Source organism: Fundulus heteroclitus, chromosome 4 (assembly GCF_011125445.2).
Source record: "Fundulus heteroclitus isolate FHET01 chromosome 4, MU-UCD_Fhet_4.1, whole genome shotgun sequence".
NCBI classification, from domain to species: Eukaryota; Metazoa; Chordata; class Actinopteri; order Cyprinodontiformes; family Fundulidae; genus Fundulus; species Fundulus heteroclitus.
Genome location: NC_046364.1, coordinates 35,438,588 through 35,510,676, shown reverse-complemented (window position 1 = coordinate 35,510,676; position 72,089 = coordinate 35,438,588). Strand labels below are relative to the sequence as shown.

Sequence of the window (72,089 nt, the reverse complement as noted above, 5' to 3'; positions counted from 1 at the left end):
TAACCCAATCCTTTCTGTTTTTAAAGACATCTACAGATCCTGCCACTAGCATCATACTCATTTGTACTAAGATTAGTTCCAATACTTTCCTGGCAGATGTTTATATCATATGCTATCACCTTAAGAAAACAAATGCTGCAGACGTTTTTTGAAGAAAAATATTCACACAGTTTTGGTAAAAATGTCAAAATCTACCCAGTGATGCATGATGTCCACTTTAAAGGACAGATGATTTATTGTGACTTTTTCCCAACATAAAGTCAATACTTTACCATTTTAACAGCTGCATTGTTCTTAAGTTGCTTATGTTACCAATGTTTCATGTAATATTATGGAAAGATTGGCAATATGTAGTGTTCTCTTGGTCCTGGGTATTTCTGTCTGACTGTCAGCCATGTGTGTTTCAAGAAATTGTTTGTGAACATACAGAAGTTGCCCAGTAGGTGGCACTGTATGCAGCAACATGCAGAGTTAAAGTAACTTAAATGCAAGTCTACACTCTCATAAGAAAAGTGGAATAAGTATCCACAGAAATGACCGCAATGTTAGGCTTAGAAATGTTCCTTATGTGACTATTTAATGTCGTGCTTTTCTTTTTTTATTTCATAATTGCTGCTACTGCCAGTTTTCTTGTCCATTTTCTATGTGTGATGCCTGTGACCATGAAACATGAACTGGTCACGTTAACCAGCTTCTCCGTCTTTTGTGTGAATAAAGGGACCGCCCGGCTCCTTCGACTTCCTTTTGCTAATGATGGCAGACATCCGCAACGACATCATTGAGCTACAGGAGAAGGTGTTTGGTGAGCGGAGGGGAATCTCCCTGGACAAAATCCTCCTCCAGCGGGGAGGAGGATTTTGTGGAATGGGCCTCTGGACAAGAAGATATCAAAACCTGACCCTTCCATTGCCTCTTTAGACATTCATTCACCCACTCGAGGCTAGCAGAACAAACACTGTGCCTATATTTTACTTTTGTTAAAGTTTTGTCCAAAATCAGCACATCAGCATGTCAACGTGTAGCAGCTAAACCGAATGGAGCAGCGAGTCTTTTATGAACTCTAACAATGCTTCAAACTGTAAAACTGAGAGAATCTATCTCTAGCTGCTGCCAGCGCCATTTTGCTGCCTTTCATTGTTGTGGGTGTGAGTGAGCCCTGTGCGTGCAGGACATCATGTGAGAAATATACAACATGAGCCCTTCTGTCTGAGCCTCTGAGCTCTGCCTTTGAGCTGAACCACTTCAAACGATGGACTTTATCGTCTACATCTCTTCCTCTTCCTGTGTCCATCCATGGAAGCTCTGCTGTGCCCCTGATGGATTACTGGGGCATTGGTTAGAAAAAAGAAAAAGAGTACAACCCAGGACCTGCACTGCTGGCCTTTCCTGCACCTGTCTGCAGTGTTCAGGTTTGACCTTTGCAGCTGTTCTCTGAGGCTGAGAAAATATTTCATGAGATTCATAAAAGCATTGTGTTATTGTAATTGTACAATTGAAGCTTCATTTTTGATTAGTAAAACTTTATAACAAGTACAATCTGCTGGCAACTGTTACTTTAACAATATGAAGTGATGCTGAAATCAAACACAAACGATGGTCATTGACATTTTTACATCTAACTAACATAAGGCGATGTATGTATGTATGTATGTATGTATGTATGTATGTATGTATGTATGTATGTATGTATGTATGTATGTATGTATGTATGTATGTATGTATGTATGTATGTATTTTTGTGTTTGTCCTGTCTGGCAATGTGGCAATAAGAATTGTTGTCTTAATGCCAAAAAGAGCCCAACAGATTTTACTTTCACAAGCGGAGCCTTACTGCTTTTGCCATAGTGCTCCGATTGATCTATATATGCCAGGAGCTTTATTAGATTTTATGCTGGGACTATTTCATGTTCAATAGACACTGAAGCAGGAATGTAAAAGAGGAAAGAAGGAGAGAAACAGATGAGGCAAAATGATAAAAGGGAGAAAAGGTGAAAGAAAAAAGAGGAAATGGAGAGAGCAATATGACATCCTCCTAGTCCGCTTCTACACCTGCAAAGAGAGATATAACAAGAACAGCAAAACCAACCGATAAAGTATTACAGGTACAAACAACCAATGCCTTGATAACATCACTGAAAAATACACATTATTATTTAATACAGGATGTATAGTAAAGTGACAGCTAAGGCTAATGATAGGGGATTTCTGTATAGAAGTGAATCTATAAGTACCTGAATCCAAGCACCTGTAGGTGTTTGTGAGAGTTCACTTATGTATGTAAGGAAGAGCCGAAGACCCGCCCCTCCAGAGCACCAAGGCAGATGCCAGAGGAACCAGAACCAATGGATATATTTAAAGTAATCTTTTATTGTCCACGTTTATCTTAATTTGTAAACATATTGTTAATGTTAGCAAATTAGTACATTTTCTCTCCCATGCAAATAATCCAAGCCTCAGATAATAGGAAAGATGCATGGAAATAGTATTTTTTTATTTGTCTTCAAAGCAGCTGTAAGATAAGAGCTAACCTCACATTAAACGTGTTTAAACCTGGGCTACGTTTTTCAAATTGATCATAATTTTGGGAAAGAAAGCTACTCCTAGTCAGTCTCTATTACAGGAAAGAGAATAAAGCGAGGCGTTTAAGTATGGCCTGTGTCTATTGATCTTTAGAAGTCATAGAAGGCAAGAAGAAATTGCCTTAACTTGTCCATGTATACAGTCATACTTGCACTTAGGAAATGTAAAACAAGTGAAACTGCTAGAAAATCTTTCCACCATGCATGGTTAAAAGGGTGACAAGAGAGGTTAAGCTCACTGTTAGAGATCCAGTTTCTCCATCCATCTATTCATTTTCCTACATGCTTATCCCTTGTGGGGTCGTGAGGGGTTGCTGGTGCCTATCTTCAGCTGTCAATGGGCGAGAGGCGGGGTATACCCTGGACAGGTTGCCAGTCTATCGCAGGGCAACACAGAGACAGACAGGACAAACAACTATTCACACACACATCTCAGGACAATTTAGAGAGACCAATTAACCTAACAGACATGTTTTTGGACTGTGGGAGGAAGCCGGAGTGCCCGGAGAGAACCCATCCATGCACAGGGAGAACACAGCAAACTCCATGCAGAAAGACCCAGGGTAGGACTCAAACCCTGCAAGGCAACAGCGCTACCCACTGTTCAACTGTGCAGTCCTGATCCAGTTTCTCTTCCAAAGAAATTGTAAAACTTGTTAAAGTGCAAAGAATCATGCACTCTTTAAAAAAACAGGACAATATAGTGAAAATACTTTATGTCTCAGGCAGAAAACAGAAATGGGTGGAGGTGTTTTAGCAGAATGATGACTCATAATATATGACCAAATCAACACAGAACTGATTCATCGGACACAAAAACAATCTTCTTCCATGATCCTCTTGCTCCCCAAACCTAACATCATGTGGAAAAACTGTGAGGAGAAACAGAAGACAAAATGAGAAGAAAGAACTTTATATGAGCTCAAAAAGTTGTGCCAAGACCTCAATGATCCCTCTCTCTCTCTTTCTGCATGCTCCAGTCTCATGAAACCCCATCATAGAAGAATAAGTGATGTCCTATTGGCAAGAAGGGGTTGTGCAAAGTATTGACAGAAGATGTAACAATAGGCAATCAGAGTTTGGACCTTTGTTAAAGAAAATAAAATCTGTTTGATAATGAAACATTTAGTTTAAAGCTTTTTACATTTAGCACTGGTGCCAACACGTTTATACTCATCAGTATGTACTTATTACATATCTAAAAAAACTCAATAAATTAAATTCTACAACAGTAGAACAATTATGCAAACATAGATGCTTCATGGAAATTGTTGGGTCTGGAAAATCCTTCACTAATAAAACCCCAGAATGCTTCATCTTGTGCCCAAATCTTTGAGACCACATGAACCAATGAAAGCTTTTATAATGCCAGCTTTAAAGCAATCCTTGAAATTACAGGTCATTTATTTTGTCCCAAACGCAGCTGGGAAAGCTTTGAGAGGTAAATCAAAAAGCGATACATTTAATGTCTTGTGACGCTTTAATGCACTTAGTTCTGCCAGCAGAGGGTGCTAAGTTACTGATAAACTCTCCACAGGATTACTTGGTAAAGCTTGACTTTAACCAGTAAATTTTCACTTTAGGCCTAATCTAATTCGTTTTTAATGTATCATAATTTTAAATTAATATTTAGTTTCTCGGCGCCTCAGAAAGAGTTAAATATATCAAACAATTTACATTTAGCAGACCTTTACACTGATGTGGCAAGATGACTTTTAATTTTGCTATGGTGGAAATCTTAGAGGTCAGAGGTCAGGGCATTTGGATATAAAGAGTCTGAAGGATAATTATTGTCTGCAAGCTGTCAGTGAGACACTGTTTAGGTTTCAACCCACTACCAAGCAACAAGTAAAGAAAGATATCAAAAATAAAACTCTCAAGAATTTGACTGATGCTCTTATCTGGTTCAGACTATGTCTAATGTTGGGTCAGGGTGCTTTTAAAGTTTTCATACTGATTAAATGTTCCAGTAATTTCTGCTAAGCTTTATCATGCGACGGAAACAAAACCAGAGCATTTTCACGTAAAGTTTGCTGATATGAATTATGCAGGTGCAGTATGTGTTCCTGTCCATTGCGTGCATGTTACAGCTTTCTCACCTGACAGCTCCGCCCCCTGCCGTGCGGTCACAGCTCTCGGTACAATCCCCAGCAGGTCAACAGGGATCAGGAAAAACAACGTGAAACAATTTCAAAATTGTGTCAGTAAGAGAAAGGCAAGAGACTGAAAGAGATGATCTCATTTCCTTCACTCCTTGTCATGCAATGGGAGGCTTTCCTCTCAGTCTGTAGGGGACAGCAGAGGCAGAGTCAACCGAGTTCACGTTGCATAAAGTTCTTTAGCATCAGGATTAATACATCTGTCACAGCAATCAGAATGTAGGGAACATCATGAGACAAAAACAGTCCTGTAGTCATATAAACATTTATCTAGAGGAGTGTCTCAATAAAAAATAATGTAGTTTAGAATGTAATTCAATTATTTTATTTTATTCCAAAAGTGAAACTCTTACATTAAACAAATCCATTTCACACAAACAGATGTATTTTAGGCAATTATTTCTGTTGACATTGATTTCTATGGCTAATGAAAATTTGGTCTTTCCAAAAATAGAATCACCCCACACGACCAATACAATTGTTTTTGTTTTGTTTTTAATACAGAAATGTGATGTCATAGCCATGTTATGGACTGCACAAGCGTGGGCAAAAGCAAAAGACTGATTTAGCAATTATCAAGCAGAAGTCATTGAATCCCTCCAAAAAGAGGAAAAGCCACAAAATGTCATTGCTAAAGAAGCTGGCTGCATTATATTCAAGATTTGTTTGGAAAATTGAGTGGAAGGAAAAAGTGTGCTGGGTGACAACAGGGAAAACTTCTGTCAACATGCACAAGGGTCCAACTAACGTTGATTTAATGTTTTTGGGATGCAGCTGTTGGGCAGTGGGTGTAGGTTGTACCTGGATCCCACTTTTTACCCTAACTCGATTGAATCTATAGAGATAATCACCATGGATCATCATATAACCCATAGATAATCTATGTGGGCCCATTTTAAGCCACTTTTCTGTGCTTTTGGACTCCATGTCTAAATATTAGTTATTGCCTCAGCATTGAGAGAATGATTTGATTGACAACGGGTGGATATGGCTGAAGTCAGTTATGGACATCAAAGACATCTCGCCTGAACTTTTCTGCTTTAGGTGGATTGTGAAGTTTTCAAATTCAGAAATGGTTTGGGGAGCCATATCAGGTGTTGGTCCATCGTGTTTTATCAAGTCCATAGTAAGCACACCCATGGACAAGACAGTAATAAAAAACTTCATGCTTCCTCTGCGGACAAGCTTCATGGAGATGCTGATTTTATTTTCCATCAGGACCTGGCACCTGACCACATAGACAAAAGCACCAATACTTGGTATACATCCCTTTGCTTGTTTGGCCTCCAAACTTATGTTATGGAAATATATAATGATGTATTTTTCTTAAAGCTGTAAGAGTTACCTAAGTTCTAATTACTATTGTAAACTTTGTGGCCTGGAGTCTACACAGGATGGGAACTGCAGGCTCACTCAAAGCTATAAATTTACCCAACCTTCTTGTGAGATTAGGCAAGTGGAGTAACATGATGTTTTGTGGGGTTCCCGTCAAGAAGGTTTACGGTAAAGGCTTTTTTATCGTTCTTCAATGTCATCTTGTTAGAATCCTAGAAACACTTGGTATTAATTAAAAGATAACTCCTTGGTTGACACCTGAATGTGGATCTGTTTTGCTTGTGAGAACACAAGTACAGATAGAAATGAGAGTGTGTGCAGCCAGAATGTCATTCAGTCACGTACACAGTAAGGGCCCTGGCTATTAGAACACGCCTGCAGCCGACACGGGAGGGTGGACTCCGTGGTTTACTACATGAGGCTTTAGGATAAAGCTGTAAGTGTGTGTCTCCCCTTAGAATACCAATTGTAATAAATATATGTATATTCCAAGTGTTTTGTCTCTGATAATCGTTTTCTTCCTTTACTGCCAAATGTACAAACCGGGCGAGGCGGTCCTTAGTGAATGAAACAGGGAGATCGATAGGCCGACTCGTCACTTATCTGATCAAAACCTGAGACAATTTATGGGATGTTGTCAAAAAGAGACATCAGAGCCAATCCTGTCTGACAATCAAGGTCACTTTTAAAGCAAGATGGGCTTAATCAACACAGGAGTGCCACAAGCTGATCACTCCTCGTCACAACACCGTGAGCGAGCCACCATGCAGAAGGAGCCCCAGCTAAGTTCTGAGTCCATGTTCTACAGTACATTGACAGACCTTTCAATTGGCCCACATTTCTGGATATTTGTGATTCAATTCAATTTAATTTATATTGCGCCAATTTACAACACGTCATCTCATGGCACTTTACAAAGTGAAATTTAATCAAATCAAATCACACAGACAGATTGGTCAAAAATGTTCCTATCTAAGGAAACCCAGCAGATTATATCGAGTCTTGACAAGCAGCATTCACTCCTCCTGAAAGAGCGTAGAGCCACAGTGGACAATCGTCTGCATTGTCGACGGCTTTGCAGCAATCCCTCATACCGAGCATGCATGAAGTGACGGTGTACAGACCTTATATAATATTTTAAATACTGTAAGATACTTGAAGTACACAACTCTGTGTGTAATTATCTACATCATATATAAGTTTCACTTTTTTTGAATAAAATTACTGAAATTAAAGACGTTTGTGATGATATTCTAACTTAGGCAGATGCACCCATAGTGTTAAATCTCAACAGGCTGCATTAACACTCCAGTCATTAATTAAAACTCAGAGCCTTGCTGTTGTAAGTGATAACATTAAATTAAACTACCTTAGCATGACTGACCCTTTATGCCTCCGATCACTACTCTGATAACTGAATTTATCAGATTTTCAAATCCAAACTTATGGGATGCCAGACTCCAGATATGTGGCACAATGAGGTAAATTGTGCAACTACCTACTCACGTCTTCAGATGACAATAAAGATACAACTCTCAAAGTTTGGCCAGATGTTTCCTAGTATGAGAGGAATTTCCGCACTGACACACTGCGACCACCCATAAATGCCTCTCTGGCACGACGGTCCTGCCGCTCCTGGTAGTCTGCTTCTGTTTGTGTGTGCGTGACTGTGTAAACGGGTGCATGCTTTAAGGCAAGCGTGATCAAAAAGAAGCATCCGTAAGTGCTTTTAATTGTGTCCAAGGGCATCATCGGGGAGTTAATATGGCGATTATATTCACTCTCAGCCATGCTTCCCTATTGTTTTGGGGTAATCAGGCCAAACACTGTAGGAGCCAACTTTGCAACATGGCATACTCCCCTTAACATAATAGCACTTCTTTTTTTACTTTTTACTTTTTATTGGCAGGCCATCACAGTGAACATGTTATAAAGAAACTAAAATAATGTTGACTGTGCAGCAGCCCGTAGGCAACAACAACAGCAACAACCTTTATTTTTGGGAAAGCATTCTTTGTTCCATGCCATTCCCTATCTATCTTCCCACATTTCCTGCTGTCCTAAAATAACTGTTATCTAAGATATTACAAAACCATCCTATACACTTTATTTATTCCTCATTATACCTAAACAGCTTCCTTCTATTCACTCAAAAAAATATTGTCTGATTTTTAGGGACACCTTTCTTTGTTAAAGGGTAGATAAGAGAACCCCCTCCCTATATAAATTTGCCTCATACTTGTTCTATTTTTGCGCTACAAAGCGAATCCAGCGAGTCAGCTATTGCATGAGGTGAAACCCCTGTGCTGGCGCTTCAGCTTCCCAGCGAGGAGTCACGTACGTATTAAAAATAGCACATCTTGTTTAACTTGAAAAAAATGTAAGCAAGCTTTTGATGCAGGCTCTCATAGAAGGTTGACATAGCTGCGATTTTATCACTATTATTTTTTTTTCTTCTTGGTAACCCTCAAAGAAACCCCCATGAGAGGGGACACACGTATGAAAGGAATTCCTTTTTTTTTTTTAAATGATCATTTCCTAAAATAACACAAAGGGGAGCAGATGGCTTGATACACATGGGACAGACAATAACGAATATTTTGGAATATTATCTCTAATCTGTTCCAAAAATATTTGGAAGGTGCAAAAGGGCAACAGGCCAACGTTAGGTCGTGCGTAATTGTGACGCTAAATTAAAACGGTACATGGCTTTGAATTTGTTGTTCTTTACGAATAAAAGTCTGAAAAGTTAGCCGTGCATTTGTTTTCAACAAATGTACTTGATATCTGCAAATGCAGCGTTAAATTTTTTTTTTAGGTGTGAAACTTCTGCCAATTCCCTTTTTGCAAAAATAGTTTAAGCCAAGTTAGATTGGATGGAGAGTGCCTGTAAACGCCTGAGCGTTCTCACACGCGAGTCTGCTTCTATCTGAACCATTCGGTTGTAGCTCCGGCTGCATGTTTAAGCTCCAGCTGAAAGGTGAACCTCTTTTTCCAATACTGCTCTGCATTTTGCTTTCTTCATCATCTCTTCAAGTCTGACCACCTTAACTCTCCCTGTTTAAAAAAAAGCATACCCACAGTTGATGCCACCACCACCACCATGTTTTGCTGTGGTTATAGGGTGTTATGAGTTTAGCTCCAGGTGGTGTTCCCAGAACCACCTGGAGACGGTGGAGATGACGGTGGACTTCACACACACTCTGCCCACCCTCAATATCCTCAGCAACACTGTGTCTGCTGTGGATCACATCCGGTTCCTAGGAACCACCCTCACTCTGGACCTGAGATGTTCCTCACACATTGACACCACCTGTAAGAAGGCCCAGCAGAGACTGGACTTCCTGCGGCAGCTCAACTTTCCTCTGGAGCTACTGATCATCTTCTACACTGCCATCTTTAGTCTTCCCTGTGCTCATCCATCTCTGTGTGGTTCAGCTCATCCACGAAACTCGACAGGTCCAAACGGCAACAAACAATTAGATCTGCAGCGAGGATCGTCCATTCATGACCTGCACTGGCCGTGGGCCAGAAAAAGGGCAGCTAACATACGTAGCTCTCGACCAAACTCATCCTGGTCACAAGTTAATCAGGCTCTTACCTTCAGGTTAGCGCTACAGAGCACTGATGGCTAAAACGAGCCGACAAAGAACCAGTTTCTATCCCTAGGCTGTGTCTCTGACGAACACCTTAGAGTCTGCCAGCTACTCTGCAAAAAAATAAATGAACATGTGCAGATAAATATAAGCGCATACTTACAGATGCTGTGTATGTATGCAAAAAAAATAAAAAAATAAAATAAAAACGCCTCCCTTTTCCATACTGCCTCTGTTCTTACCTTTTCCCCGTGTTAACATGTTTTTGGGTTTTTTTCTGTTACAGATTGTAGTTTGCTGTTCTACACTGCATAACGGAGCTAAAAATAAGTAAAATGTTCTTAAAATTAGTGTATTTTTCCTTGATTTGAGCAGGTAAATAAGATGATCTGCCAATAGAATAAGATTTTTGCACTTAAAATACAAACAATTCATCTCCATCATCTTATTTCAAGTGCAGTTTGTCTAATTATCTTATTTTAGGGGTCAAAATACTCATTCCATTGGCAGATAATCTAATTTACCTGCTCAAATCTAGGACAAAAACATTAATTTTAGGAACATTTTACTTATGTTTAGATCCATTTTTGCAGTGTACTTGCCTGCCTTTTTTTTTACAAGATGCGAGCATTGGAATTAGAAGCATTATTCCTTGTTTGGTACCCACAAACTTGATGAATAAAGTTTATTCTGATTCTGATTAGAAATTTGGCCTAAAAACACCTATCTTCTTTTAAAAAAACACCATTTATCCTAAAAATTAAGTTTAATCAGGAAAAAATATGGGTTGAGAAAAAGCTAATTATGTTTTAGCATCAAGTAATTCCCAAAGAACCTAAATATTAACTAAAAACTTGGACTAGGATTCATGCATCTCTCAAATCTGGTGCTTAGATGTTTTCTTTTCATTGGTATTTTAAGACTTTTCTTTTTGTCTTAGCCCACCCTGCACTGTATGATCTAATTGCCCTCTTAGTAAAAAAAAAAAAAAAAGGTTTACCAGTAAATAAGAGAAAAGGCTTTAAACGATTTTCAGAAAGCTTCAAGAAGCACTGATCAACAATTCAAGGTTTGAATAATCAGATTTAATTTGTCTGCTAAAAACTGAACAAGATTCCCCATCCGGCCGGAGAGCCACTGCCCTCCTCGATAAAATACTTTCTGGGGACGCGCTTCAGTTGCAGACGTTAGGTAAATCACCTGTGTCCATCATCGTTGGAGTATTCAGATGCGTGCAAGAAGAAGAAGAAGCATGCACACATATTGCATGCAGCCACACACGCACACGATTTCCCTCACGAAACCCAAGCATACCACAGAACACCTGACAGGTGCAGGCGTGGTCTGCTGCAAAACACGCTATCTTGACACGCTAACTCATTCTTAAATCTGAGCTACGTGCCTAGGGCCATGAGCTATAAGCACATTAGTTTACTCTCTGAAGCCTGTTCCTCCTCTAGTCCTTGTCTTCGGACGCACCCTCTTCCGATTCTAGGCCGCCTTCTGTCACTCTGCTCGTAATAGCTCTGCAAAGAGGCCTGAGAATGTTACTTTTCTGATGAGTAATGAAACTATTAGCCGTGACAAAAGAATGCCACCAATCCCATGATCAGTATGTTATTTGTGCCCCAGCATTAGTCTGTTCAAGAAGCCGCTGGATGATGATCTAACTGAAGCGCTCGTCCTTTGATCCAAGAACTTCACTTGCCAAGAGTTCCTGACTCTAAAGCGTATAACTGAAAGCTATGGTTCAGGTTACACGAAGGCGTATGAAATGAACAGAAACAGAAAACATTTAAAGCATTGCAAGATTTATTTAATACACAAATGGCATGATCTGATGTGCCACACCAGGCTGAACAGAATAAAGTATCGCATTGTTCAAGAATGCACGTCAACATGTGGTTAAAGCCTTTTTTTTTTTTCTTTGCTTCCCAAGAAAGTTGCACCTGATTTGCTGGCAGAAACATTGAGCAATCTGAGAGGGCAGATTAATGGCAACAGGCTGTGTAAACTCCCTTGGCCTGAGGCATTTGATCTTAATACACCTTGGTTTCCTCTGTCATTTACAAGCTGTTTGCATGCACAGCTCAGCAGAGAGTGTGAAAAACCGGATGAGCGAGTCCTCAGCTCCCTTTGTCTCTTTTGGACAAGTACACGAGTGTTGCCTGCAGTCGCAGTGTTGCTTTGCGTGAGGACAAAAGATTTATCTTCTTACTTGGCCCCTTTGCTCTCTTCTGTGGCAGCAGTACTTTGAAGGCCTTTTCTATTGAATGCATTCAAGTTCTTGGTAACAGGGACAGCTCCCATTGCTCGCTATCTTTCTCTTTGTACATGTTAATAGTCCTAAATGACAATATTATCTCTGTTAAGATGTTATTTTTCAGATTAAATGTACCTTTAGCAATCTTTGATAAGTTATTTAGTCTTAGTAAGACTTAATGGAGGCATCACAAAATTATCAAGAAGAGAATTGTGGACCTCCATTAGGTTATTCTTTGGGTGACATTTCGAGCTACCTAACGGTTCCACATTCGTCTGTCCAAACAATTGGGGGTATCCAGCCATGATACCACTTAAGAAGGCGGTTCTGTGTCCCAGAGATGAACACATTTTAGTGCAAAATGTGAATAACAACCCCAGAACAAAAGTAAAGTGCTTTTAAACATGTTAGCTGAAGCTGGTCAAAGAGCGTCACTACGTAGGGTGAAAAGGGTCCAGTACCTACAAAGAGGGGCTGAAAGGTCATTCAGAGAGGAAGACATCTCTAATCTTAGAAGCTGGAGAAGACTTTAGATGGGTGCTCATCTTCTGATGTTCAAAGACTTTCTCCATCCACAGTGATTGAGCTTGAGCTGCTAAAAAAAAGCGCTGAATTCAGTCTCCAGATATGTAAAGCTGGTAGAGACATACGCCGACTGCTGCAGAAGGTTGTCCTACAAAGTATTGGCTGAGGGAGGCCAAGCACTTATACACAGCACTTTATTCAGGTTTTTATTTGTAAAAAAAAAAAAAAAAAAAAAAAAAAAAGCACTAAGTGGTTGGAACTACTTGCATGCTTGTTTGCTGAGGGTGGAAAAAAGGTAATCAGAGACTTCCAGATTGTAAAGTTGAAGCAAGTGACAACATGTTTGTTAATTTGTTCACTATTTGCCTCTTCTACTGGCATGTTCACATGTGTCTTGTGTTTTATGTGTGTCTTTTATGTGTGATATACTTGATAACTTTGACTCAACATATCAAACAAGCAAAACACTATCGAGGGCACACTTGATTATCAGCAAGGGTGTATTTATTTCCAATGGCTCTGTAATTGATGTCGCCCTATTGGATCATTATCTTTGAAAGTACAATGTCCGTGGGCTCACTTAGCAAAACAGATATTGTAACAAAACGTTCTGTGACAGACAACACAGCCTTTAATCAAATATATTCCCCCACCTCCTTTCACTGCTATAACACAATAGATGAGTTATTAGATCATTTCCGTTCTAAGATTTCAGACATTATCGATTCCTTTGCTCCCATTAAAGTGAAGGTTGTCTCTGGGAGGAAGAAATCTCCATGGAGAAATGCCCCATTAGTGAGATGTGAAAGAAAACTTTATCGTATAGAGGTGAACATAAATGGCGTAAAACTCGACCTCATGTTTATTATGAAATCGATAAAGAGAGGCTGAAAAGCTATCACTCATCATCATCATCACTAAAACATGTAAGGGAAACATTCTTCACAGAAATCATAAACAAAAACAACAACATTGCTCGCGCTTTATTCGCCACAGTTGAAAGACCACCGGAGCTCTACTCTACCAGGGCATGCAGTGAATTTGCCAACTTCTTTGTGGAGAATAAAAAACAAAAAACTGAGAGTTAATCTGCAATTCCAGGCCAAATCCAGCATCAATATTATGTGCAAACATAAATGCAGAGAAAATGATTACGTTTTAGCTGCTCAACTGTAAAACCTTAGAAGATATAAAAAATCAGTTAAGCTCCTCCTCCTGCTGTCTTGATGTCCTACCTACAACCTTCCTTAAAATAGTTATATAACATCTTGGTTTAAATCAATTCACAATTCCAGATTGCATTTATTGTTCATTTAACTAGTGCATTTTATTTTGGTGAACTTACCTTACTTACCTGTGTTTTGGGAGGAAGTGTTGACTCACTTCTTGTAATTATAGCTTCCTATTAGAGCTGATGTCACAGGAAGGGACCAGGTGAAGATTAACTATTTAAATTTGATTAGTCAAATTCAGGCATTGTGTAAAATTATTTGGTGTGGATCTGATTTTATATTGCAATAGCCATACTCTAAAAGATGTTGGTAAAGCGGATTGAAAGCGACATTGGTGAGTTCAAATGTAAACTGTTTAGGGTTACCTGTTTATGGAAGAATCCATTGGAGGCCATTTTGTCTGAAAATCAAGGTATTTAAGCAGAGAAATTTGAGATGTCCAAGAGGGAGGTGAGAAAAAGGTCACTGTAGCTGAGTGCACTTGACGTTAATTTAATTTTTGTTGTTTTGGATGTTTTAAGTTCAGTTATGATCTGTTGTGCCACGTTAACCTCTGAGTTATTTTTTTGGGGATTTTTGAAAATATTTTTCACTACTTTTGCTGTAAATAAACCACCTGCTATACTGCACAGCATCTACCTACTGCCTTCTTCAGCCACTTTGGCCAGGCTAACTAACCGTTGACTTATCTCAAAAAGCCCTGAAGATTTCCTGTCGAATATACATTAACTTTTTGTTAAAAGCTACCGCACCCTGTTGGCAGTTAAACATCTTGGTGGACCCCAGCTCTTTTCCCTCGACTTGATGTAAAAAGGTTGTTTGAAAAAAAAAAAAAAAACGACGCTCGAAACAGGAAACTATACTTTAACACTTTTAATCTAACAAGTCACAGAAATGGTACAGACTTATGAGCGCTGACGGGCTCTTGATTGATCACGACGCAGGAAAAAGAAAAGGAGAGAGCCTTGAATGATCACAACGTCAACATTTTCTGGAATCTAGGCGCACTCCCATGCAAGAGACTGTACACTTCCTAACATGACATCAGTGGAATAATGTGTCACCACTTGGGTGTTATCTGATAGACTGTTTCATAGCGTTGTATCCAAGACTATCTAAATTGAGCATGCGCCTCTCGTGATGACTCCAGTCATCCATCTCATATCTATATACTGTAGGTCAGGATATGACATGCATAAAGATGTGACATGGCTCTGATGATGATGTGCATAAATGACACATCATCAGGAGACAACTCCCAAGATCTTGGCTGGACTGTGAAACAAAAAGCCAGGATTCAGGCTCTTTGTTTAATTTTAAACAATTATTCAGCCATGTAAACCCAGGCTAAACCTACATTCGACTAAGAAGCTCTGTCTGGCTAGGACGTGGAACGCTTACATGTTCCACCATTTTTGACAGGTTTTAAAACTACACGAACCACAATAACTAAAAGTGGGGGCAACAGTGGCGCAGAGGTTAGGGAGTCGATTCCCTGACTATCTCAGCTGTTGTGTCCTTGGGCAAGACACTTCACCCAAATTGCCTGCTGCCGGGGGTCACAGGGTCCGGTGGCGCCGATGTATGGCAGCCTCGCCTCTGTCAGTCTGCCGTAGGACAGCTGTGGCCGCCAACATAGCTCACGGCTAGGTGTGAATGTGTGTGTGAATGCGCTATACAAGTAAAAGGCATTTAAAATTTACCATTAAATACTTCACCCACTGGTCTAAAACCTCACATAATCCAAATACCTGTTATTGCATCCTAACCTGGAAACTTGTTTATTTAGTCATTGGTTGTTAGGATTTTTATCCTTTTCTCAAAGCTTTGAACTTTAGTTTTATAATGTTGTATTTATGTACTTTTTTATATGCATCACTCTCTTCAAAAAGGCAGAAGAAACTTTCAGAAGAAAAAGGCAGAAGATGTCTTGATTCTCATTAGCGATGTCAGTGTAACAATGTGATGAACTTCTGCCTGTGCAGACGGTCATCTCAAATGTCTTTTTTTTTCCTTTTTTTTTTTTACATGAATCTGGCACATGCAGCATGTCTCCAGATGCTGGTATATTTTATTGCCTACACTCATTGTGTAAGACTGCCAGTGTGTTGATTTGTTTGGACACACGCATGTCTTTTATCTCTGGCTGCAGTGCTAACTGTAGGTGGTCTGAAGGCTCCTGTTTCTCTGTAAATAATGTATTATGTCAGATGCCAGAGCTACCAGATGTCTATCAAAACTGCTGCGGAATGGATTGGGCTTGTTCTTGCAAAAACATTCGACTTGTGAATTACATCTCTGGTCTTTTCATACCACATTACTAGATTAAAACCAAGACAGCTTCATTTATTTTCACTTACTTATGTGGAAAAAAAAAAGTTTAAAAAAAGGCAAGGGAAGTCAAGAATGCAGCTGAACGTTGCCACAGAGGGCTGAAGTTACGTTTGGAATGCCATAGCTGAGCATCAGAGGGTGACACGATGCCCACCCAAGACAAAAGTGCAGACACTCAAGTCTGCAGCTTGGGTGTAAAATTAAAACCATGATCTATAAAGTACTTTATCTATTGAGGAGAAAGAAGTCAGTAGAAATGTTATGCGTTAGCAGTAGCACCCTACTGACGGGTCTAAATGTGTGCTGAGGTGATCCCAGAGTGTCTGTAATTGAGCCTAGTAGTGATGGTTGTGGGCAAAATGGTAATTTGAGAAACTGAAATTCTGGCAGTGCAAAATATGAGGAAAGTGCAACACTGGATTCTTTGGTATTGCACTTGTAGACAGTCGGCTGCTCACAGGCCCGACTGATACGTTAGTATCCACAAGCATTAGTTCTGATTTCAATCAGGTTGAAGGTAATTGTCTGCTTTTTGTGACTGGACAGGCATAAAGTCTGAGGTGTAAAAAAAATGGAAGCAGTTTACTCTTAAATTTCACTGATCCCGAAATGCTCTGCAATGAAGTCAGTTATGAAATATATTTAGAGAGTACTAAATCAAGATCACGACACATTTGTGTGCATGATTAATATGTGCATAAGATCTAGTCAACCAAGTGAACAGATTTCTCTGATCTCGTTATTTCACTTGGCACCAGCTGAGGTTTGTACCAGGATGCTTCATGGACAATTTCACAGTGTTTTCAGTTTTTAATTGGGAATAATCCACGCTGATTATCGCCTGTCTGTTCTGACAGCTGCCTTTCTCTCTCCCAGTCAGTAACTTCCTTGTCAGCAGCACAATAGCAGTCTTTCACATAGCCTAATTTTCTCCTTTAAGAAAAATAGTAATACTGCTTTGATGACATGTGTCCCCGAAGTCTTCACATTCTTTAAAACAAGTGCAAGTTGTGACATCTCCTGCAAGTCAAGCAGTTGGAAATGTTCAGTGGCTGGTAATCAGCTGCATCTGTCCCACAATTACCTTTTGGACAAATCTGAGAGCGTGTGGATATTTTTAGAACAGACCAGAGCTGGATAACGGTGATAAAACTCTCATAACCTTTGATGGAATGGGCTCAATCTCAATATAAATCACTTGGACGGTCAAGGCTTGTGCGTGCACACTGCACAGCCACTTATCTTTCTGCTGGTGCAGGCACGCACAGCACACCACCACAGCGTGTTGTTTTTGGCCAAGGCAGACAGAGCTTCCTCTTATAACTGTGGTATCTATATTGGTGCACTTTCAAACGGGCTTCATTTGGCAAACAGGCAGAGAAATCGAGTCACACAAGAAAAGTGCAAACATTAAGACAGAACACACTCTATATCAAAAGGTCCAGCTAACTGGACACTACTTATTGAATTAATTTGTGTTGTTGTTTTTTTTAGGGTGTACCTTTTTCAGCACATCACCACCAATGTTTCTCTTGTAGAATGTAGCAGTGTTAAAAGCTGCTAATTTGGTTCTATTTTGCAGACATTAGCTATGTTTACATGCACAAAGTTTCACGATCGGATTAAAATGTATTTGGATTAAATAATCGGATTGTACTGTTTATATGGGCACAGAATCAATTAATCTGATCATAATGTGTGTATATGCACCTGGCTTTATTCTGAATAGAACCACTCTGACATGGGCAATTATCAAATTCGCCTTAAAAAACACAGAAAAAGTACTTCCGTCTTTGCTAAACTACAAAAATAGCAAACAAAGCAGTATTATACGAGTTAATTTGTCTCCCGAGCGCCCAGGCTGGACTTGCACGATGTCCTAATTACGGCTGAAACATTACTGAATAAGCAACAATTTGAGCTCTTTGGTTGTTTTGAACAGAAAGGTTGTATCGGGAGCCCAACAGTTTTGCTTTCCGACGTATTTCTGACACCCACCAACGCGGAAATACGTCACGTTTACGTCGGGCACACATGCGCACTCTGGTCAGTTTGCCACATTCGGAATAACTTGAGCCTGACAAGCGTTTATCTGCATGTTGATCAGGTTATCAATCATACCGATTGGCTTGTTTACATGACACATTGTTATTCCCATTTTATTCCGATTACTTTTCTCCATGTAAACATAGCTATTGCCTGCTGTGCAAAAACAACCATTAACAGTGATTTAATAGTTCCTGCATGTAGCATAAGAATTTTGTACACAAAAGACAAACTTCATAAAATATCTTTACTTAAGTCAAGTGCACAATAATGGTTATGCACTGAGTATTTTCACACAATGTCAAGTTACAAGTACAGTGTTTAAGAATCAAGGATCAAGAATCTTTATTCTTACTGTGTGAAGTTTAAAGGCTGGGTTGGAAAATCTGTCAACTGAACAACTGGACCTGCACTTTAAACATCCAAACTTTATGGATGAGTAGATGAAAGTAATTGTTGAAAGACATCCAGTTAGCGGCTTTCCAGAACACACAGTATTCTTGGGAGACAACAAACATGAAGAAGAAGATGCAGTAGGCAAATGAGACCAAATGTAACCTTCCAGCCTATGTGAAAAACAGAAAGTGTAGATACAAACTAACATTACTCATGCCCATCAGCATATTGTCCCCCTAGTGAAACATTGTAGTGAAGGCTTCATGCTGCGGGGCATGCATTTTTCAGCAGGGACTGGGAAGCTGGTCAGAGGTGATGGGATGATGGATGGTGCTTAATACGGGCTAAGATTTAAAGAAGGTATACCTGAATTTATTTTTGTCTGGTTAAGAAAAATACTTTATAGGCAATGTATTATGAGTTAAAAGGCGTAACTTGATAATAATAGTTGAACAGAGGTGTCAAAAGTATTCACATCTATTACTCAAGTAGAAGTATAGATACTTGGGTTTAAAAATACTTCTGCAGAAGTAGAAGTTTCAATACAAAGCTTTCACTCAAGTAAAAGTATAAAAGCACTGAATATAAAACTACTTAAAGTATTAAAGTAGAAGTAATCCCCGCCCCTCAAATAATCCTAAAAAATCAATGTTCTTCTTCTGTTTTGTTCTTTTTTTAATACCACAATCAAAATCACTTTTCGGGTAACGCTAGATATCTTTTTTTTTTTTTTTTTTTTTTTTTGCTTTTTTATTGACAAGAGAGAATGAAAATTAGCTGAAAAGTAATTAGACTTTTCAAAATGTAAGGTGTAGAAAGTACAGATAATTGCTTGAAAATGTAAGGAGTAGAAGTAATAAGTAGGCTAAAAAAGAATTGCTCCGCTAAAATATAAATAACCAAAATTTCTACTTATGTAAGGTAACAAAGTCTTTTTACTTAGGTACTTGACACCTCTGCAATTGACTAATTGATTGCACAATTGAGCAAGTCTAGACTTTTTTTAGGCAGAATAAGCAACAAAGAGAGAATGACTGACAGGGGCAGAGAGGGAAAGAAAAACAGGAAGATCTAATCAAATAAACAAGACAGAATCAAGAACCTATTCAATAACTAAAATTCACTAACCGGTCCACAAAAGTAAGATCTAATATAAACAAAAACTACAGCATAATAAACTAAAGAAAGCATGATCCAGGAAACACAAGAAAATCAAAACACAAACCCCCAAGGATCATGAAAAAAGCAAATAGTTTAGAAAACTTACGGTATCAAACCTTTAGAAGGTAACTTTTGTGAACAAAATTTGTTTCTCAATATTACCCAAAACTTTCGGGCTGATTGCTCGAGATTCTCTGTGCATCAATAATAAAGAATGTTTTACGCTCAACAAGTGTTTCAAACCAGCAGACACCCACATGGACATGTTCAACATTGTGCTAAGGGTGAAAGTAAGGCTGCGTGTGTATTGCATGAGTAAAGGTAAGACACAGAACATGTTACGGCTGGAAGCTTCCTCCTCATTAAACTGTTTGACTGGTAGTTAAAGGGGACTGTAGATTTACAGCTCTTTGTGAAAGGCAGACAACGTTCAGCAGCAGTGCTGGTTTTTCATCATTTCTCTTTGATGGATACATCCTGAGGCCAGAGTGGCACTTGCACCGCAGTAAAAGCTGTAAAATCTTGTTTCATTAAACTATATGAAATAAATGAAATCTGTTCAATGCCTTTAACCTTTCCCATAGGGTGTAGTGGGCTGCCACTGTGCAGGGGCTAAGGGTTTTGCTCAGGGAGACAGAGTAGCAGTGTGTGGGACTCTAACTGGAGAACTTGCAGCCTTTTCACGATGCAAGCACCCTGCTCTGACAACCAGGGTGTGTGGAATCGGGGTCTCTGGGACTGTACAGCATGGTAAAATCTGTTTAGCTTATAGAGCTTTACTTTTATGTTGTGTTTTACTTCTTACCTGGGCACCATTTGTGGACCGCGCCTGAATCTCTGTGTTGATGTTTTGTGTATGCAATGAAAATGTAGGAGTCTTATCTTATCTAGACCTCCCTCATGTTTCCGTGACACACATCTATCCATCCATTGTCTATGCCTGCTTATCTGTGGAGTGTTAGCTGTGGGGTTGACAAGTGAGGTTGGGGAGGGGGAGGTGTTTCAAGCAGTCATTGGACGGGAGGCGGGGTACACTCTGGACAGGTTGCCAGTCCATCACAGGTGTTTCTGTGCTATCCAGAAACATTGACCGTACAGTGCCTTGCAAAACTAGTAACATCCCATGAACTTAAAGTTATAGTTGGTAATCCTGTTCAGAAACACTTTTTACTATACTGCGTAAAATTGCCCTTCCATACTGTAAATAGTCAATACATTATGTATTCACAAAAAGAAAGTTAAAAAAACATTTTCTTTGGGAGCTGCAGGCCTATAAAAACTAGAACCAATCTCTGCCATTCGGTCCGAAGGGCGTGGACAGAGTTTTGTTCCTGCTCTCACCCATAGATGTTAAATACTCACCTCCCCACCCCGCCATAACTATTGGTTGTCCAACAATCAGTCTGATGTGCTCTCGTAACGCCAGTGTGCGTGCTCTTTCCTTCTGAGTTTCCGCTTGCTGGCTGCACACTTCTAATGTTTATGTATCCGGTTAGCTTAGCGGCTAGGTTAGCGGTTAGCCGTTCATTGTAGCTCTGCTCCTCTCACCGTAGATTTTGAACATGGCTGAGAGTAGCAAACAGTGAACCGCGTTCATATTTATGAGAAGAAGAGGAAGCACTAAGTACAAAGAAATATGACCAGAGTGGATTTGGGACATTTTTTTTTCCATGCAAACTCGCTGAGGAGTGAAAGAGCAACTTAAGACGGTTTTACGCATGCAGAGTAATTCAACTCTTAATTTAAGTTACATGCAGCTGAAGTGGAAGAAAACTTTTCCATTCCATGCTGTCAATGTTTTACTAATAAATGTCTGAAAAGTGTGGCCTCCATTTCTGTTTCCCTTTATCCTACCCTCCTGAGTTAATACTTTGTAGAACAAACTTTACATCTGGCAGTCTTTTGGACTTTTGGCTTTGAAAATCTATACAACACCGGATGAAAAGCGCCTATGAGCGTCAATTTTCCTAGATGTACTTAAATCTGGACTTTGTCTGGGCCACTCTCACACATGAACCATAATCCATAAAAAGTTTTAATTTTGATCTCATTTACTAGAGACCTATCTTAAGTGTTTTCCTTGATCTTCATGATGCTCTTTGTTCACTAATGCTCTATAACAAACCTTTTAGATTAAATCACACACATGTTGACTTTATTTAAAAAGAGGGAGCTTCTTAAGGCAGTGCGATTTTCATTAGATTTTGTTGAGGGGTAGCAAAGTAAAATTGACTGAATACAATTAATGCATGGCAAATGTTTTACATTTTTAAAATACAAATTCTTGTTATTCCACCACATAGTTATGCCCTGCTTTTGATCAGGTTTTGTGACGTAGTGGCTGGATCAAAATGTGATCATCAGATTTATAAAAGAAACAAAAGAACTTATAAGAAGCGAGAAACAGGGGACCGTACAGTAGGTAGAACAACGGAAGGTCTGACAAATGGAGAATATTGCCAGGCGGCTTATATACACGGGAAAAGATGAGAGAAAAGCACGGAGAGCAGGTGAAGACAATCAGATAATGAGTCTGGGATACAGCTGGAAATAACAATGAAGGCGGAAGGAACTGACGGAAAATGAAAGCTGAGGCAGACAAGGAGGAAGCACAGGAAGAAACTCTGACCAGTTAAACAAGACAGAATCAAGAACCCTAAAACATAACTAATACTCAAAAGTAAGAACTAATAAACAAAAACTGAAGGAAATGCAACTAAAGAAGGAAGGTTTCAGAAACAAAAAAAAGCAAAACACCCAAGGACGGATATCATGACATATATACGTTTAACTTTGTTGTTGTAACCGTTTTAAAAGGTTCAGTGGGTATAAAAGCAATGTGGGGTAGTTACATTGATCCCACAGACCTCCACTCTGGGTGCCTGAGCAAGAGCCCCACAATTCTCCCCAGGTACCACAGATTGGCAGGCGACTGCTCCCCAAGGGATGGGTTAAATGCAGAGGACAAATTTCATTGGAATGTATATTGCAATGACAAATAAGGATAATTATTATAATTACAGATTGCTTCATTCCTTAGCTGAAGATTTGGCCTGAATGAGCGGCACAGCTGTTTAATAATGGAGGCTGCAAATGCTGTTATTTATTTATTTTACTTATTTATTTATTTTGTTTTTGTAAAGAAGAAGAGCCAGAGGGTAAAACAAGTAGAATGTATAACATGTTGGACAAAAATACATCTCAAACATTCACTAGATGGAAATTACCATATTATTTTCGTGTCATTAAGTGTATTTGTTATTACAGGTGTCATTGTTAGATAAAACGCTTAGACGCGCAGAACAAATCATTTTGGCTGTTGAATCTATTGCCTCTCTGTTTGCCACATATTGAGGGGTACCCTGAGCCGTTATGCGTTTTAAAGTGTCTTGGGAAGCCATCAGGTCTGAGAGATCTACCTAAAGCAGTTTTCCCGTTTGAACAGATTAGATAATAACACATCAACCACCAAAATGTTTGAGTTGCTGCCGCTGACACCAGTACGTCATTAGGACAGGTAAAAAAAAAAAGAAGAAGAATGGTGTCACAGTCAAACGGAGCAAACAGGTCCCATGCCTGTACTGACAGATATAGCCTAACTTCTGCAGCTTGTGACCCTCAGAATTAAAGACGGTTCTTGTCATTCACAAAAAAAAGCATTTTCATTCATCTGCCACAGGGAGCATCCCTGGGATTGTGTATGTGCTCGTTTTGAAGCCCAAATGTTTTATGTGTGTGTGTGTGTGTGTGTGTGTGTGTGTGTGTGTGTGTGTGTGTGTGTGTGTGTGTGTGTGTGTGTGTGTGTGTGTGTGTGTGTGTGTGTGATTGTGTGTGGAAATGATTTGACAGATCATTAACTTCTGCGCAGGTTGGGCCCATTATCCAGTGCTAGTTGCATACACCATGTCTTGTTAACATGAGACACTGTACACCATAAATTGTTGGAAAGCAAAGCCATGAGTCATGCTGTGGGAACTGGAAGTGCACACTGGCATACCTGCATACCTGCACAGTTGCACACTTGCATTTGTGCAAAAGGAATTGAGGCGTATACTCAAACACTGAAAAAGTTGGCACCACACCCCGGCAGGAACATTTGGTGTCTATCGCTTTATTTCCATCTTTCAACGCGGTCTTTATGCACACCGTGATCCTTTTTGTGTATAGTTTTCAAATGTGTTTATTTTAGAAAAAAAAAGGGGGTCAAAAACATGTCATCACATCTAACCCCATATTTAAAGTTTTTGCTCCTTTCATATATACATCACAGACATTACAGCAATGTTGATATCTTTCTCAACTTTTCAGTTAAAAGACGATAAACATAGTTATTAAAGTGTAGAAATGTACTCGCATGTGGAGTGATATCCTCTGCGTGACAGTGATTGATTCCCCAGCGACACTTTGGACACCTGCATCACACATTTCCATACAATTCATGATTATATAATGTCTTTGTTGACTGTAATGCTCCACTGTGAGGCTAATTGTCCTGTGTCACGGTTGGCTGACCGGTTACACAATGGGTAGTGTTGCTGTGTCACAACAAAGATCTGTCCAGTCATATTTATAAGGTGAATCATGTGTGGATGTCACAAACCAACAAAACCGGCTGTAGATTTAAATGTAATATGGTTTCAGTGTTGTGAAAGTTTCTTCTCAACAAGAACTAGTTCCTGCCAGGTTAGCATGAAATAATTCATGTTCGCAATTCACCACGTAAATATAGTATTTTGAAGTTGCAGCTCTGACTTGAAATAGTTCTTGTTCATCCATATTTTTTTCTGAAATAAAGTAACAAATAGATTGATGAATAGATTGATAATAAATAGATTGATGATGGAAATCATGATGTCATGCAGAAATCAGTCTATTATTGCCTGACACCTGTTCCTCTTCTGTGTTCTTTCCTCAAATTAATTGTATTTTAGATGGGTTGCATGTCCAAAACAGCTGCTCTCAATCAAATATTTTAACAGTTTCATCAGCAGAAAAGAGAATTTAGACCAAAAAGCCTCCATTTAGATTTTTCTCCACTTAGTATTGCACAGTCGAGCACCTACAGTGATACTGAGACACTGTAGGTGATTCAACACGCTGAAAGTTGAAGCTGTCTTGGACAAAGGCAGCCCCTCATAGCACAGTTTATGATAACACCAATCATAAAATAAAAATACATTCAGTGTCACTTTTGACTCTTGTCAGATAAAATCTTGATTCTGTTGAAGCACATTAGATGACAACATCTTAAATCATTTAAATTAACACACACACAGATTGCAGCACCTTTAAGGGTCAATTTATCATCTCTTTCTCAGTGAAACATCCATAGTTTTCCCAATGTTGTTAAATCATGCTAAGATAAGTTGCTTTCGCTTGATGTTTCACACTTAAAACTCAACATAGCTTATTTCAAATTTCTCAAAACTGTGAGCTCAGCTTTTGTTTATGCATCAGTGGTTCTGATGCATAAACTCTGTCCAGAAAAGGGAACGCAAACACCCCCAGGTTTTTTAATCCTGTTTTAACAGGAAACTACTTATTAAGACAAAGTTTTTTTAAAAAGGTAGTTTTTCTTAAGATAGATTTAAGTCCATGACGACACCTAGGATTTTTGCATGCATGGTAGTCCGGTTGATTGCTGATTTCTAACTTTACATTTCTGGGGTTCAAACCCAATGACCAATTTGTTTCCTGTATTAATTTGGCCCACCCACTCATGGATATTATGAATACTCTGACTCAATCACCCTACGGAACAGCAGGCATAGGGCGATACAAATATATTGTTGTGTGTCATAAACATAGGTAAGGTAAAAGTTGTTTCAGCAGTATGATCTGAGGAGGAGCGTATCGCTGTTGCATGAAAGTGGACCAAGAGTAAAGCCTTGATTAATCCCACATGTGATCTTTGTTTGCTCAGATGTCTAACAGCAAAATGGCATAAACTGGTCCCGGTCTGTCATGTAAGATCTGAACCATATAGGCAGAGAACCAGACAATCCCACCCAGTGTTTTGGTTTATCTTTCAGGGTGAGATCGAGACAAACCGAAAAGGACATTTTTTTATGCATTTTTTTTGTGGCTTACACTATTAACACAAGTGTTCCTCAGTCATCCAAATCGTTAAATTTAGATGTGCTGAGTTTATCTGTATAAAATCCAGCAGCGTGCCAGCTCTGTGGTTTTAGTGTAAAAGGCGTTGGTCAAATGTGGCTTGTGCTCGTTGCTTAGAGACACATTTCCAACAATAACTCACCGTCGGTAAAGTTTCTGAGCATATAGGCTCTGTGAGCTGTTCACCTGGTTACGACCATCATGAACTCCATTAAGGTTTTTGTCTAAGAAGCAGCATAATCTGGGATAGTGGGTCAATATCAGGGATAAAATGAGACAATGACTTCAGGGCCACCTCTGGGGTTGGAATTTCATCCCTACTTTTTTGTAACATTATTCCATCTAATGATCCTTGGTGGGATGTGGACATTTTCAGAATCAGAAACAGAAACAGTTTCATTTTCAAGGCATACGTACACATAAAAGAAATTTCACACAGTTTTGCCCGTGAAAGGTGTTTCACAAATAAACTTTACTTACTTACTCATTAACGTGGCACTCAGATTAGATTTAGTCCATATTTTCATAGAATTTTATAGTTCTCAGTATTATTATACATGTGCGCAATGAAAATCAATGCATTCCATGAAGCAACATATAAACATTAAAAACACAGTAAACATAATATGCCAGAAGATTTAAAAAGTTTTAAAATACTTCATATGAAGTGCTACAAAAAGTGTAATGTGCCATTTTAGGTATGCCTGATTACAGGTATATTATTGATGGTTTAAAAGTTTAACATCTTGACTTTTCTCCTTTTTTTCAAAAATGAGACGCAGTGGCTGGGAAGAGTCTTCAGTTCGAATTAAAATATGTTCTTAATTTCTATATCCAATATAAACGAGGAGAATGATACATACGTTTGCAAATATAAGCAGGTATGTCACTTGACATACGAGGTAGAAAATACATCCAGAATAGGACACAGACTTTCACCATTTGTTGGACTGACGGGGAGATTTTGTCTCTTTCCACGTGGACAGATGCTACTCTTACTTGCCATCAGCAACTTCCAGTTTTCTGCTGATGCCCATTCAGCTGCGAATGTCACCAAAAGTTGCTTATCTGCAGGTGTTGTCCTGCGGTGCTTCTGGACTCCTACATGAGTCTGAAATAACCTGTTGGATCCAGGAGGAACTTGCGCTCTGCAAAGAAACAACCGAGCGGCTCAGTCTGAGGCGCATGTGCAGTTTTACAATGATCACTTTGTTTTATTTGGGGACATTGCGACCTTGATTCCTCATAAATCACAGCTGCGACTGAATGAAATCCTTCCTCACCTGACAGGCTCTGTAATGGGCTGTTGGCAGATCCATTTGTAACATCATTTGAGGTGGCACTGGAGGGCGGACTGGATGAAAACACTGTCTTGTCACTGCATGTCGCTTGACACCAGTAACATTGATTCTTACATAACTGTGTATTTTCTGGCGCGCTTTCTGAGTGAAGATGGAAACGCCGCCGACTGTGGACGGCAGTTGTTTTGTTCTTTAGCGAGCCGGGGACAGAGAAGAAGACGAAGAGGAACGAGGAGTTTCGCTGAGGTGTGTACGAGATGCACAGGAAAAAAAAGGTGAATGACAAGCAGCGCTGTTTGGCCTGGAGGGATCAAAATTTACTTAAGGCACGTTACACCCATTGGCAACAAACAAGTAGACTGCTTCCTGTGTCATTTTCACACACTCAGCTATGTCTGCTGCTTACACGCATCCAAAACTCTGCAGATACCGCCAGCGACAAAAACACAAAAGCATTCTAGCGTGCAGCTATTGTGATTTGTGCGCAGGCCAGGTGTGGCAGCTCCTTCGCTGGTTTCTGTCATGTCTCTGGAGCAGAGCCGTATCACCATCACCATCTTTAATCTGCTGGTGTAAGTGTACACCCGGGCCGACAAGCCATTGGATTACTGCCCTTGTTTATAACACATGCCTAGGCGGCTCACAGCAGCCAGTGATGTTAACACGCTCGTTCTAGCTGCTTTTACCCGGATTGCATAACAGAAAGGTTTTTCGGCTTGTCCTCTCCGGGGTTTTTTTTTTTTCCCCCCTCCTGGAGGAAAAAAAACCTCACGTATCATGGTTGCAAGAGGTTGCAACGCAGTTTACACTATCCTGCAGCCAAGTCAGCACTATTAGCAGCAGTGTCATCATTCTGCCTCTGTTCTCTCGCTGCGTGTAATGAACCCAGTGTTTCGGAGCACCTGGCATGCTCAAATGATTAACTAGTGGCAAAGAAAACTGATTAGGGAGATAATGCTTGGCACACAAGAGCCTCAGTGGTACGCTTGTACCTGTAGAACCAGAGCTTCCTCACGCAAGGTTTTTTTTTTCTTCCTTCATCTCTTCTTAGCATTCCACTGATTCCCTCGGCTTTTCATTTGAGCGCAGGGTGTATGTATCAGCAGCGCTTGTGACTTTCCACGCTCTATCTTTGGAATTAAACAACAGCGAGGAAGGGAAACGTTCAGCAGTTAAGCGGCGGTCACAGAATTACGTCTATTTAAGAAGCCACGGGGATTCAAAGTTGTTGTTTTTTTTTACATAATAAGTAATAATAAGTAGAGAATTCAAAAGAGCAGCTATAGGTGCAAAGAAATATAAACTTGCTTGATCAAGACTGAGAGTGTGCGTAAGTCTGAAGTGAACGAAGTAGCAGCTGCAAAGGATATGGCTGCCCACATTTGTTACAGCCGTACGATAATATAGACGACCAGGTAGAATACGTGACTACTGATTCCTTCTACATCACGCCTCTCATCAAAAATGCATTGAATTGTTACAATCTGAAAGCAAGGAGGAGAATAGAGAACATACACATGTTGCTACACAGTGCATTGCAAAAGTATTTTCACCACATCAACTTTTTTTCACATTTCGGCCGCAAACTTCAAAGAATAAATTGGGATTTCCTGAGAAGTGGGATAAAGAAAAAGCAGGTCAAAACGTCAAAGTGGAAGTGAAATGGTACATAATTCCATCGAATAACAATGTAAAACATGCCATGCATTAGCGTTGAACCCTCCACGCCCCATTTGTCCATTTGTTTTAGAGCCACCTCTCGCTGTGCCTTTGTGAAATATGTCTCTACCGGTGTTGCATGTCTACAGATGGAAATTTCTGCTCCTTCTTCTTTGCAAAATAGATTAAGCTTAAACTCAGTCAGCCTGGTGAGTCTGTGGGCATCAGTTCTCAATTCTTGCCTCAAATGCCCAATTTAATCCAGGTCTTGGCTTTTACCCGGCCATACTAAAACATGAATATTACTTTTTCTAAATCACTCAGTTGTTGCTCTGACTGCATTTAGGACTGTTTTGTTTCTTCCTTTATTGGTTTATATTAACTCCTTCCATTTCCTCATTAATGATGTCTTTTTATAAGATGTATGGAACAGTACTCACAAGGAGTGTCTATATTTACACTGCAAATGCAAATTTAGAACTCGCTTTTTGAACAACCTAAAACTGTCCAGGTTGGAAAGTTAGCGGGATGTTCAAGACGATTTCTTCAATTTTCAGAAATTTCAGAAATTCGGACTTCAAAGAGCAAATAAACAACACCACTTGTCTGTGGCACTTGGATTAGCAGCAACGTCAATTAAAAATGTTTTCAATTTGTCCTCCTAACTCTGTGGAAAAGAATTGGACTTTAAAAAGTGCCTTGAGATGACACGTATCATAAATCTATATAAATAAAATTTAATTGAAAAGTTGCAACTATTTTAGTTTGAATTTAACAAAAAAATAACATTAAAGTTAATCAGTGCAATCGTTTTTGGAGATTTTCTGTTTTTTTTTTTTTTGTTTTTTGTTTTTTGCTGGAGCTCAGTTCCTCCAAGCAACATGCAGTCCTAAATTTCACCTGCCTTTGACCTTCTTCAATTTATTTATCTATTTGAAACTTACTCTAATATAGTAACAAAACTATTCATTTACTATTTACATTATCTTGCTATGCACCAAAATATTAAAAAACAATCGTATTGTTTAGAGCAAAATTACAGAAAAACCATAGCTTTTCTTTCATTCAGTTATCCATAGATAAAAAGGCTAGTTCTTGTGGGGAAATGGTATATGGGTGAGCTTGGCACGCAACCCAAGTCATGCATGACATATATTAACATTTTCTCCCCCTATAGGCTCCGATTAACGCACACACATCACCCCACGCCAACCTTCGTGCTGCGTGCAGTATGCAACAGCAAGCCAGCCAATCAACGGGTTAATACAGAGAGGGCATCTTTAATTAAGATATATCACTCTGCTCACTTTCCTGTCCACTTTTAAACCCAGACAACAAAATCTTTGAACTGTTTTCTTTTAAAAATATTTTATCATTATCGCCAAAAAGATACTAATTTGTAACTTAAGGCATAGCTGTTGACTCTAACAATGCATTTCAAATGTATTCACCAATTAGTCAATACAGACGATAAAATCTGCAATAAAATGGTTCATAAATAAAAAGCACAATGGAGCATTTGACTTAATTCCTTTTAATACCAAATGTGTGTCTGGATCTTGTAAAGGCAGAAAGGTTCCTGTATTTGTACTCTAAGGTTTATATTTTGTGCCCAGAAAAATGATGGTTTTTTTTTTTTTTTTTTTTTTTTTTTTTTTTTTTTTTTTTTTTTTACACCACAGCAGGAGCATCTCGCTTAATAGAGGATCTCCGAGTTAATCATTGTGCATTGCGTGCAGACTGTGTTTGTTCGGACAGAGCCAAGGGTCGGGAGGTTGTGTACAGACAGAGGTGAGGGAGGTGTCGGTCACCCTTTTCTATCAAAGCAATAATTGAACTATTTTTTTTAGACTGCACAAAAACTTGGGTTCACCAAAAAAAAAAAAAAGAAAAAAAAAGAAGAAAAAAAAGAAAAGGTACAAAACCGGGAACGGAGAAAAACTCTACATTTCCATGTATATCACAAAATTGTGAATCTTTATTTTTTAAACTTTCCGAATGCTTAAACACATAGTTTGACTTATCCAATAAATATGAGAGACAGAATTAATACAACAAAACTTTGCTAAAACTACAGTATCAGGCATCTCAGAATCAGGCCTGCTTCCCACAGACCGGATTTCCTCTTGCATCCTCATGTGGATCAACAACATAAGACACACTTCCTACAGCTGAAGGTGCTAATACGGATATTTGATTAAAAAAACGTGTTTCTTTCACTCCTGTTAGTAGCGAAATCAGCCCCAAAATCCAGTTTAATTAATGTCAGTAATAATATCAGGAAACAAGATGATGGCTGATGGAACATTTTAGAATTTAAAATTCTTCTTCGAACATATAAAGCCCTTAATAATCAAGCTCCATCATATATCAGAGCTCTGATTACCCCGTATGTCCCTAACAGAGCACTTCGCTCTCAGACTGCAGGTCTGCTGGTGGTTCCTAGAGTCTCTAAAAGTAGAATGGGAGGCAGATCCTTTAGCTATCAGGCTCCTCTCCTGTGGAACCACCTCCCAGTTTTAGTCCATGAGGCAGACACCCTGTCTACTTTTAAGACCAATCTTAAAACTTTCCATTTTGACAAAGCTTACAACTAGAGTGGCTCATGTTACTCTGATCTACCTTTATAGTTTTACAGCTATAGGCTTAGGCTACTGGAGGACATCAGGATCTAATTTTCTCACTCTATAGACTTCTACTGTTCTTTAATTATACATTGTTTGTCATCATTTCTGCTTATAACTTTCTGTTCTCTCTCTTTTTTTTCTTCATAGTAGGTACACCTGGTCTGGCGTTCTGTTAACTGTGACATCATCCAGAGAAGACAGATCACCCGCTGCTACCATCTAATGTAGAACAGATTACTAGATCAATGTGTGCTTCTGTGCTTTTTTTGTCTCTCTTGTTGTGTCTCTGTTCTGTCTTCTGTAACCCCAGTCGGTCGAGGCAGATGACCGTTCATACTGAGCCCGGTTCTGCCGGAGGTTTTCCTTCCCGTTAATGGGGAGTTTTTCTTTCCGCTGTCGCTTCATGCTTGCTCAGTATGAGGGATTGCTGCAAAGCCATGTACAATGCAGACAACTCTCCCTGTGGCTCTACGCTTCTCTAGGAGTGAATGCTGCTTGTCGGGACTTTGAAACTGGTTCCCTTACATAGGAAATTTTTGACCAATCTGTATAATATGATTGATTTTGACTTTGTAATGTGCCTCGAGATGACATGTTTCATGAATTGGCGCTATATAAATAAAATTTAATTTAATTGAATTGAAGTGCTGTAGCCTATAATTTATTTTGTAAATTCATAAAATAAATATTCAACCATCAGCACATGATTTGTAAATGTATTCATGCTCTACCAACGTTTCACATTCCCATTTCAGCCGCAAACTTTGGTGTGCTTTACTGTATGTTACTTTTTTAAATGTCCTTTCTGCCCCATTTTAATTCTGGTCTGAACTTCACCACACCTAGATGCCTAGACGTAATGAGGGGCTTGTAAGTGATTGGCTGATTCACTACTTGTGTGAACAGCCAACCAAACAGACATACTTTAACAAATTGGCTGGTGAGTGTGTATAAAAAGTTAGTAGAGCATTTGGGTGCACATTGCTAAAATTGAGATCACTGTTGCTTTGCACCGAGCAGGTCATGAGTTCAAATCCTGGCCAGGGTCTTTCTGCACGCCGTTTGTACGACCTCCCCGTGCATGAGTGGGTTCTCTCAGAGCACGTTGGCTGTCTCCCAGAGTCCAGAAAGATGAATGTGAGGTTAATTGGTCATTCCTAATTGTCCTTTTGGTATGAATGTGTGTGCAGAGTTGCGTGTCCTGCATAGCTGTGTGTTGCCCGGGGATGAACTTGGAACCTATACCCCACTTCTTGCCCAATGATCCCCCACCCCACTCTACCTTCTGATTTTTCAACTTGCAGCTTGATCATCTTTAAATTGGGTTTGAGATTAAGTCCGAGTTCCGTCTTGCAAATGGCTTGTAATTTAATCACTTTCACCTAAATCAGCTTGAGAATGACAATATTTATTTTCCTCTTTTTATAGAAATCATTAAAAAAATTTGCTTTGTGCAACTGTACTTTTTCATTATGTCTATAAAATAAAAATAACTATTCAGTGACATAGCATAACGGCCATATTGTATTCAAAATGAATGTTTAAAGTGATAAATATGCTATTAAATCAGCATTTTGCCAGATTTATCGTTTGTGGGATGCAATCTTAAATCCTACTGTGTTGATTTTGGGGCATGTCCCAGAGAGGAAAACCCCTTTGCTTAGAATGTAACAGAATCTGTTTCGTTGCTGATTTGTTTGCCTGTATGGACCTAATTTTCATCAACTGGATTTTACTTTGCACATGCTTGCCAGCTTTCATTCTTTTTCACTGCTATTATTTTTTATTTTTTTTTATCTTTAGCAGTATGGGTCATGACCCTGCTTAGACACGCAGTCTTGTGATTTATTTTTTCTGTCCCCTTTGATGTCTCCTTTCTTTGCCTCCCCTTTTTATGCTCCGTTATGACACCTCCTTGCTCCACTATAGAGGGAGAGGTGACAGAAAGATAGATGACCGAGATATTTCCGCACGCAACCATTGTTTCTGCTGCGGAGCACGAATGTGCTGGCTTGCATAAGGGAAGAGGAGGGCAGCAAAGAAATCATTGGCTCAGTTACTAATCTGGTATTCACACTTCATAGGGGAAGGAAGGTGATCTAGTAAGCACCTCACAAAGCAGGCGCTCGGTTCAACACATACACACCAGCATGGAGACGCGTAAAGACTTTAGCATTCATGGCATGCGTGTGCTGGTGCTGCCTTGATTGCGTGCGAAGGCTATATCAGTGGGGGTTGTTCAGCTGATTTTTATGAGAAAGCGGCGAACTCGCTCTGACCAGTTATCTACTGATTGCGTCCTTTTCCTTTGACCCAAAATAACACTTTAACTCCCTCCTCTGCTTCAATGTTCTGTTGCTCCAGTCACTGGCCATTAGACGAAGCACAGTCCTATCTCTTCTTAATTATCCCAAGAAAACTTTAAAGGGGCGAGAACGGTAATTTTTTTTTTTTACAAACCTAACCGCTTTACTTTAGAGCCCATCGTGTTTATGCCAAATTGCAGCCGCAAATTCAAAACGTGCAAATATCAAGCATCAACATTTGATTCGAAACAGAAGACGGTAAACATATCTAATGATTAGACTCAGAAACATTTGAATTTTCTGAAATAATAGCCAATTTTGAAACTGATGGTAGGAAAAAAATATCTTAAATATGAGAGGACAGGTTGATGTTTAACTCTGTGAATAGTCCGTAGACTTCCTAAAACCAAAGAGGCCAGACAATGTAGTTTTTGGATCACAAATGTTATCTCGTTCTTGTCTGATGTAGGATTCCAGCTGGCTTGGGTCTTCTTTGTCAGGTATTTGTTTCGTGATCCACCAAATGCTTTCAGTTGGTGAGAGGCAAGACTGCAGGCAGGCCAATTCAGCACCCAGACTCTTTCCTTTGGAAACCATGTTGTTGTAACAGATACAGAATCAGGTTTATCACTGTCTGGCTGACATACCCATCTAAATTATTGGTACAGTTACAAATCTTTGAATTTTGAACTGGAAAAATAAATATGAGAAAAGAGACAGATTTTTCAGCTTTTGTGTTCAGGTGTTTACATTTAGTTCTTCTATACAACTCAGACTATGGTGTTACTGGTGACCAAGCACCACATTTTGTGGGTAAGTAAAAGTGAAGTACATGTGATTGAGAGGACTTTGTTGCTGTGATGTTATATGAATTAATAAACACATTATTTTTTTCTGAATGTCTGCTCTACGTTTTGTTTTACTTCTGTAGATGCTATGTAAAGTGAGAGAGGTAACCAACATTCGAAACAGACAGCTCCATATAGGCGAACAATCATGAGGCTGAGATAGGACTGAACAAACATTGACCATTTTGAATGTCCCGATGAAGAAAGAACCCACTGGGGTACCGAGTCACACATGTTGAATGTCTAGACCCTGGAAAACATCATCATTAAATCACAAAAAGCAGTGTAAGATCTGTCCACAATGAAAACTATGTTGAAGCACAAGGCGGCCCATAAGTGTATTTGCTACAAGGTCACCTTGGGCCAATGATCAATCATTGATTTTACCGCGTCATTAGACCTGCGGCTTTCCGTCTTACAATGCTGTCTGGAGGACCGGGACAACACAGCTGGAGTGGCAAACTGGTGTAGTTTGCCACTTCAGTTTTTTAAAAAGGGGACCAGAGAGTGGTCACGCTTCTCAGGGAGAATGGGAAAACTTACTCTGGGATGTTGGAGAGGATGCTCCCACTGGTTGTTCAACTTTGGATCTAGAAGGAGCAATGTTGTTCTTCCTGGCAGAGAACTTTATGGACAAAAGTAGAGAAGTTGCACAAGTAGAGATGCCACCCATGAACAAGAAGAATAAGAAAGCTAGACTAGAATGTACATAAGAAGTACAGAGACAATATTCAAAACGTTGTGTCTACCAGTTTATAGAAGCAACTAAGCTGATTTGGAGATACTTCATCATGCAGCTAGGAACTCTTCCAAAGCACCCCTACAAAACCAAAAAATAGTTAATGAGGTGCAAAAAGCAGAAGATTTTAGACTGAGAAAGTCAGTCTCCAGACTTAAACACTACAGAGCAATCATTTTACCTGCTAAAGAAGAGACTGAAAGGACTAACACTTGAAAACAAGCAACAGCTGAAATTGGGGCACAGCTTATTGGAAAATGCAAAAGTTTGGTGACTTCAGCCGGTCACAAGGCTTGATGCAGTTATTGCAAATAGAGGTTTTCCACCAACCAGCACATTAAATGTAATTTAAATAAAAATGCAGGAGTTTTGCTACCACTAATGTTATCTTCTGAGTTTTGTATCAAGTTGAGATGTAATTACATTTGTAAGTTGCTTTGTCTAAAAGGGTCTGCCAAATGCATAAACATAAATGGATACATGGAAATAGAAACTGAAATTTTGATCTCTTGTTCCAGATTCATGTTGTGTTGCCAAACCCAAATGTTTGCAGTTTACAGCAAAAAGAGAGAACATGGCCTCAACGTTTCAACACTTATGGCCTTCTTTGAAAAAAGGTTGTGTGGATGGAAGCATGTGTTGCCTGTACAAACTGTGTTATGTAATTTGAGTGGCGAAAGCTGCCCATATCACCATAGAAGCTGGCTTTTTTTTATCTTTCTTTGATTACAATTTGACTGTATAAATATTTCCAGCTTTGCTCCGGTCCATTTTAAATGAGCCTTGGTCCACAGGAGAGGCAATTCTGGATGATGCTGATTGTGATAGCATCAGCCACACATTGGTAAAACAGTTCACATATTAAATGCATTTCTTTTGCAGATATATCAGAAATCGAATTAAGGTATTTAAACGTCAGTGGCATTGTGATGTGTGAGAGTCAAAGGTATTAATTATTTCTTTTTAACTTTGAGTTATCTGATTTGGGGAGTTGGCTGCTTCCTGTTTGGAGAAAGGGGCGTGCCAAGGGTGAAGATCTCTGGGCGCACAATGCCAGCTCAGCAGGGACCGATCATTGGCTTGTCCTTAAGGGGCTGTTGGGGATTTTTGGCCTTTAGTTGGTATTGATGATTTATTTATTTTCTCCCTGTGACATTTTAAATGGTTTTGCCATATCAGTATATAAGGAACACTTCTGTGTCTTTATGTTAGGTCAGTTTAAGTTAAGTTATGTTAAGTTAAATGTTTTGAGTAGTTATATTTGGTTGTCCTCCTTCATGGGTCTGTTCAGCATATTATACTTTATCTGTTGAACTCTTTTTGGGTGGAATAAAGAACTCACTATGAAGACGTTTTTTCCTGGGTCCTCCATGCCTTTACTGCTTGGTCCATCCCACTGATATAAGGCTTCTTCTCTCCATAATAGAGCTTTGAGTTACATTTCTGGATGGTACACCAAATTAGGTTTACAGGCAATGATTTACAGAAGTGTTTCTGAGCCCGCTGAATGATGTTGAAATCAGATATTTTATGCTGAGCCCCCAAGAGCCCAAAGATCAAAGGCATCTGGTACTGACTTTCAGATTTCAAAGTCTTCTCCATAATCGTCAGGGTTTTTTTGTTTTTTTGTTTTTTTTTAATAATATTATTAACCGTAGATTTTCAGTCTTCCAAGTTTTTCATTGAGGAAAATCATTCTAAAATCATTCACTATTTTTAGACTTGTTTTTGCAGATTAATGAACCAACTTTTATCCATCTCTACTTTGGAGAGGTTCATCCTGTTCCTGACTTTTTGCCAATTAACCGACGGGTTTCTGTTTCTTACTCCTGTGCCTATTTTACAGAATTTTGTCGTCTCCTGACCAACTTTTTTATGATGAGTTTATGAAATTAACAATTTCCCTATTATTACTATCTAAAAACAGTACCATTTTTCAGTTTTCAATGTTGGTTATGTCTACTGTCTTCAACTGTAAATAAAATATGGATTTTTATATTTGCAAATCGTCACATTTTGTTTTTATTTCGATATTATAAAATCTAAAAGTTTCTGATCAAAGTTTTATGATTGTAACCAAGATGAACCATAGTTAAAGGGGTTTTCTTAAGTTTATGTGAACATGCATATGTGCAATGAGGCAAAGTTTTGAGTTTTTCACAGAAAAGTATAAAATAACTATATAAAACATTAGTAAAGAAAAGTATCCAGCCAAGTATTTTGATGTTATTTTGCTTATATAGATTTTGACCAGAAATACCCGTTGCATGTGTTGTTGCTGTCAGGCCAGACTAGCCTAGTAGCAAAAAAAAAAAAATCTTTTTTATTGTGGTGAGTGGTATTGTTCATGATTTGTAATGTAATTTTTCTCCATTTTTTTTTTTTATTTTACTCCATTTAGTTTCCTTTGTTTTGCATCGATTTTAAAGCTTAGACTGTGAACAGTGCAGAAAGTTAATTCAAGACCATGTTTTGTGTGGTTACAGTATGCGAAATACTTCTGAGTTATTTATGTCATAGCAGAAGGGGACACTGGTAAGCTTTGTTGATCTGGGAATGGTCCTCCAAATAAACTGATAAGAAGAGCATGAATCAGAGAAGCAGGAAAGAGGTCTGGGGGAGCTGCACAGATCCACAGCTCAAGTGGGAGATCCTGATTTCAGGGCTACCAATAGTTGTGCATGCTACGAACTGGTGATTGTGAAATAATGGTAACGTTAATAAATTGTTCTACGAAGTCATAAGAATTCTAATGTGAAATTTGCCACAATCTTAGCAAGAGATACAACACACACATCCTCCCAACGTCCAACAAGTGGTGCCAACTTGTGGTGGTGGCAGTAAAATACTGCAGGGGATGCATTTTTTTCCTCAGCAGGTACAGGGAAGCTGAGTAGAGTTGATGGGAGGATGGATGAAGGGGTGAAGAAAAACAATCCTTATGTAGAGGATGCGAGAGGTTTGAGACTAACCAAACAGCCAGAGCTACAAGCCAATGCTTTGTTCTGACCTAAATCAGATTTAGTATCTGTAGCAGAAGCCCTCCATTAAATCTGGCAGATTTTCAGGTATTCTGCACATATAAATGGAAAGATAAACCCCAAAAGACTTGCATCGGTACCTGCAGCTGAAAAGGGATTCTACAAAGTATCCCAAGAGTATTGACATAGGAGACCTTATTTTTTTAACTTCAAACGAATGTTTGAAAACCGTGTGTGAGTTTCGGTTCAAATGTGTAAGTTTACCATGTATAACCGTGTATGAGTTTCACTTCGATAATATGTTACTTTATGTTGCTCTATCACATAAAGTCCTAGTAATATACATTAAAGCTTGTGTTTGTGTTGAACATATTTTTGCCAATTTATGTTTGTTCCGGATAAGGGTTTAAGTCTCTTTTATTTTCATTATTCTTGTCGTTTTATGGACTAGCGAAAGCAATCATCTGACCTGTTTAACTCCACACTAATTGTGTGTGCAAAGCAGTTATGGGAATATGCCGGGAGTTTATATTAGGTCATGGCAGCATTCATGTGAGGTGTCATGACCTGCCGCGCAAATTAATCCTATTAGCATTTGCTCGATGGGGCACACGCAAGGCCAGGAGGCTGGTCACCAGTGTCCTACGTGTGAAGCTATTGTTCTCTTTTACAGCAGAATAACCACGATGCCGTGTCTCCGTTAAACTGGGGTTCAGCCTTCAAGAAAAAAAATACTCCATCAGTTCAATATTGGCCTTTTTTTTTTTCTGTCACCGGAGATAACCTGGTTTCGAGGATTAACATCCTGCTCCCAACAACACAACAATGTCAACACTGAACAGTGGTAAAACAAACAATTAACCAACAAACAAACAAATTAAAGAAACTCCATTACGATGTGAGTAATACACTTTTTTTTTTGTACCCATCACAAACAAAGTTTTACATTTTTATAACTTAATGTCAGAAAGGTAAATTTATTTTTTATGATCAACCCTCAAAATCAGTCACAAATAAAAATAAACCCTCTTTTTGGGCTTGTATGCACAGGAATAGAGTCACATACTAAGAATGTGATCCACTCCTGCTGTTAGGTTGTGTGCGTGACAACCTTTGTATAACTTGACAACCTTCTCAGTCACTGCGCACACTTTTATGTTCACAAGTTAGGGCGTAAATGACTGCAGGCAAAACCTTTTTTCTTACATATTTCTGTCCAATTCTGGTAAAATAGACACAGGGAATCTAGCACCGTAAAATGGTCGGGTCTCAGAGTCCACTGCTATTTTTCCCTGCTGCACTCATGTCCACACACACCTTGGATCTGCACAGTGGCACAGATAACTTTCTGTTTCGTCTTTAATCTCTTAATCTTGTAAAGAATTCATGAACTACATCAGTCCCATCACTCGCATTCGACATTCTTCACTGCTCCACCAGTCACCAGACGAGACCTCCTACTTTTGGTCCAAGAAACACACTCTTATTTTCCAGAAAACAACTCTTATTTATGTTGAAAATGACGCAGAACTGTACAATATAGGTTAAACCTAACTTTGTTAAAACATTACAAAAAAAGTAACTTTTTTTCAGTAATTCAAATCAACATTTGTACTCCACACAGAGTTTGATTCTGGCACGTTTCAATTAATTTGGGTGCCCTACAGCCAATAACACCACTTCCCCATCATTGCAGTGTGGTATGTAGACAGCCTGTGGCTCGATGAGGTGATGAGGAAGCCCAGGTTAAAAGAGACCCTCAGCTGATCTGCACTGTTGGGTCTGACTCTGGTGTTTCTTGTCTTGCCATTGACAATAACCTACAGTCCCTCAATGGGGTGTAGATCATACAAGTTTGCTGTCAAATCGAGCACAGTAATACCATGGCCACTGAACCACAAGTTGGTACGTTTGGCCTAGTGGCCCAATCATCCTGAGAAATGAAGTCCAAAAAGCTTGTCAGCATCGGGAATCATGACGTATTCTTAGGAAGACGGCTAACTTATTCTTTCAGATGTTTTCCTTCCACTCAACTTTCCATCAATACGGGTGGAGACAGCACTCTGTAAGCAGCTACTTTAGCAGAAGTTCTCCATGTCAAGTCAGCAAGCTCACCCATGGTTGTGTAGGCCACAAATCTGAATTTCTGTATGAAAAATAATTTATGTATTGATCTTATGAAACTGAAATTTTATTTGCATTAGTTGTAAGCAATTATACATTTGAGGTTTTCTGCTTTCTTACTTTATTAGTCCACATTGATTAACTCTTGGCCAGTTATTTGTTTCAAATTCATTTTCACTCTTGTTATGTGATGCTTAAAATTGACAAATATTCTTATTGTGATAGTAATGTGCAAGTACATCTCCAAAAAAATTCATGTTGCGTAAACATTTTTTGCTGGTCATTTCAGAAAAGGAAATTATTATAATTATTTTATAAATAGTCATTACACATAGAGTGAAAATAATATTTTAGCCTTTTATTTCTTGTATTTTTGATGATTACAACAAATAAATAAGTTCAGTGTCTCAGAAAAGGATGTTTTAAGCACAAATGTCCACCATCTGAAAAGTGGGTCCATTTCTATGCACACAATACTTGGTTGGGCCTCCTCTTGCATCAATTACTGCATCGATGTGCCGAAGTGATCTGCCTGTGGTGCTGCATGTAATGGAAGCCCAGATTGCTTTGATAAGATCCTTTGGGTCATCTGCATTGCTGGATTTGGTGTCCTCATCTTCTTCTTGACAACAGCCAATAGATTTTCTATGGGATTCAGGTCAGGGGAGTTTGCTGGCCAATCAAGAACAGGGACACCACTTTCATTGATCCATTCATTCGTACCTTTGGCAGTGTGGGCAGGTGCCGAGTCCTGCTGGAAAATAAAATTAGCATCTCCATACAGCTTGTCTGCAGAAGGAAAAATGAAGTGCTCTATAATTTCTTAGTAGATGGCAGCATTGACTGTGGAAATACAGTGGACCAACACCAGCAGATGGCATGGCTCTCCAAACCATCACTGACTGTGGAAACTGCACTTCAATTAACATGGATTATGGGCCTCTCCACTCTTCCTTCAGAATCTGGGGCCTTGATTTCCCAATAAAATGAAGAATTTTAATTTCATCTGAAAAAACATCTTTGGATCACCGAGCAACAGTCCAGATCCTTTTCTCCACAGACCAGGTAAGACGTTACCTGTGCAGGACCCGTCTGTGTGGTGGCTCTCGATGCACCGACTCCAGCCTCAGTCCACTCCTTAAGAAGCTCCCACAAATTCTTAAATAGATTTTGGTTGGTAATCCTGTCAAGGCTGCAGTTCTCTCTGTTGCTGGGGTACCTTTCCTACCACATTTCTTCCTTCCACTCAATTTTCTGTTAATATGTTTGGATATAGAATTCTGTGAACAACCAGCTTCTTTCAGGAATGACCTTTCGTGGCTTTTCCTGCTTGTGAAGGATGTCGATGACTGTCTTCAAGACATCTGTCACGTCAGCCGTCTTCTCCATGATTGTGTCGCATACTGCCCTAGAGCGAGAGACCGTCTGAGGGCTCAGGAAATATTTGCAGGTATTTTGTGTTAATTAACTGATTAGGGTGTGACACTAAGATTTTCCAATAACGAACATTTTCACAGAATTCTAATTTTTTGGGACACTGATTTTTTCTTTATTATTTTTATCTGTAAGCCATAATTATCCAAATTAAAAGAAACAAACGTTTAGGATAATATAATATATGAGTATTGAGATATACCTGTACTCATTAGCTTTCTTTTTTGTTGTTGTTTCCCTGTAAAGCACTGCACTTTAAATTACCTTGCATAGGGTGCTTTAACAATAAACTTTCCTTGTGAGACAAAAAAATATTGACAGAAATTATTAAAAATGCTGGAAAGAGAGGAAGTTACAAATATTTACCTCTCAAAATGATGTTATATTTTGTTCTTATGTGAAAAACGTACAATGATATAAAAGTGGAGAATTATGATTTATTGGTGACCCTGCTCATCCATTCCAGCAGGCTCATCTCTGAGACCCTGAAACGGGGCAGGAGGGCAGACGAGGTCATCTTATTCAAAGTTATCGTGGTATTTGCCCTACAGCGACCTCAGCGGGTTGCATGACTGCAGCGAGTGAAACCTGAGTGGCAGATTGCATGACTCCAAAGCTCCAAGATCCTCGCATTTACAGAAGCTATAGCGCGCAAATATGTGTACCTTCGTGCAGGCAAGGAGTGTGGGGCGAAAAAAAAAAAAGACTCGAGCTTTTCTCTCTTTGTTCTGCGAGTTTAAAACCTTTGTGTCTTTTCCAGAGGCTACAGCCTTCGCGTGACTTAACCAGGCAGATTTAGGATTGTCCAGAAGACCGAGACCCTCCCCTCTGGACGGCAGCTCCGCTTCTCACGCAAGCTGCAGCACCAGAGGCGCAGCGCCGGGGCGCACGGAGAAAGAGGCCCTGCAGAGTCAACACATGCAGCTCCCCAGGGGATCAGGACAGCGCTGCGCTGCGCCGACATAGTGGCACTGACGAACAAATTAAGTTTTGCCTGTTTGACTTCGTTTAAAAAAAAAAGTCTAACTTTCTTGGAGGTTTGTGTCCGGGGCCATTGGTTGTCAGCGCCCACGCTGTTTAATGCGTTAACAATTTTTTGTTTTGTTTTGTTTTTTGTTTTTTACGCATTCAGTTGGCAAAAACATATTTTGACAGCCTTCTCCATGAATGCCAAATAATTTATCACTGTCCTCTGATTGATCGTGCTATTTATGCCTCATTGTAAAGCTTTTTTTAATACATATAATAAACTGTTGTCAAAATAGGTTATTTTAAACTATTGTACCAATAGCTGTCTGATTTTATTCACCCATTGCCTTCAAATTGTGTCACTTAACATGCAAATAAATAAATAAATAAATAGAATTTTGGGCAAAAATAGTTTTTGTCACAAATTCTTTCCATAGATTGTTTAAATTGCATTTTATTTGACAGACAAATATGTTTAAAGTCCATTTATCACCATGGAGCTAATTTATGTCAATAAAACAATTCAGAAAGTTACTGATATTGATTCATTTCACACACGGCGTTATATTTCTACTGTTTATTCATGATTGTGGCTTGATGATGACCCACAATTTAGTTTATCAGAAAACTAGAATATAAGGCTGATAAAAACATGAATTGTTTTTCAAACAGAAATATCAGCCCACAGACAGATACATGTACTGTATGGTAAAAACACTCAATACTTGGTCTGAGCTTGTCATCAATAACTGCATCGATGCAGTGTGGCATGAAGTCTGTGGTGCTGCTGAAGTCTTCAGGGTCCAATATTGCTTTGACAGCAGCTATAAGCGCATCTGCATTTCTGGGTCTGGTGTTGCTCGTCGTCCTCTTGACCGTGGTTTCTTAATTAGGTTTAGGTAAGGGATATTTGCTGGCTAAACAAACGCTGTGATACTCTGATTATTATAAGTTTAACTTGACCATCTGGTCAGGTGTCGTCCTGTTTAGAAATAAAAAACGGCGTCTTCTTAAAGCTTATCTGCAGAGGAAGAAGAATGAAGTGCTCCAAAATATCCTGGTAATCAGTTGCACTGATTTTGTAATTTCAAATAAAAAAAATAAATAAAAATAAAAAACACTGGACCAAGATCAGCACATAACATGGTTCCCCAAATCATCACAGACTGGGCTCTGAAAGCTGAATTCTCACGGTATTTGTTTGTTTACAAACACACAAGAATCCATCTTGTTCCACTCCTGCCTCAACCATTCGAGACCGACCAATCACGTTGGAGTATTATTATTTAAGTTGAGACATACAGCTGTGACAAATACAATAGGTGCCAAACCCACAGCCAAACCAAAATAAATATGGCAATGCAGGGGGATGCATGCATAGCTGCTGCTATCACATGTGTGTTTTGTCAGAATCCATGATTGTCATGAGTGTCATTTTCAAATAAGTGCCCCTTGACCAGCTTAACTTGTTGTGGTTTTTCATGGCACCTGCTGCTTCTAACATTTTCATTTGATATTGTGATTGGCTAAAACCAACCTTTGGTAGGCGGGCTATAGGTGTCACTTCACCCAAACAGCTTGGAAAGTTCTGCTGGATGTCCCTCCTTTCCCGAACAAATTTGATGGGAGCAAACCCAGATGGAAGATGTGCAGAACAGAGAGTGCTACACATCTCCGCTACACTATCAATCTGGCTTGCCAGGTTAGTACTGGCCGTGAAAACTTCACACTGGACCTCAAGCAAATTGGATTCTATGCCTCTCTCTTCCTTCAGAGCTCAGGACCATCGATTTCCATTTTAGCAAAAAAGAGTTAGCCACTGTCCAGTCATTTTCTCCTCAATCAAAGTGCGTTTCTCTGGTGATCAAAACGTTGATTCTTAGTGCGCCTTTTTGTTCCACACTTTTTCCTTCCACTAAACTTTTCACCATCATATTTTGTTACTGCACCATGTGAAAAGCCGACTCTTTTTTAGCAACGACCTCTTGTGGTTCATCCTCCTGGTAGAATAAAATGCTCAATAAGCATTGTCTTTTTCATGGTTGTATTGGTCATGGCTATAATAAACTTCTACAAGCAATCCATTCTTATCGTTCTAGAGAAATATAATTTTGTAAACAGTTTTGAGTTGTGATTTGCTTGAAATCTATGTACAAGGAATGCTTATTATAGCTAAACATATTTTCATGTCTAAACTTTTCAGCGATACTCAGCTCCATTTAAATACACATTCTCTTCCAGGACATGTAAAACAAATTTCATCACAATAATGGATACCTGGAAGATTTTCTCTTGCTCTGCAGGGATTTAACAGATTTTTTTTTTTAATTGTGTAATGTTACACCACATATCGGTTAAAGGAATAAATATTTTAGGTTAACTAAAAACTAAAGTATAGCTGAAAAACAGTTTGGTGCGCTCATTGTTCCCATTTTTTTTCCATTTACGTGTTTAGAGCCGTTTATCCAAGTTGTAATGCTGCATTATTTAAGCCTCCCAGTGCGCAGCCTTTAATAAACGTAATGAACTCGTCTGCCCTTGCGCTCCGGCAGCAGTGGCGCCTCCTCCCCTCCCTGTCCGTGCCCAGCATCCTCCTCGAAGGGGAGAGGGCGGTTTGATCACTGCGCTCTCACGCAACTGGTCAATCTTTAACTCCCGCGGAGAGCATGCAGGTACAAGCACGCAATTGCATCTGTTTTTATCAGCACTGCGCAACCTTGCCCGGAAAATGCTGGCTGGCATGGCAAGCAGCAGCCCCGTTCTCACCCCCAAATCTGGGTGGTAAGGTGGTTGAACGTCTGCCTGATGTCGCAACAGTCACAAGCACATAACCGTGCTACTTAATAATAAGTTACTTATTTTAATGCAAAGGAATAAAAAAAAAAAAAGCTCATTCACAGATCGCGCTCGCACAACGCCTGCGTCAGCAAAATGCCAACCTGCACAGATCAAGACCAAGTGCATTAGAATGGATACAAACCTTAAATTATACAACAGTATTAGATATTAGGGCTGGCAAAAAATAACATAAAATAAATAAAATATTGCACAGAAAATAAAAGCAAACACTGCAAACTCTGAACCACCTGCAGAAAGGCGCACAGTGATAAAGATTTGAATGCTCTTATCAGACGCTGATTTGCAGCCCGCCTTTGACAGCATTGTGTCTCATGCGCACCTAAACTTGAAGAAGGCGGTAGACACTTTGCAATGCACGCGAATTGTGTACCGCCAGGACCACACACAGACACACCCACCAACTTTTTTTTTTTTTCTACTGCTCCAAACTTCATTCATGGCAGGGAATTAAAGACAGGCACTCAGATGGAGGAGGGGAGATGATGTCAACCTCGGTAGCCAATAAGATTGCGCAGCGCTCTATAAATCATACGTCCACTCGCGGCTTTGAAGACATCTGCAACGTTGAGGACACCTCTGCAAAACACATTTTTTTTCTGTTGTTGGACACGCATCTCTGGAATTAGAGTGTTCGTCTTCTTTTTTTTATCATTCAGCTAAAGGTAAGGTGATTACCTGCATGATAAAAGTTATTTCTAAGAAAGGATTGAGAGGATTGTTTAAGACGTAGATTTACTGTGAATCAGTCATATATACATACTATATGCAATCTTTTAAACTGAAAGTTATAAATTATGACCTAGACATACACACCATTGTGTATATTCTTAAAGTGTGCTAAGATCACCAAAGTGCAGCAAGTCTAGATTAAAACGCATGGCGCAGTTCTCCCTTACTTGGGACCTCGCTGTGTAATCACTATGTTGCACAACACTTCTTTCTTCTCTCTGTCAACACTGATCTAATTCCCTCCTATTTAATTTACAGGTTGAGCAGAGAACAGAGAAAAGTTGTCATCATGGCATTAATGATACTGCCATTCATTGGAGCACTCTCAGTGTCTGAGGGTTTGATAGCCTTGGTGACGGTGTGCTTGGTCTACCTGACCCTTAAGCATTTCCGCAGAGAGATCCCAGAGGGGCTACGTCGACTCCCCGGCCCGATGCCACTTCCTATCATTGGGAATTTTCTGGAGTTGGGAAGCAAGCCTTACCTAAGTCTTACTGAAATGAGCAAGCGCTTCGGAGACGTGTTCCAGATTCAGCTCGGCATGCGTCCCGTGGTCATTCTGAGTGGTTATGAAACAGTTAAACAAGCTCTCACCAAACAGGGGGACGACTTTGCCGGCAGGCCAGACCTGTACAGCTTCCGCTTCATCAATGATGGAAAGAGTCTGGCCTTCAGCACGGACAAAGCTGGCGTTTGGCGGGCTCGCAGAAAGCTTGCCTACAGTGCACTGCGTTCTTTTTCCTCCCTGGAGGGAAAGCTCCCAGAGTACTCCTGTGTGCTGGAGGAGCACATCTGCAAAGAGACTGAGCATCTGATCAAGGAACTCCATAATGTCATGACAGCGGAAGGCAAATTTGACCCTTTCCGCTACATAGTTGTTTCTGTTGCCAATGTGATCTGTGGCATGTGCTTTGGCCGACGTTATGACCATCATAACCAGGAGCTGCTGAGCTTGGTAAACCTCGCCGAAGATTTTGTCCAGGTGACAGGCAGCGGCAACCCAGCAGATTTCATCCCTGCTCTGCAGTTTCTGCCCAACAAGTCAATGAAGAAGTTTGTCAACCTCAACAACCGCTTCAACAACTTTGTTCAGAAGATCGTCAGTGAGCACTACTCCACCTTTGACAAGGTACCCCACTCACTGTACAAGCTATGAAACACGATATAGTCCAATCTTTTTTTTTTTTTCACTTTCAAGACGCAGTTTATTTAACCAAAATGTCAAAATTTAATCACTTCCAGGACAACATCCGCGACATCACAGACTCCTTAATAGATCACTGCGAGGACCGGAAGCTCGATGAGAACTCCAACATCCAGATGTCAGATGAGAAAATTGTTGGCATTGTCAACGACCTCTTTGGAGCTGGTAGGTTTTTATGCATGCTGAGTGCTTGGATCATATGTAATCATTATTTTACACACCGCAGGCTTCCTCACAATTCTGCTTTTGATCCTCTTAGGTTTCGACACCATCTCTACCGCTTTGTCATGGGCAGTGATGTACCTTGTGGCTTATCCAGAGGTTGAGGAAAGGCTTTATGAAGAAATCAGTAAGTTAGAGCTTTTTACTGAAATAGTTCTTTGACTATTTTATCTTGCATGGAAATAAATATTCCATAAAAAATATTTCATTAATATTTTGGTAATAAAAATACTTGCTATAGACTCATAAAGTAGAATTTATTTTCTGCCATTAAGAAAACATAATTTTCTTATTTAACCAACTCTTCTCATTTTTAGAGGAGAAAGTCGGTCTGGATCGTACTCCTGTTATGTCTGACAGAAGCAACTTGCCTTTACTTGAGTCTTTCATTCTGGAGCTCTTTCGTCACTCTTCATACCTGCCTTTCACAATCCCACACTGGTAAGATTGGTTTCTTCTACTCTTTGCTTACAAAAGTTTGTTGATAATGACATGAAGAGTATGTCACAAAGGCTAAAAAAGATAAACAACGAGAAGGGATGCCCAATGGGCTGACATTTATTTTTTGCTTTTTTTTTTAGCTCTACAAAAGATACATCTCTGAACGGCTACTTCATTCCCAAAGACACCTGCGTGTTTGTCAACCAGTGGCAGATAAACCACGACCCGTAAGTTTCTTTATAGCATTTAATGTTTAGTTCTCAATTTTGTGCCAATACAGTTGCCGCCTCACATGACAGACACTCTTTTGCAAGTTGTAAACAAAGAAAACCACAATCATTTAAATTAGGAAAGAATAAGGATCGAGCCTGATTTATTTATTTATGCGTTTTAATTTTTTGCTGCCTTTCAGAGAGCTCTGGAAAGACCCGTCTATGTTCATCCCAGACCGCTTCCTCAGCGCTGACGGCACAGAGGTAAACAAGCAAGAGGGAGAGAAGGTGCTTATTTTCGGCTTGGGAAGACGGCGGTGCATCGGTGAGGTTATCGCACGAAACGAAGTCTTCCTCTTCCTGGCAATTATCATCCAGAAACTTCACTTTTACAAGTTGCCCGGAGAGCCCGTGGACATGACCCCGGAGTATGGCCTCACGATGAAGCACAAACGCTGTTACCTGGGAGTCGCAATGAGAGCTAAGGACGTGCAGTGAAGCTCTGCATTATTTAGAATGTAAGACTTTGAAGGTGGCCTATCTTGACTGTGACACTGTAGATTAAGAGTTACATTAAGTTTGAGTGAAATAAGTATATTTCTAAGAATGGAGGACACTGGATGACCTTAATTTATAGAGCTAACAGCATTGAGGCAAATCCAAGAAATTTGCTTGATGCAGACTGCAAGACATGTCTACATTTAGGTTCATTGCTTTGTAGTTTGAGGCTCTGCAAAGTAACATTCCTACACGTTGTCTCTGCTTCTAAATGAAGAACAAAAAGGTGGATGCTTCGCTGTCGTGTAGTCCTGTAATCTAAAAGCAATCCATGCAGAAGTGACTAAGCAGACAAGAGTTTTTGGATTGAGAGTAAATTTTATAGGCATTACCATGAAGGGCACTGCAATGTGTGCATTGTAACAGAAAACTCTGGAGCAAACAGATATTACAGTATGACACCATTCACGTTTGTAAGCTAATTATTTTTCATTTCATTATACTGTAAATGCCAATCCTGAAGCTATATTTGTATCCCTAAATGTGATTATTTGTGTATGTGTGTCTGTATTTTCTTATAGGTCATTTTTTTTTTATGATCCAAGCATTTTGTTTATGTTTGAGGTGAACTACTTATCTGTGCCAAAAAATGATTTATCAGGGCAGATCAAATGATTCTGGAAAAATTATCACAATGCTGTACAATTTTATATATCTTATGTATCATTCATTGTAAAAGAAAAAAAAATGTCAGGGTTTGAGTTATTTTATGAACAGAAATAAAATTGAATGCTCTACGGATAATGCTGTTGTCTATTCTAATTTTAACAGACGTGCACATCACAATGTAGCTAATAAGAAATCTGTTAAAGAAAAATCTGATCTCTCACGTGTCTTAAATCAATTCACCTGCCATCAGGAAGGAGGAAGGGGGGGAGAGGGGGGGGGAATCACAACAAACCCACGTGGTTGGAAGAGGACGTGACGTCAGTGTCAACGCAACTTAATGCCAAATACTTATTTTGAAGGTGCAAATGTTGTCCAGTAAATAACTCGGATGCTAATTTTTCAAATATTTAAGTTACTTGTAGACAATGGCCAGTAGGAATGGAGACATTTAACAGAAACAAAGTTTTTAACCTGCACGCTAACAGCCTACTGGCTATTTTCCTGCTGTTCGACGAGCTTCCGGAACGCACGTCAACTCCACCGCCATGATGTGAGTGGCATTTTATGTCGGAATACATGCAAAACGCTGTGCAAAACAATTCCGTTCAAACGTTGTCGTTTCTAAGATGAACCAGTGCTATAGTGTAATATTTTGTGTTACAGTGAAGCACATTAGATAATAATTGGGTAAATAAATAAAATATATTGTGGTTATACATCCAATATGAGTCTTTAAGCGATGTTTTTGGTGGCTGATTAATTTTTTTTTTTTTTTCAAAAACTTGATTTAGTTGCAGGCACGCCTTTCGGGGGGTTGGTTTGTTTTGCCCGATCTGCAACGCTGACGGGGCGGGGAGGGCGCGTTCGGCTCAGCGCCTGCCTGCAGACCTCCACTGTCAGGCCCGAAAATGCACGGCATACATTTCAAAATAAAACTGCAGATCTTCAGTGAGGTCCCTGCAGTGGCAGGTTCCTATATTATTATTATTTGTGTGTGTATGTGTTATGAATATAAGGATCAATTTGTTAAATCTAAACATTGTGGTCTTCATTATTTCATAAAACCGTGTCACATGTGAACCTTTAGGAACAGACTTTTTGGGTGAGTATTAAAGAGGTAAAATTAATAAAATTAGGAAAAAAAGGCCTAGGTCAATAAAGTAAAAATAAACAAACACAAAAGTGATAATCTTATGATAAAAACGTCATATTATGAGAATTAAGGGGGAACATTTCCAGATTAATCACAGTTTGCAGAATTATTTCACTCCTGGAGTAATAGGGCCAGGATGGCAAAAAATCTTATTCCATTGGCAAAAACGCAATCTTTAAATATTTTAATTCTTTAGGAGAATAAATTCAGGAGAATGAAGCTAATGGGATACGAAAATAAACTTGTAATATTACGAAAAAAAAAATACTACGAATACAAAGTATATTCAGAGATTAAAGTCCCTCTGATACTGTTTAAGTGACTGAGTAACTGCAGATTTGCCACATTTAAGATGGCGGACGCTCTGACGCATCGCAGCATAGGCAGAATCCGCCCAATGACGCGTCTACTGTTATATTATGTCTATGCCTGCCAGTGCAGGTTCCACTCTCAGGCCAAGGGAATGCAAGGGAGAGGTTTCAAAATAAAATGGCGAATGCACTTCCAGTTTAATCGTTTTAATCGTCACAAACTAATTAATTAATAAATAGTATGACATAACATCTATCAATTTCCAGCATATTGTATATGCTGTAATATAGTAAATGTGTTTGGTCAATGTACACACTTTCTATTAAGCTATTACCGTACTGTACTATACGGAGTACTTCACTGCCTTTTCATTATCACTTAATTATTGCACTGTTCTTTCTCTATATATTTTTTCAATTAGTTTTTCTGTTGCATTATTCTGTATTTTTCTTCTTAACCACCATAAATTTCATGTTTGGTTCCATGTTTATCAGCGTGAAAAGTTAAGTGGGGCACAAAAACGCAACACCTGTTAGCAGCAACACGTTTTTTTGTGATGCATACAACCTCACTTTGATCATTTTTAAATCAAACAGATAAATTAGCATAAACCACTACAACTCGCAGAATAAGTCCACTCGCCTTCTTCTTTTCGTACATATTCTTACTCGTTTGTTTCTCTCTCAAAACGTCCTAACCACGTCCCCACCCCCCAAAAACGTTGTCACTTACGGGCTTGACAGTAGAGAGGCCTGACAGTGGAGGTAGGGACCTGACAGTGAAGGTCTGCAGCCAGTTTCCTCTTGGGACAGCGGCAGGACCGGGTAAATACCTCTTGCTGTGTTAAACTTTTTTACTCCATCATGATTTAGGGACATGCTCGGGGACAGCTTTTGCCGTGGACAGGTAATCCAAAACGGGACTGTACCCGGAAATCGGGAATGCCTGGTCACCTTACCTGTGGGTGTATTTTAAGGCAATCCATCAAACCCACTGACTCCTATTGTGACACTGTGGTAAAATAAGAGACCCAGAGGAAAACGGTAGTCCCCTACTATTATTTGCACGTTTAAGCACACAGAGATGCCAGCCATTGTACTGTTTAGGAAGGAGATGAGTTCTGTGTCTCAGAGATTTATGTGTCCTGTTGCAAAATGTGCATATCAACCCCAGAACAAAAACAGCAAAACTAGTAGCAGAGTCTAATTATCCAAAGTAAAAGGCAAGGCAAGGCACATTGAAAAATTAAATCCCTTTTTAGCTTTAGGAGCTTTATCTTTATTGTTGAGTGAAAACTGAGTTCCATCTGAAGAAGAGCAAGCCCAGATCAGATGTTAGAACAACCGTGTCTTACCTTTCACACAGAGCTCTGTTGCTCATGCGCAGGGTTTGCTTTTCTGTGTGCCAAACATACCTTTTTGAACAGTAGCTCAAAGATGTAAGTCTGGTTTAATCGGACCATAATGCAGCCTTCCAGAAGCATTTAGAGGTTTGTGGCCAGGCCTGAAAGTTTTCTTTGAAATATAATACTGTTGTCCTGAAATATGACTCTGTCATCCAAGCATATGTCTGGATGACAGAGTCAGACGTATGCCTTATGCAACAAATGCTTTTGGTCCTTGTTCTTAGCTGATAACTTAGTACAAGTAGATCCTTTTGAACGTCTCTGCAATAGACCACACAATAAAGCGCATGCTTGTTAAACAACAGCGGAATATTCCTCAAAGAGAATGGCTGTGCAGAACAATGCAGCTGGGGCTGTTGCTGTTCTGACAGAGGTTACAATATAAAACGTAGGATGAGGTCTTCATGCAGTTTTTTTAAAAAACATGAAAACCCCGGTTTATCACATTCAGCTTATTCTTAGGTAAGGTTTTCAACCTGCTAAAGCACAGTGTGTGACTATTGTTCCTTGGGTTGCGTTGAGAACGATACAGAGAACATGACACAGACATTGTTCAGTGATTGAAGGGAATGCTGCAGTGTCACGATAACCCGTCGTCATCGTTTTATTTCCTGCTGTCTTCCTGAAGGGGCAGTGTCAGTCGGCATCTAAGAATTGTTCAAAGAAAATGTTTTTTACGGCCTTATAAGCTTAGTTATGTGTCATTTTCACAAAACGTCACTTGCTAGGTGTCACTCCTTCACTCGCTATCTGTATAAGTCATCCCAGTGATCCCCCCCCCCCTCCTTCCAAAAGGCCATGACTTGCAGAACCTTGCAAAATGATTCATACCCCTTGAACAATTTCACCTCCAGTTACATATTTAAATAAAGCAGGTGGAAATCCGTGCTCACGCTTTCCTTAACCGTGTGCTCGGTTTTGCAATCTGTGCACGCATTACTAAACCGCGTTCTCAGTTTATGCAATCCGTGTGCACGGGTTTGTTAAACTGCGCACTCCGTTTTGGAATCCATTCATGCAGGAGTGACATCTATGGAGATGCATGACCCACACCTGTTTCATTCTAAACGTCTCATGTGCGTGCAAAATAAATCAAGTCATATTACAAGCCGTGAGGTGTGCTGATTAAAACAGGGCAGTGCTTTAAATTTACATATGACAACATTTCCACAGAATCTACCCCGCAGGTGTGGGCCATGCCTCCAAACTCTTCACAGATGCCACTGAGTAATCTGCACGCATGGACTCCAAAACGGAGCGCAGAGTTCATCAATCCGTGCTCACAGATTGCAAAACCGCCTAAGCATTATCTATCTATCTATCTATCTATCTATCTATCTATCTATCTATCTATCTATCTATCTATCTATCTATCTATATATATATATATATATATATATATATAGCCACTGACACTTGCAGACTTCTACAGACTGTTGAATATGCTAAAGATGTTATGCTAACATAAATGTTTAGCTGTAGAGAAGAAAGCATTTTTTACTGAAGTGATAAAAAAAATGTCAGTTTGTTGCATTAAAGCCAACTGAAATCTTTGTTTAACAATGTTTCGCTGTATGACATCAACCCCTGCTTCAGTCTAAATAAATGAGTGACAATGTAACAGGAATGCAGTTCAACAGTAGCCCTAGCCAAAACATGCTACAACTGTTATTGTTTAGATTGAACTTTAGACTGTGCAGTGCAGGGAAGTTTGGACTGGCGCTTTAATTTAGTCTTTTGTGATGCTACCTTGCTTTTTCCTTCACCCCAGCTTCACAAATACAAGATGATACATTTCCAGCACAGTCCAGCTGCTATGAGATGTGTAATTAACGGCCTTGCGAGGCTGTGCATGCAGTTGTAAAATGAAACAGAATTACCTAACCTTCCTGATTAAATCAACTCAGAGCAGTATTTCCTGCAGTCCACGTCGGTCAGCAGGATGTCTGCTCGGACCGCTCTGTGGCTGGCCTGTACAGCAGCACGTTAAAGGTGGCTCACTTTGGCATTCCCCGTCACCAAACAATAGATGAGTAATAGCAGCTAAGGCACACCGTGTTATTTTCTGCTGCATGGTTGTTGCAAAATTAGTCTTTTGTTCATGATAATCAAATATGCACACAATATGACACACAATTTTTTCATTTAATGACAATGACAGTCTGTGCTTGTAACTGTACGTGCGTTATCACCGGGGTTCATATTGAGAAATATGAGCTTGGGACTGAACAATGACCTCCCCGCCATAAGATTCCCATAGCGTGCTAAAGGCTTGTACCACAGTTCCTCTTTACAATATGTGTGTGACTAAAATCAATAAACATCCCCCCCCCCTCTCTCTCTCAGTGTCTGCTCCTAAATCCTGGCGTTCGTGCCTCCGTGCCCTCCTGTCCTCTCTCTCCCTATCTCCCTGCCCTCACTCGCTGTTGGCCCGCACAGGAAACCAACTCCCCCTCCCCGACAGGAAGCCACGTTGTCCCAGTGTGCTTGGAAGGCCAAAGTGATATCAATTGTGGAAGCGATGTTTACCTTTTGAGTTTTTTATTTTAATCTCGTGTTCTCAGGCCGGTGGCCAGGGAGCTAATGCCCAAATTGCACGGGGCCAAAGTGTTGAGTGGCTTGGGCAGGGCCGATCCCTTCACACGCAATGCCATGCTCCCAAGAAGCCCCCGGCCACAAAGAAGGGAAAAAGGGGGGTGGGCTTTTGCTTGTACAACATCACAGATTCCAGGAATGGTTTCTGACTATCAGCCATTGATCTCTTTGAAAGAATGGAATGGGAGTTTGGAAACAGGCTGCTTGTTTGGATGATCCAAAGGCCAACTGAGGCAGAAGCAAATGCCACCAGACGGGCAAGAACTGCTGCTTTGGCGGGGCAGACGGCAGACTGTCTTCATAAAATGTGCTTTCATAACCAGGATATTACATTTGTGCATGAAGTTAAAACTATATCAGGGCTGGAGTTTTATCACCTAGCCTTTAGCTGCAAAAAAAAAAAATCTGGATTTGTTGAGTTCACACAGTTTTACGCGTTCATGCCTTGAGGTTAACAGCTCGATTACAGACATCCTCTATCTCTGTCCTCCCCTAGCGTTTCCTTTTCAGTTTTTAAAGTCAGATACATATTGGAGAAGCTATGGCGAGCATTTAGATTACTGTTTTATTGTTTACATTGTGGGGCAGTTATTATGTGTGGCCTTACAGCAAGATGGTCCCGGGTACAAATCCTCCATCCATTTGGCATGGAGCTTACATAACCCCCCCCCTCCGCCATGCATCTGTGGGTTCTTCATGGGTACTCCAGATTCCTCTATTCCTCTTTCAGTCTAAAAATATGCTTGTTAGCTTAACTGGTTTCTTAAGAGTGAACATGTGTGCATGCTTGTCCCAGATGTCCCAGGAGACCCCCCCCCCCCCAAAAAAAAAAAACTTCCTTATGTAGCTTTTTACATTTTGTCATATTACAACAATAAACTTCTCACTTCATTGGGATTTTATATGAAAGGCCAACATAAAGCAGTGCAACATTTGCCCCCCTTAATAGTGATAGCCCTAAATAGAATCTAGTGCTATTGGTTGCTTCCCGTTCCCCTTTTTGTAATTTAATATCAGTATAAATAGAGATGCTCTGTGAATGGGGTAACGTTTTTATTTTATTTATTTTTTTTACAGAACACCAGATCATTGTGAAGGAAAATAAATAGCTCGCCAGAATGGTCAGGTTTAAATGGTTGAAGCAAAATTTGGTCATATAACAACATCCCACGTTTTGAACATTTCACAGAAACTGTACATTCATCATCCAAGCATAAAGTGCATAGCACAGCCTCAAAAAGCAGGACATGTAGGGACAAAGCAAACGTGTGGAAGACTTGCGCAAACGTGCTCTGGCTGGTGGAGACCAAAGTGAAACCTTTGGGCCAACATGCATCGCTCTATGTGTGGTCGAAAACAAAGAGCGCACATCACCATGAACACACCATTCCCTCTGTAAAATATGTTGGTGGCCCCTTCATGATGTGGACATGCTTTTATTGAGCACGGACAAGGAAGCTGGTCCGAGTTGGGTGGGAAGATGAATGGTGCAAAATACTGCACTGCAGTATTGCACCATTTTGCACACTGCAAAGACAGAACTAAAAATAAGTAAAAATTTCTTGAAATTAGTGCATTTGTCCTTGATTTGAACAGGTAACGGGTAAGTATTTTTATCCCTAAAATAATATAAGTAGATATCCTGCACTTGGAGTAAGATGATGGAGATGAGTTGTTCCTATTATAAGTGCAAAAATCTCATTCCATTGGCAAATCATCTTATTTACCTACTCAAATCAAGGATAAATGCATTAATTTCAAGAAAATGTTGTCTTAAACTAGGGTTTGAGACGACTGGTTTAGGGGAAAGTGTTTCCTCATAAAGTCCAGACCTAAATCCTATTTAGAAAATATGGCTTCTTAGAAATTAATGCTCCCAATTCAATCTGATTAAGCTTGGTCTGTTTTTCAAAGAAGATTGAACTACAATTGCTGCCTATAGACATACAAAGATGGTAGAAAGCACAGAATAAATATGCATGTTGCACTGTTCACATTTTAAATTCTAATAGCTCAAACTATGTCAAGAATGTGGAAATATTAAAAACACATGTTCAAACGTTGAAGTGGTATATTAATACTTTTGCAAAGCTAATTGGTGAGGTAAAACTTGCCATCATTTCCCCCACTTATTTTCTGCTTCTTTGAGAGGAAGACTTTATGGGTATTGCTCATTTTTCAATATACAATTAACTGCATTCACATTTCCCACTGCTCCACAACTGAAAAATACCTGTGTCCTTTCATCTCATGTGCAAAATAAATCTCTGTTTTCATTATTGCATACAGTGAAATACAGAAAATGTTATCTTAAAGAATGGGACTAAAGATCAAGTGTTACATGGGACAAACTACTGGGAAAATCAATGTGGGATGAATGAAAGATGTTCAAGACAGAGTGATTCATAAAACGTTTTCTTAGAAGCTCATTGTCAGAGATAAAGTTAAAGAAGCTGTTTTTTTATTTACAATTTTGTGTGCTTCAGCAATATTTCATCATCGCCCTTCAGTGCTTGTACAAATTTGTGGTGGGAAGGTTGTTTGAAGTAAAATCAGCGTCTGCTCTCTGTACCTGTTATTCATTAGCCTGTTTGACTTGGAGCTCTGCCCAGTTCATTGAGATTTTGATTCATGGCATGACAAAACGCTTCCTTGTAAATAAAGACATTGCTGGTTTGTGGTAATTAAGACGCCAGCTTCTGTCCCTGTTCACACAGGTGAATTCTCGTGTCCACCAGTTTCACTGACATGTTGGACAGGTCTGACTTTGCTCGCTTCTTGTGATTCCTCAGGTTTAATCTAAACTATCCAGACTCTTTTTTTTTTTATTAAAAGTAAAATGTGCTTCACTGCTTTGTTGTTATTTTTTTGTTTCGTTTTTGTTTTTTGGCGTTTGTGCAAATGTTGATGGTGATCAAATGTTGTGAAACGGTTGTGATTGTTGACGTTTGGAGGAAAATGATTAAAAAGAAAATGCGAGATGACCAGAAATAAACTCAAAGTTTGCCACAAGCGTTGTATTTGCAGCATTCAAGTTAGTTTCCCAGTGTCTTGCGTGAGAAAGGCCAAAGTACCTGTCACACTGACAGTAGCGTGCGACTGTGCCTTTCTGTCTCTTGGTTAGCGTGAGAGCTGAGATGATTGGAGTTGAAGGCCAGGTTTTTCCAGTTTTTCTTTTTTTTTTTCTCCCTCTCTCTTAGTTCATTTTGGGGTTGTTTTTTTTGTTTGTGCTTACATTTATGTAAACTTTATTGAGTGCGGCTCAGTCAGCCACTGGATGTTGAGTGTGTGAGCTGTGTAATGCTTTCAGTAGGTAGCTATGCGCCTGTATCGGTGAGAGTATGTTACACACTGTAACAAGCAGTTTCACTTAACATATTTAGGTGTGGACCGGCATTCCCATTGTATAATTGGCTTGAGTGAAAATACGACTCGGGGGGGGGGAGGGTTGGGGGGTCGGGGGGTCAGGGGGTCACAAAATTTAAGCTAAAATCTGCTGAATGATATCATTGTTTTTATTAGACTGAGAAGAGGGACAGTTATAATTACAGTAGAAAATATAACATTTTCATTATTACAATTATAGCACTATTTATTTCTTATTATTTTTGGCTTTTATACTACACTAAAATATAGAATATGTTCATGCTAAATTTAACAGCATTGCTTATTTAGATAGTATACCTTTTTTGCAGATCTGCTTTCTAAAAACTGTAGGGTTTTTATCTTTGGATTTAGCTGGCTAAATTAAAGGAAAGACCATAAAATGACAAAAACGTCTCAGTTTTAAAAAGCATTGCATGAAAAGAAACACATTTTAAAATGCCCCTTTAATCATCAGGCTTGCTTCAATCCCTCATCAGTGATCGGGCAAACAGTTCATTAGTGAAACTCTTTGATCAAAAGCTGAAGTAAACAATAATGGTTTCATTCTTAATTTAGAAAAGGCAACAGTTTCTGCACATTTTAGGTCTTTAGGGGGGGTTCTGGTCCTGGGAACACAGAGAAACCAGGTTTCTGATGAACTGGGTCCTGTCACAATCCTAAGGTGTTTGGTTATTAGTTTTTAGGTTCCTTGGATTGTGCATCTTTCAGTTAGTGTTTGGTTTGTGTATAGTTTACCTGTGTTTCATGCCCTTCCAACCTCCCATCCAGTTGCCATCCCTACTGAATGTATTTCTGTTGATTATCTCACACCTGTTTGTTATCCAGATTATCATTGCCCAGCATATTTAAGTTCCTGGTTTCTGTTCAGTCTTCGCTGGGTCCTCAGTTAACCATAGTAAATCTGGTCTGTAACCTTAGCTGAAGTTCCGTTCATTGAAGTCGCTTACCTTTATGATAGCTCTGCATTGCCTTCGCTGCATTTGTGGTCCTCCACAACCATGACAGGTCCTGCATGGCCCAAACTTGAAAAGCAAGTCAGAAATGTTTTTTGGCTCAAGCCATTTAGTGATTTACTGACCAGAACCAGAATTGTAAAACCTCTTACAAACAGGAAGCCATTGCACTAAATGGATTGAGACTTGGTTGTTCAATAATCAGATCAATTGGGCTTCTTCATGTCATCGAAGTCAGCAGCAATGTTTAATCTCCTGAAAATAAACACAAGCACTTATTACTGATTATGGATAACATAGCCATTAGAGACTGGGAATGAGCAGACCATCATGACTTAACTGAATAATGTCTCACAAAAATATCTTTTTTGTCATGGAAGTCATGGAACATTGAGTGCATTGGGGTCCGAGATGTCGCCTGGACAAATAACTGCTTCACGATCCGGGTGAAGATTGTTGAACAGATACAAAGATGTACATACTTAAAGACATTGTTTAATGCATATTAATGAAAAAGTATCCATTTTGCACACATTGTTTTCCTCACATTTTTAAAAAATATAAGTGGTTTTAACATTGATTTATATTAATTTGACATACATTATCTCTACCTTTGCTAAATCACATTCATTTTCACATTTAAATCATCAGTATTGTGGTTTTCGACTTACTGAATGAATGCAAACTCTGGAAATTTGAAGAAGGGACATTCTAATATATGTTTGGACTTTAAACTTTAAACAACTTTAAAATCCAGTTCAGCTAGACTAGTAATTCTTACATTTGGTCTAAAATGTTATACAAACCACTAAATATGCTATTTTAAGGAACGTTCACAAACAAAATGGAGATGCAAAGACTTAAGCAAAAATAGGACGTAAACACACAACAACTTAGTATTATGTGAGTAACATTTGATGATCATAAAGGCCTTGTATTTTAATGTTTTATTTTTTTTTAACAAAAGGTTAAAAAGGACTTTTGGACGGACTGTTTATTTTGGATGAACACCATTTTTCCACTGTGTACTCCTGTCCAAAGCCGAAACTACTTTGGCCAAGAGGACAGTCTGGTTATGTAAGGATACTGTTTTGACAAGCACAGTAGGGAAGGACAGCTCCAAGCTCTTGTTAAACAGTGAAAGCTACAAAACCTTTTATTTTTTGGGCACTACACTATGTAAGCTCCTACTTGTTTGAGAGAATGGTCTGCAGTGTGTGTTTCTATTGAACACAAGATTAGAGAAAACCTTTCATAAAGAGAGATTCAGTTTGCATGTAAAGCCGAGTAATAGTTTAATCACTGAGCTTTGTAGATGGTTTGCAGTGTTGTTGATTATGTTTAACTACTTCTTCATCTATTTTTTCAGCTCCAGAGAAGTCCTGATCCCAAAGACACGTGTCTGCAACAAATCTCTGTAAAGCAATGAAGTTTATTCTGTCTGTCCTTACCTAGACTGGATTTCAGTATGACATTGTGGATTGTTTTATTTCCAGTTGAACACCCAGGTATCTGGGTTCCACACCAACTCCACTCCTTCTCTCACTGTGGAAATATTGTCTGGTCCTTTTACTCCATCCTGTGAATCTCAGTAAGGATTTTAATAATTCAACATGTGAGAGGATCCAGCTGCATGTGGTGGTCCTTCTCACCCAGTGAAGCTAAATTGAGTTAAATGCATAAAAGAAATCAAAGAATGTGATCATGAAATTGCAGATAGAGAAGAATGCATATTTATCCCTAATCAACAGCATTTAGTGTAACAAAATACTTCCTTACACGAGTATTCATACTTTAAAAAAAAAGTCATATTCAATCTGTATAGTCTGATAGAATTTGACTTTGGAAAATGCCTTGAGATGACATGTTTCATGAATTGACGCTATATAAATAAAACTGAATTAAATTAAAATTGAATATCCAGATATTTCTCAATTATCTGAGGTCAACTAAAGCAGCAAGGTGTACCATTTAGCCACTATGGGCGCTGGACCTGTAACTTTCAGGTTTAGTGCCCTTGAAGGCCACTGGCAACACTGCACTGCTGCAAAATTAAAGAGTCTCCCTCCGTGTTTTGGAATCTGATAGCACACCATTTTGAAACAGTAGATCGAGAAGTCATGGAGTTACTTCACATTCACCTCTCTAGATTAAATCCTGTATCAGAGAACCAAAAATATGTCTGATCAGTTAAGTGTCTTGTCTGTTGCTTTGTTCTTACACCTAAAATGGGTCATGTGACCTAGAGTGGTGGATCTGACCCTCTTAAGTTGCATAGGGGAGTTTTTGAGAAGGGCAGCTCGCACGGAGCATTGATACACGGCAAGTGCTGTATATTGACCTGAAAAATAATTTACTATATCTCAAATCAAGCTAATACTTTGGTCAAAACTAGCATGGTGCTAGTTTGCTTTAATTGGGAATTCATACATTAGGCAAAAAGGTTATGCATAATTCAGACAGGAAAAATACTAACATGAAAGTGTGGCTGGAGATAGGCACCAGCACCCCTCGCGACCCCATGAGGGATAAAGCGAGTAAGAAAATGGATGAATGGATGGATGGGTGGATGGATGGATGGATGGATGGATGGTTGAAAAGTGTGATGTACTTGTATATACAACTTAACATTAACACTTCTAAATAAAAAATTGGTACAGCCTTCAGAAGTCTCCTAATTCGTATATAGAGTCCACCTTAGAGAACAGTAGCACATAAATAATATCATACAGACCAAGCAGCAAATCAGACAGTGCATGGATAAGGTTGTGGATAAAGTTTAAAGCAGGGTTAAGTCATAAAACAAATAGCCGAGCTTAGAACTTCAACTGCTCAGTGGATCATCTGAAAAAGAGCATGGCACAACTAAAAGCTTCTCAAAACATGACCGTCCAGCTTAACTGACAGGCCAGGCAAGGATAGGATTAATTAGAGAAGGCACTAACGTGCTTCGGAAGTGTCTGTTGTGTACTCCTTAAGAGGTCATATTAGCATCACCTTGAATTCACTGTTCACTGGGTGATACATGGCAGAGGTAGCACCATGATGTGGGATTGCTTTTCCTCCACAGACAACCAGGAAGTTGGTCAGGGCTAATAATTAGAAGACAGACGGAGCTAAATACAGCGCAATCTTGGAAGATAATTTGTTAAAGGCTGTAAATAGCTGTTGAAAAACAATCTCCATCCAAGTTGACTGATCTATCTTGCACAGATGAATTGGCACAAGCATCAGTCTCCAGATGTGGAAAGCTGGAAGAGCCATAACTCCAAATGTTTCAAGCTGTAACTGGAATTAAGTGTTGACTGTACTTTTTAGATTTTTATTTCCATAACAAAGGAAAAAAACATGAATAACTTTCCTTCCACCTCACAATATGTGATACTTTGTTTATCACATAAAATCCCTTTAAAATACATTGAAGGTTTGTGGTTGTAATGTGAGAAAAATGTGAATAATTTCAAAGGGCATACTTTTTTTTTTTTTTGCAGAACATTGATGGAACAAATCATAAACATTACTTGGTGTTTTATTTTCTGAAGTGAATTATGTGATAAGCCTTTTGAAAGTCTCCAGAGTGAGTGGTTAAAACCTCCAGGAAATACCCCTGTAAAAGCACCGTATTCCTGGTTACTGTTTATCATGGCGCGGCTACAGGTCTCCCACGTCCCTTCTTGTGTAAGCTAACAGAAGCGATGACCTCTCCTCTGTTACTTAAATTCGTTCTGGGATTCTTACATAAGTGGCTAATGTAGACACAAGTGAAGTAAAGGTTACATAAACACAAGCTGCAGCGCTCTCAGGGTAGGAGTTAGTTGACTGTATTATTATCACTCTGCAGGACTTAAAGAAGTGAACTGCTTGTAATAATGCAAAAAAAAAGCTGAAGGCTGTGGTGCGCCAGCATGTGTAACTCTTACTTCATATCCAACAACATCCAAAAGTCATCGTATTGCAAGGAAATGTTTGCAGTTCAAAGGCCATGTGGGATAATATGGAGAACCAAATGTACTACACAACCCTTTTGGAGGTTTATATATGGTGGCATGAAGATGTGTAACACTTCAGGTTATAATCAGGTCCTGAGAGAGGTTTTGGTTTAGAAATCTGATCTTTATAAGGTTAGAACTTAAAAAGGAACCATTTTACTATTTAAAGAATGGTTGGAACATTATATTTAACATACAGGCAAATGTTTTGGCTGTCTTGAGAAAATTCTTATTTTTGTTTTTAAGTGTTTCAATGACCTTGCTCCGCCATACCTCTCTGAGCTTCTTCATCCCTACTCACCCTCTCGGCCCCTCAGGTCAGCTGAACTACATCCTCTGGAGGACGGATCAGGGCCTTTCTATTGTTGGTCCTCAATTGTGGAATAACCTGCCCCAGCATATAAGAGAGGCTCCTTTATTGCCCGCTTTTAAAACCCGCCCTAAAACCCACTGTTATTCTTTGTCTTCTGACACTAGTGAGACTTAGTTTTCCTTTTTAATGGGTTTTATTGTTTCTTGTGCTTTTATGCATTATATATAGATAGATAGATAGATAGATAGATAGATAGATAGATAGATAGATAGATAGATAGATAGATAGATAGATAGATAGATAGATAGATAGATAGATAGATAGATAGATAGATAGATAGATAGATAGATAGATAGATAGATAGATAGATAGATAGATAGATAGATAGATAGATAGATAGATAGATAGATAGTTTTTTTATTTTTTAATGAATGCAAGCGGCCGAAATGAGTTTTCTCCGTGGTGTGTCTTGGCTCTCCCTTAGAGATAGGGTGAGGAGCTCAGTCATCCGGGGAGGACTCAGAGTAGAGCCGCTGCTCCTCCACGTCGAGAGGAGCCAGTTGGGGTGGCTCGGGCATCTGGTTAGGATGCCTCCTGGACGCCTCACTTGTGAGGTGTTCCGGGCACGTCTCACCGGGAGGAGACCCAGGGGAAGACCCAGGACACGCTGGAGGGACTATATCTCTCGGCTGGCCTGGGAATGCGTCTGGGCCTCCCAACTGAAGCTGCTACCCCCGCAACCCGACCCCGGATAAGTGGCAGACAATGGATGGATGGATGGATGTGTTTTAGCTTGTATGTACAGCACTTTGTTTCAGCTGTTGGCTGTTTTTAAGCGGTTTATAAATAAAGATGGTATGGTATGGTAAAAAAAAGAGGAGAAAAAGATGAAAAAGAAAAAGAAGAGCCCCAGCTCTAGTCGACCCCCAGGACCAGGCGGCCCGCTCCTTCTCCAGACGCTAATCCCCGGATGTCAAACGGAGAACAGGGGTGTCAGAAAGACCCCGCGCAAGCCTCCGCTTGCTGAAATGTCACATTGTTGCATATTGTTCTCAAGTGCATTTAAAAATGGGATGTCCAAAAAGGGGGCGGCACAGCCCCACCCAGAACCCTCAATGTCTAAATGCGAATGGGGGCAGAGCAAGCCACCAGGGGAGAAGCCTACACAATCAGCCCCCCACCCCCTGATACTTTCACCTCTCCCCCAATTATTGCCCTACATATGTGTGTTGCGGGAATGTTATAAATGAAAGTGTCTAAGATGTACAATAAAACTGGGGCCAAGGACATCACAAGACAGCGGGCTGGGAAATCCTCCCCGCTTCCCAGAGACGCACCCACACCCCAAGGTCTTACATGTGTAGCAGCGTGTTGGAGCAGGCAGAGGAAGCCGTCCAGGGATGGGGAGGAATGACTGGGGCGCAACATGCCCTTCCAGGAAGCAAGCTCCCTTTCTGGATCTAATAGGCACCCCGTTCCCCAAAAACTTCTCCGGAGAGGGAGGCACCATTTGCCACGCCCACGAGGGTGGCACACCCCAGGAACCCCCGAGCCCAGGGACCCACCCCAGACCCACCCAGGAACAACACAGCTACATGGTCAGTAACCCACTGCCGGTGTAGAACCCCCCCCTCCCCAAGGCAAAACCCATAGTGTACATGGTGTATGAAGGATTTTGTACTGTAAATTCAGGTTTCTAGTAATTTTGAAAGTTCTCAAACATATCTGAGATCAGAAGTTTTGTTCAAAGCGGAATGATAAATCTGCTGTCCATTTGATAATAGGAAGAGCTATTGAATCTTCTAGTTTAGACAGTGTCCTGTATAATTTAGACAGTAATTTTTGGGGGTTTAGATTCAGGAACTCTAACACATTTATTGGCATTTGTAAACCACCATTAATGAGCTTGAATTTATATTTCAATATAGATTTAATTTGTTGAAATTCTAAGAATTTATTTTTGTCCATGTCATATTTTATATTTAATCTCAAATGTGATAAACTCGGTTTCTTCAAATAAATGTTCTTGGCATCCACTACCTTTACTCTTGCAAATGTCTGGATTACTGCAGATGGGTGTATGGCTGTGAGGGATGAGTGATGACTCCTTTATTTTAAGAAACTCCCACCATGCTGTCAGAGAAGAGCTGATGTTAATATTTTAAAGCATGAATGCAGTTTATATTTGAGTTAATAAATGGCAAATCAAAGATCTTGATATCATCACATATTTTCCATTCAGTATCTAGCCAGGGCTCATCAACGGGATTATGTTTTAACCATTTTGAGATGTGTTGTAGCCTATTTGCTAAGAAGTAGTGATGGAAGTTAGGCAGATCTAGTCTTCCTTTATTCAATTCAATTCAATTTTATTTATATATCGCCAATTCATGAAACATGTCATCTCAAGGCACTTTACAAAGTCAGATTCAATCATATTATACAGATTGGTCAAAAATTTCCTTTATAAGGGAACCCAGTCGATTGCATCAAAGTCCCGACAAGCAGCATTCACTCCTGGAGAAGCGTAGAGCTACAGGGAGAGTCGTCTGCATTGTACATGGCCTTGCAGCAATCCCTGATACTGAGCAAGCATGAAGCGACAATGAAAAGAAAAACTCCCCATTAACGGGAAGAAAAAACCTCCAGCAGAACCGGGCTCAGTATGAACAGTCATCTGCCTCGATCGACTGGGGGTTAGAGAAAACAGAGCAGAGACACAACAAGAGAGACAAACAAGCACAGAAGCAAACATTGATCCAGTAATCTGTTCTACATTAGATGGTAGCAGCGGGTGAGCTGTTTTCTCTGGATGATGTCTCAGATAACAGAACGCCAAAAGAGAGAGAACAAAAAGTTAAAAGCTGAAACGACGACAAGCAATGCAAAACTGGAGAACAGTAGACCTAAGTAGAGTGAGAAACATAGAGCCTGATGTCCTCCAGTAGCCTAAGCCTATAGCAGCATAACTATAGAGGTAGCTTAGGGTAACATGAGCCACTCTAACAATAAGCTTTGTCAAAAAGGAAAGTTTTAAGGTTAGTCTTAAAAGTAGACAGTTGACTCACAGACTTAAACTGGGAGTTGGTTCCACAGGAGAGGAGCCTGATAGCTAAAGGATCTGCCTCCCATTCTACTTTTAGAGATAGGAACCACCAGCAGACCTGCAGTCTGAGAGCAAAGTGCTCTGTTAGGAATATACGGGGTAATCAGAGCTCTGATATATGATGGAGCTTGATTATTAAGGGCTTTATACGTTAGAAGAAGAATTTTAAATTCTATTCTTGATTTAACAGGAAGCCAATGAAGGGAAGCTAAAATTGGAGAAATATGATCCATTTTCTTGATTTTCCTCAGAACTCTTGCTGCAGCATTTTGGATCAGCTGAAGACTTTGAACTGCATTTTGTGGACTTCCTGGTAGTAAAGAATTACAATAGTCCAGCCTTCAAGTAACAAATGCATGGACTAGTTTTTCAGCATCACCCCTGGACAGAATGTTTCTAATTTTGGCGAAATTCCAGAGGTGAAAAAGGAAACTCTGGAAACCTGTCTAATATTGGATTTAAATGACATGTCTTGGTCAAAAATAACACCAAGATTTTTACTTTATCACCAGAGGCCAAGTTAATGCCATCCAGATTAAGTGATTGATTAAGAAGTTTATTTTTTGAGGACTCTTGTCCAATGATTACAACTTCTGTCTTGTCATAATTTAAATGCAGGAAATTTAAAGTCATCCAGCTTTTGATGTCATCAAGACATGCCTGTAGTTGAAGTAATTGATTGGATTCATCAGGATTTATGGATAAATATAGCTGAGTGTGATCAGCATAACAGTGGAAATTAATCCCATGCTGTCTGATAATTTTGCCTATCAGAAGCATATATATAGTAAAGAGAATTGGTCCAAGGACTGAACCCTGTGGTACTCCACAAGTGACCCTAGAGTTTGAAGAAGATTTATTATTAACATGAACAAACTGGAATCTTTCCAATAGATAAGATTTAAAACAGCCTAATGCTTTCCCCTTAATCACTACAGTATGCTCAAGTCTTTGTAGGAGAATATTGTGATCAACTGTATCAAATGCAGCACTAAGATCTAACAGGAGAAGTATAGACACAAGTCCATTATCTGAGGCCATGAGAATATCATTAGTGACCTTCACCAGAGCTGTTTCAGTGCTATGATGAGCCCTGAAGCCTGACTGAAACTCCTCAAACAGGTCATTACTTTGTAAATGTTCACAAAGTTGATTAGCAACTACTTTCTCAAGAATTTTAGATAAGAAAAGAAGATTAGATATAGGTCTGCAATTTATTAATTCTTCTTGATCAAGAGAAGGTTTCTTAAGTAAAGGTTTAATAACAGCTACTTTAAAAGTCTGTGGTACATATCCATTTACCAAGGATAGATTAATCATGTCTAAAATAGTGCCACTGATCAAAGGGAATATCTCCTTAAACAACTTGGTTGGGATTGGGTCTAACATACAGGTAGAAGGTTTAGATGAAGCTAAAATTTTAGATAGCTCAGAAATCTCTACTGCGTCTAAACAGTTCAAACACTGCGCAGGTTCTAAAGATTCCTCCAACACTGCCTCACTTACTGAGGATGAGGTAAACATGTTTAGGAGGATGCCAATTATTTTATTTTTAATGGAATCAATTTTATTTACGAAGAATCCCATAAAGTCATTACTGCTAAGAGCTAAGGGAATGGATGGATCAACGGAGCCGTGACTCTGAGTAAGTTTGGCAACTGTACTGAAGAGAAATCTAGGATTATTTTTATTCTCCTCAATTAGTGATGAAAAATATGCTGCTCTAACTCTGCGAAGGCTTTAGTCTCCAGCAGTGTTTATAAGCAGATGGGGGAAGACGGATTATCTTTCCAAATACATTTAGAGACAGAGGATATATATGGATAGAGGAGATTTATACTGACAAAACATAGCTTTTGATTATAAATAGATATTTTTATTTTTATGAATCTACTCTCAGGATCTATAATTTTGTCTAAGATTGTAAAACTGATGTTTTTGTGGATTTGTCTAGAATTATAGCAGGTGGACAACACATTAGAGAATTCAGGTGAGTTAAGATCATTTACAGTTGTAGCTGATTTATAAATTTATTGCAAAAAGACAACATCTGCCTTTAGTCTTTTAAGTTGGTTGAAAATGTTCAACCTTTTCTCTCTGGTGTCAGCTCCATTCACATTCACATTCCATGTCACAAACCTTAGATTCACCATAAGTGGGAAGCTGAAGTTGGAAAGTATATGTCTCTGAAGAAATATATATATAGATATACATAAACCCAGGTGACATCATCAAAGTGCTTGCGATTATCTGATCAGCAGGAAATAAGCAGAGGAATAAGATAAAGAAAGACCAAAAATTAAGAAGGTCCAGAGAGTGAGAAGGAGTGAAAGAAAAAGGGTTATGACCCATAACAAAGACCCAGAAAGCCAGCCATGACTAACCAACATACTGTGCAAACGTCCTGCTGAGCTGTGCATACATTCCTGAACAGCTGGCCATTAATATAAAGCTTATCTACAGCCACTATAGCCCTGGTGCCCTCTGCAATGTATTTCTTCCTGGTTAGAAATAATACTCGCCTTCGATCTTTGCAAACTGGTCATTGACGCTGAAATTTGTTCCTCTCAGCTCTCGGCCCAGCTCCTGACCTGCTGTTTTTGTCTGTAATGCTCGAATGTAGCTACAATCGGCTGAGGCCGGGTTTTATCAGGCGTCTTACCTCCGAGTCGGTGAACGTCGTGGAAGGGGATGTATTTTACCTCATCTCCTGGAAGTTTTAGCTGTTGTCAGAGGAACTCATGGATTGTTTTCTTGGCATCCTCGTCTTGCTGCTCCGGGATACCAACAAAGACAAGGTAATCTCTCATGCTTCGAGCCTGAATATCCAGAATAGTCTCCTTCATCTTCTTATTATCACCGGACAGCCGAATCATCCCATTGGTGAGCTTTCTGACTTTCTCCTTCAGTGTATAATTCTTGGCTGTGAGAGAAGTTAGTTAGCTTCTTGTCTATGGATTCCACAATGTTGCTGTAGCTGTTGTGGAAGCGGGGCTGGTCGAGCTCGAACGGGGGCATTTTGATGATGGTGTGCTTGTGGCTGTGGAATGTTTCGGCTTCCCCATAACGATGCTGTCAAAACACTTGTCCAAGTAGCTCCCCAGGCAGGTCAAGGTCTCCTCATCCAGTGTGTTTTATTGAGAAATATGACACAATTGTTAATATTTAAACTATCAATGTTTTATTGGCTTGTTTTTACCTGAGTGGATCGGATTGATATTATCAATATTGCGCCATTTTTACTTACGCACAGCTCTTGCCAGATCTCAGCTGCTCATCTCCATCCCAGAAAGGTCATGACCAAAAGTCATGATCATGTTTTTTTTCAGGTTTTCATACAAATGAATGGCAACAATTTGCGATAAGACTCTGAAGATTTTTCAAAAATCAGATGATTGTGCTTGTTGAAATTTAAAAAGTCTGTTTCACTTCAACGTTTAGCCTTAAGCCCACCCCCATGGTAATTTACACAGAACGAACAGAGGCACTGCACTACTATATACTGTTCTTCCACACAAGATAACTGATACAGATAACTATATCAGCTTGGTGATAGCAGCGTTCCTGGGTAGCGTGGGTGTGCAGAACAAACCCCACCTCAGATATACCTGCCACCTCAGCTTTGCGGCTTTGGATCTGCTCAGGGGCATATTAGCACTTTGACTTCTCGTGTGTCTGTACCTTCTCACTTTGCACTAAAATGCAAAAGATGCAAATCGGGCGCCTCTTGGAAATGATGTTTGCATAGGTAAAAGCTCGATTTGAATGCAAAAATCACCTTAAATTAACCATTTCAGTGGGTCTTTATAGAGTAAGGAAAACTGTGGAGCTCATGAGCTTTTTTTCTTGTGATTGCTTCAGAGATGGGGAAAAAAACTTTAAAGTGATTTAATACCCAGGTGCTGAGTAGTAGAAATGTCAAAAGCATGCTTTTAGTCCATCATACACAAGTTGGATAGACGCACTATCACTCTCTGTCTTTCTCTCTGTGTTTTATTTGGAGATTACAGTATAATTTTAATAACTTTTATTTTTCCCCCAAAAATCTTTGCAGGTCCATCCCAAAAAAAAAAAAAAATTCTTTGAAAATAGGATAATCAAAGGTTAGAGCAGTAGTTTCCAACCCTGGTCCTCAGGGACCCCTGTCCTGCATGCTTTAGATGTGTGTCTGTTCCAGCTCACCTGATTCAAATGATTGTTTGACCTCCTCTGCACGCCATCAAGTGCTGCGAAAGCCTCTTAATTATCTATTCATTTAAGTCAGGTGTGTAGCAGCAAGGAGACACCTAAAACAAGCAGGATATGGGTCCTTGGGGACCAGGATTGGGAACCACTGGGTTACAGCAAATGAAAACCCATAATCCAGTTTCCTCCACAAGGAAGCTAAGTCATCTCAGGTCGCTGCTAACAAAATTGGTTGTTCATAGAGCAGCTGTATCCAAGGTTGTCAGAGGAAAATACAAAGAAAATTGGTATTATGGGCATGGTATTAAGTGCACCAGTGACAAAGGAAAGTCTGCCCAAGGGTCTGGGGCAGATGCACTGGGCTCCGGCTGGACTCTGTACCTTCAGAGCCACAACACACAGAACTATCCAGGACATGGGCTAGCTGTTACCCGGGCTAACGAGAAAAAGTACTGGACTTTTGCTCACCGGTCTAAATTGCTCTCTTCGGGCCAAAGTACTGTTTGCAAGTGTGTTTGAACTCTACCCACACTCATTTAATAACCATGATTATCCAGCAGACTGGCATGATCTAAAGCCTAAGTGTTTAAATATTGTTAAGATGACGATGAAAGACATCAGACCCAATGCAGATGAGCTAAATGCTGCTGTTAAAGTAACTTGTGCTTAACGAGGACACCTAAGCAGAACCACAAGCTGCTCACTGCTCAACTCCATGTTGAAGTAATTCATAGAAAATGACTCCCAGCAAAGCATTGAGAGCATATACTGGACAGTACACTGGTATGGTTTTTAGTAGGCTGACATTTCTGTTTTAAAAAGCTATTTTTGGTGTAATTTTCTGAGTAACTAAATGTTTTATTTGGTGTTTTTTTTTTAGCTATAAGCCATGATAATCAAAATTAACTGAAAGAACACTAAATGTGTAAAATCTGCATTTAAAATATATAATACTGTATATAAGTTTCACTGTTTGATTTATTAATTAAAAAGTATTAGGATGCACATACTGTATATAGACTTGAACTGCCCTCCACGTGTTTTTTTCAGGGTCTACAGGCTAATTTAAAGGGCTGTCTTTTATGCAGGCAGTGCCTGGGCAATTTCAACCAACAACCATTACATT

The 72,089-nt window shown here is 39.5% G+C and overlaps 1 protein-coding gene across 1 annotated transcript; it reads left to right on the top strand.

The window, feature by feature from the left end:
- Positions 1 to 46,159: 46,159 nt before the first annotated feature.
- LOC105930482 (cytochrome P450 1A1) lies at positions 46,160 to 49,700 on the top strand (the record flags this gene model as incomplete). Its single annotated transcript, NM_001310009.1, is given in 7 exon segments — positions 46,160 to 46,252; positions 46,578 to 47,448; positions 47,562 to 47,688; positions 47,783 to 47,872; positions 48,063 to 48,186; positions 48,327 to 48,413; positions 48,599 to 49,700. Coding segments are annotated over 6 exon segments (1,566 nt in total).
- Positions 49,701 to 72,089: the final 22,389 nt, after the last annotated feature.